Source organism: Topomyia yanbarensis, chromosome 2 (assembly GCF_030247195.1).
Source record: "Topomyia yanbarensis strain Yona2022 chromosome 2, ASM3024719v1, whole genome shotgun sequence".
Classification (NCBI taxonomy): domain Eukaryota; kingdom Metazoa; phylum Arthropoda; class Insecta; order Diptera; family Culicidae; genus Topomyia; species Topomyia yanbarensis.
Genome location: NC_080671.1, coordinates 411,606,767 through 411,678,855, shown reverse-complemented (window position 1 = coordinate 411,678,855; position 72,089 = coordinate 411,606,767). Strand labels below are relative to the sequence as shown.

General features: G+C 37.7%; 2 protein-coding genes across 2 annotated transcripts; both read right to left on the bottom strand.

Annotated features, from left to right (window-relative positions):
• Positions 1–8,069: 8,069 nt before the first annotated feature.
• On the bottom strand, positions 8,070–9,478 carry LOC131680893 (putative gustatory receptor 28b). The gene is made up of 4 exons (XM_058961609.1): positions 8,844–9,478; positions 8,451–8,781; positions 8,239–8,397; positions 8,070–8,174 (listed from the first exon to the last, which is right to left on the bottom strand). Exons 1-4 carry the CDS (start codon positions 9,476–9,478, stop codon positions 8,070–8,072), a joined length of 1,230 nt encoding a protein of 409 aa, XP_058817592.1.
• A 40,017-nt stretch (positions 9,479–49,495) lies between these two features.
• LOC131680892 (putative gustatory receptor 28a) lies at positions 49,496–70,522 on the bottom strand. Its single transcript, XM_058961608.1, has 8 exons — positions 70,484–70,522; positions 66,914–67,294; positions 66,554–66,837; positions 66,050–66,179; positions 65,812–65,994; positions 65,602–65,673; positions 50,634–50,720; positions 49,496–49,633 (listed from the first exon to the last, which is right to left on the bottom strand). The coding sequence occupies exons 1-8, from the start codon at positions 70,520–70,522 to the stop codon at positions 49,496–49,498; spliced, it is 1,314 nt and encodes a 437-aa protein (XP_058817591.1).
• Between the last annotated feature and the right edge of the window lie 1,567 nt (positions 70,523–72,089).

The following is a 72,089-nucleotide window of genomic DNA, read 5'->3' as shown; positions in this document are numbered from 1 at the left end:
AGGGGCATGATTAGTTGGAGGAAGAGGATGCGCCGGGAACCACTTAAACTTATTTTGGTATACGGGGTGGATGAAGGGAATGCAGGTGGCAGGTTAGTCTGAGAGGAGGGGGAGAGGAAGAAGGGGGAGGGGTAGATGGGGGGGGGGGGTCAAACACCCAACTGTATATTATACCTTGGTTCAGTTATCATCGGAGTGGCTTTAATTCTGGAATATGTCCGGAAACCGGGACTTCGATTGCACCAGTTTTTAAGAGAAATTCCAATGTGACCGCAACAACCAACCTGTAACTCCGAAACCAAAAGTCAGAACCGAATGAAATTCAATAGCAGTCAATAGGAGTATTATACCTTTCATTTGAACTCAAGTTTGTATAAATCGATTTGATTGGTCATTAGTGATCTAGACCCGCAAATCCAAGTAATGTTGAACGTATTTGAATAGGTATAACATCATTCGGACATCATAGGGTTACCAGTTTGTATGGGAAATTGCTGTGTTACCGCACTCTTTAACCTGTAACTCCGGAACCGGAAGTCCGATCAACTAAAAATTCAATAGCGTCTTATGGGAGCATTACACATTTCAGATGAAACTAAGTTTGTGCAAATCAGTTCAGCCATCTCTGAGAAAATTGAGTGACTTTATTTGACACACACATACATATACACAGACATATTATATCAGAAACATCAAGAGTTTGAGAACAACGAAACAATGTAACTATTCCAAGTCCCGCAGTCTAAGTTCCAGTAGCGTAGCCAGAAATTCGGTTTGGTGGAGTTTTTGATAAAAATCGGCGATTTTTTGAAAATGTTAGAATTTGATGTAACTTTGATTAAATATTGGGTCTACAAACAAGAAGAATATATGTTAGACTGGCTCAATTTTTGACTTTTAGTTCCACCAGGCTCTATTGATTCCTTTTATGGCCCTTAGTAATTGTGCAAATTCTGGTACCGATCGGTTGTGTCTACGGGCCCTCCAAAAAATTTCAAAGTTTATATGGAAATTTGTATGGAAAATCGGTTAACATTGAAACTAATTTCTTAAAAACCACCTCATCAATCAATTAATCAGAGCACTATTTATTCCTAAAAGCATTTTTCTGCTGAACACATTAGGGGAACATTGTATGTTTATGAAAATTCGCTGAGAAAAGTTAATTACTAAAGAAGCAGCATTACTTCAGAACAAGTGGATTTTATTATTAATCATAGCAACCCGGTTTGAAACAACCAATTTGCACGATTACTAAGGGCTAGAAAAGGAATCAGTAGAGCCTGCTGGAGCGAAAAGTTAAAAATTGAACCAGTCTAATATATAGAACAAAACTTCATAGAAAAATTTCGTTTATAATATGTCAAAAAATTAAAAAAAATAAGTGCTTTTAAAGTGAAATAAATGTTTGAAAACTTTTCTTACAGTCAAAATGACATAATTCCGAAACCGTTATCTTTGCAGGTAGAAAAACTTCGTAGAAGTTTTCCAGCATAATACAGCGCATGATGTGAAGTAATAATTTTAGTAATGCATCCTCCTAGAGGTGCTCATTCAGAATTAACTCTTCGCAAATATTAAGCGACTTCGTGTCTTTAGCAGTTTTTGAGAGTGTCATTTAAAGCAACGTTGTTAAAGGTATGAATGCTACACGTACGGAGCATATCGAGCAATAAACGGTATTCTCGAAATTTTGCTAAATCCAGTATTCTTCAAAATAACTATTTCAGAAACTTATACCTTGGACAAAATATGTATTTTATAGTTTAATAACTGCAGAAGAGATTTATCATATACAGTAATATTAGAAGAACTTATTTCAAATTCTTTCTTTCACAAATAGTCTCATATATTCCGATACTCTAAACACAAGGAGTATTCTTGTCATCAACAAAGTTGTTTGTAATAGGATTCTCGAAAACTTTCTAGAAGAAATTAAGTCTTGAACTTAATTTTTTGGGAGTGTGGATATTTCATATTTATCGTCAGAATTAATTTATCAGAAAATGTGATGTTTTACGGTGTAAAATGCTTCGAAAATACTGAATGTCCAACATTGATGGTTTATGAATGATCTGATCTTGACCTTAACTCGCTACTGCCCAATTTTTTGAGTCACTTAAAAAAACTTAAATAGTGTGTTTTTATGATGAGAAACTCGAATAACATATTGCCGATTTACGGTTTTTCAGTTAAACCTCAAAACATGTAACACGCCAAAAGGCGGGGTTGGGCAGCTGGGCCAAAAAAAAAATTAAAAAAAAATTTCTCGCTAAAGTTTTGTAGATGGTTTTTTTCTGGGATGAACATTGCGGAAACATGCCTAGTTTGCGTGCACACATACCTATTAGACCTTTCCACATTTTGAAAAAGTTTTGAAATACACATCGGTCAGCTCAAATTCTTGTTCTAGGTGTGAATTTAAGAACTTTCGCCAAAAATGGCTTAATTTGGACATGATTTAGAGGTGTCTCCAATCAAAAATCGTGTTTTTGATATTTTTCCATAGGAAGACCACTGACACTCTGATTTAATAGGCCTTACAAGCCCACATGTCGTCAAAGGTTGTTCCTTAGACATATCTTAACATGTTTTAACAGGTGAACATAGCTCTAATCGCAATAGAAAATTTGTTAATTGGATTTTTATATAGAAAAGAATACCAAAACCAAGAAAAAATACTACTAATTTTCCTTGGTTTTGATATACTTTCCTATATGAAAATCCAGTTAACAAATTTTCTAGTGCGATTAGAGCTATGCTCACCTGTTAAAACATGTTAAGATATGTCTAAGGAACAAACTTTTGATGATATGTGGGGATGTATGGCCTATTAAATCAGAATGTAAGTGATCTTTCTATAGAAACATATCAAAACCACGATTTTTGATTAGAGACACCTCTAAATCATGTCCAAATTAAGCCATTTTTGGCGAAAGTTCTTAAATTCACACCTAGATCAAGAATTTGAGCTGACCAATGCATATTTCAAAACTTTTTCAAAATGTGGAGAGGTCTAATACCTATGGATGTCTGTGATCTTTGTATGCGCTTTCCAGCATATTTTCCAGGTGATCCTATTGGAATGAGGCAGACGTCAAGTTCATCTTATCTGGTCTTTGAAGCGACAGGCATGCTCGCATCGAAATATAAAATATATAAATAATGATCAGTCAGGAATATTAAAAAAAAACAATTGTTGGTTCGATTAACCGGATTCTAGAATTCCCGCAATTAGTCTTAGGGTCGATTTCTTCAACCTCGCTTAACTTTTAAACCAGGTTCACCAGTACGTTTAAATCTGGCTTAAGCGCTAAGCGAGTGTGAAGAAATCGGCCCTTAGTGTGTCCACAACAAACGTAGATGACTACAAATGTAACTACATTGTTCATTGATCGTTGCGTTCATTTTATTTCCAATGGCGCGTGATAGTAATATTCACACATGCAGGTAGTCTGGAGAATCCGTTTCCACACTTCCCGTTGGAAAGTTTCCGCAAGGGTTCAGATACTTGAAAATGCTTTTTATTTATTGATTATCGATTTGCTGTAATTTAATATGACTTTACAGTTATATTTTGGCGCAAATGTTCTATATGAAGTTGGTTTTTCGGATATGTTTTCTCCATAATGTTCTATAGAATCGGTCGGAAGGATATCCCGAAAATTCACGAATGAAATCTGAAATGGAATCTAGAGAATGCTACAGTTCCCTCACGTAATCTATACAGAGAGCTGTGAAGTTTGACATCGCGCTCGGTATTGTGTGGATGTCATTTACAATATCTCCTGGAACCGTATTCAAAAGCAAAACAAAGCTTTGGCACTTGACTTTTTGTTTCACCAGACTTCGCAGCCGATTCTTAATGTCTTCTTGGCAATTTACAGTGCTAGTGCTACGATACTACTGATCACTACAAATCTTTCCTGGATAAGTTCCGAACCGTCAAAGTGGGGATCATTTCTAGGGTGCCCAAAACTAACTAATATGTCTTCAAATTAATTGAGAAGGTTGACATTCAAGATTTTTATTTATCCTCAGGTTAAGCTAAAGCGCACTTCGAGCTAGAAGTTGTATGAGTATATGAGTTGTAGATTGTTAAGCCTGAACCAGTTTTGAGACCCGATCAACAAGTATAGATAAAATCTTGAATAATTTCTCGACTATTTGCAAGTAGTTTCGTTGAAGTCGGTTGAAAATTGAGAAAACTAGAACCAAATAAAGACCTAAATGTCAAAGTGGTAAGTGCTTCGAAGACGCAAATTTAAAAATATAGTTTTTTCTCGTTTCCTTCAAATTTCCAACTTCCAACTCAAATTTTAATTTTGTCATGATTTCAACAAGCAGATAATGTATTTGTGTGATAGGTAGAAATGTTTTGAAGAGGTTTTAGTGGGGTTGATAACACAAAATCGTGTATTGTACACTTTACAGCGATTCTGCTAGAATCCGCCAAAAGATGGAGTTGGGCAGTAGAGAGTTAAATTCAGGACAATATTTGAATAGTGGAACGAAGCTAGATCCGGCCAGAAGAACGTAGTGCCCTCGTGTTGCTTCAACAGGTGAAGCATACGCTTCTGCAGACACTCCTTAAGGTGTACATTCCCTTCTACAGTTCCGGTAGTCATGAACGGCGCACTTCGTTTGCCACATGAGCAGATCGCTTGCCAAATCATGTAGTTTTTGGCAAAATTCGTAAGTTTCTGCTTCCTTGCTTCCTCCGGAACATCAAACTTATATTGGGCGGTGAAGAACAGTGGCCCCGGAAGCTACCGGAAGTCCGCCTTGACGTAATACTCATCATCCATGATGTGATAATGAGGGTTCGTCAGTATCTGGGTTTAAAGTTTCGTGACACGTGACCTTCCAACCGTTCGTCACGATTTGGAGCCTTCTGCTCTTTGTACTTATGCAGTTCCTTCTGGTCCTTGGCTCTGAACGTAAGGCTTGTGCAGATTCAACTTTCAATAAAACATTCTGATCGCATTTTTCCTTCCATTCGATACTCAGAGTTTGGTAGTGACGTTTAAGAGGGGGTAAGAGTTTCGGCGTGAAAAAAAAGCTTTTTATGCGATTTTTTTAAAACTTTGCGTGAAGCGAATTAATCCAAACTTTTGTACATTATAGTAAGAATTTAAATGCCTTTAAATAACATGCTGTAATTTTTCTATGCAAAAATATCGACAAACGACTCGGTGACGATGCTTTTTGTAGAAGGTATCCAGAAAAACATGGTTTGCGGTGTTACCTGCCATTCCAAAACTACTTAATCGATTTCTTTCAAACATTGCATACACAAATGTGTACAATATGTACAAAATACCTAACCCCTACGTTGAGTTTTTGAGATAAATTTTCAATTAGGGTTTTTTTTTACTTATTTTAAATAAAAGTTAGCATTTTTCACGAAAAATTCCGCCTTTTTATGAGTAAACACCCCCTTAAATGAAAAATTATTCCAAAAACTTAACGTAGGGGTTAGGTATTTTTAACATAGAATGGGTATGCAAAGTTTGAAAGAAATCGGTTAAGTAGTTTTTGAATGGCAGGTAACACCGCAAATCAGGTTTTTTCCAGAGACTTTCTACAAAAAGCTTCGTCACCGAGTCGTTTGACGATACTTTTGCATAGAAAAATTACAGTGTGTTATTGAAATGAGGCACTAAATGTACAAAAGTTTTGATAAATTTACTAACGCAAAGTTCTAAAAAATTTCGCAAAAAAAAGTATTTATTTTTCCGCTCTGAAACATTTACCCTCCCCTTAATCACATGATCGTTGACTGCACGATTCCGAGTTGTTTTCCGATGTGCCTGGATCGGGTCGGGTTTGGGTTCTTCAAACATTTTATTATCAGACACAGGTTGGGTCGGAGGTTTTCAGTTTTGAAATTCTCAGATTCGGGTCGGGTTTGGATTTTTCGGGATTCCATTTCTCGGTTTCGTGTTTTAAATAAATTAAACCCACCCATTTTTACTTACCCTTGTAACCCGTCAGGGTAACAATTTAGCACTGGGTGGAAATATACCCTTTTTTGCGTATACACTCCGTAGAGTGTATTGTTTACGTTAAAGTTATGCTCACCGCTGTTCGATACCGTTCACATTTAGTTTGTAAATTTTTATATAGTTTCGCGTTTGTGAACAGTTTTGTGTAATCAGATAGGGGTAGTAATTTTTGTTTTATGTTTGTATATAAGAAACATAGGGCTTAGATAGGCCACCGCTCTCCTCTTGCTGCAATAAGTATGCTGGATATGCTGCACAGAGCGATGACAGCTATGCGGCGATACGGTTTTTTTGGCGCTGGTTTTGGTGTTTGTTTTGGGTCGAATGAGGAAGGCGGCCATCGAGTTTTTTAGATAGTGTCGTAAAGTGCCGGCCCGTGGTTTGTGCGCTTGTTTATTTTGTGGTGCTGGATCGCCGTCGGGGAAAGCTAATCATCAAGGAATTTTCGCTTCCCCGGCTAACCGCAAAGGATCCAGACGCACCAATCCGCCCTCGCTGGGAAGGATAAGCCGAACGAGCTTTGCTCTCTTTCCCAGCCAAGCCAAGAAGGGTGAAGCAGGGTGGACAACGGCTCCCCCTGGGAAGAACACTGCGGTGTCTTCCGGGATTCTTTGCGGGGAGCAAAGAATCCGGTGATTCTCCACCAACGTCGCTAGGGAGGTTCCAACAAAAGAGCCTAGTTCCCTAGCTAATTGTTAAGGACCGCTGCCGAAGCAGCCAACGTAAATAGGGAGAACTCGACCGTTGCTGTCCCGGCCGGTCGGAGCAAACCGCCTGCCTGTTTTCGGTCTAACGATACAGCATCGTCATTGAGTCGTAACCACTGCATCGACTAGAGTTCGGGAATCCGTGTGCCTACCATATAGCGGTTTAGTTCCGTGCTCAAGGCAAAATCTGTTCTGTTTATTTCACTGCTTGCTTTCTAGTTTGATCAAAACAATCTAAAAATGAACAGGTTCACATCCCATCAACAGTTCAAGTCAAGATATTGGTATTATTGTCGGTATGTGGAATATTTCTGATAAGGTTCTGGTTAAGGTCTGTCTGTTGCCCCGATTACTGCTCCAGCGAAATAGGGGCGAATCCCATTAATTAGTTTGATAAATAATACTGCTTCCTGTAGCAAAGCAAAGCAAATAATCTCATTATCAAACTAGTTCAGCTTGTATCAACAGAAAAACATCCCCTGCGAAAGTGAGAATCATGATGCCAACTCTTTGTTCCTCTCGACATGATTGTCATTAGCAACAGTCGACAGGTTAAGCTGAACACATCACCGAAGTTGTGTACAAAAGAATATTTCGGTGTGAAATTTCGTTATAACTTTCCCGGTTGGGGTTTTCTTAGCAATCCCCCGGCAAGCTGTGGACAAACTTTGCAAAGCAACCGGGACGTGTGTGTGTGTGGTATAATTTTACTCACCCCTTCCCCGAGAGTAGTTATACCAGGCAGGGGAGTCTCCATCACATCTGCAGAGATGGCCCATTAACAGTTTGTACAAGCTCATAATGAGCGAGAAGAGTTTCCGACCGCACGCCAGGTGAATAACAATCAAGTGCAGCGGAAGAATTTCCTTCCTGCTTTTCACCTGCCATCGCGTCGTGTCGGTCTCAGTTACAGAGGTAGTGTCCTAGGCCACAATCCGACTCGGCGCTCGGTGGTTTTTTTAAGAGAGGAATTGGTGTGAAGTGCTCTCCTCGGTGCATAGTAATCACCAGAATTGAAGTGGATAGGAGGTATGAATCAAAAACTTGATGTCAACCAAAATAATAAGTTTTGGATTGAGACAGGAATCATTCGGTACTGGGAGCTTACGGTTTGTAGCAACACTTCTCGTTTGGTGGTAAAAATCTTACGCTAAGAAATAAACCTTTGCAATCATTCATTCAGTAAATTCGTCGTATAATATAACTATGCCGATGAAAATAGCCATCTAGAATTATTCAAACTATATTTGTAGCTCCAGTGATAATGATTTGTACCAGCTTTGATAAGAACTCGTTGCATAAAGTCAAGTATACGGATTTTGGTGCAGCAGTAGCCATAAAGAAAGTACAATCTTCACTGACGCGTTGATTTTTTCTTATCAGTCAACTCTGCATAATCGAAGTTGATCAGATCAAACTGCATCAATATGATAAGATACGTGGACAGGGATCCGGCTATCTGCAAGATGAATAATACATTAATATTTCAGCTCCAGCAAGTCCGGCTACGGGGCTTCATTTACCGTATAGAACAGAGTCCAGTCAAAATCGAACAGGTTACAGGAAACCTTCGGTGAGTGGTGACACAGTTGCTGGGAGAAAATCCGCAACTCTTTGCGAACCTTCCTGTCATACGATCCGTAGCAGATGACCTTGTGAATTAGAAGCGCTGTCCGCTTGCACTGCAATCGTTAAACGATTCAACCAATTGTTTCAAATATTACCAACTCCTTACCTCTACGTGAATCAAGCCAGAAAACACCACCAGCTGGATAATGAACGATATGTAGAATCCGTCGTAGAACATAGTGGACCAAGCCAAGTGATGAATATTGTCATCCACGGTTGTCGCGTACGCATGGATCAATCCGAATATCGAGAATATCGTAAATCCGAAAGCCGTTGCCAGGACAAACATGGCCTGGGTGGAAAAACAGCAATTGAACAGTTTGATCGCATCGCACAGCTGATCGTGCAGGGTGGCAAATTTTCTAATCATTCTGCAGCATGTTTCCGTGTCGAAGAGTATCTGGAAATCCTTTTCGGGAGTAGTCTGCAAGAATTTCCTATGCGGAACAGGACACCTGTGGTAGTTATTAGCTCGTAACAGAAAAGCTCAATTTATTACATTATGACTCGGTTCAGAACGGCGAAACGATGGCGCAGGGACAGTAGCATCAAACAAAAGTAGCAAATAAATAATCCCTCTACAATGGATGTCCTGACGAACGGAAGAACCATCCAGTACTCCGGGAATATATTCGTTAAATTTAACCAGTTTTCGTTGCAGTACGCGTAGGTCGTTATTCCTATCATAAAATACGCGATGAACATCGAACAGTTTACGACAATCGTACTGATAAAATGATGCTTCTGATGATTTATTCGGAACCCGAGCAGTTTTATCTCATCATCGAAACACGCTACACTTTCAAGCAGTGCACAAATATTCCGCGCTTTCAAACCATGCCACGTTGGCAGAACCAGCGCCAGGATGAAAGTCAACAGAAATGATCCATAGTATCCCACGTTCAGTAGGATCGAATCGGAAAGTTTCAGGAAAGCGGCACTGCTTCGGATGCCAACCAGCGTCAGGTACAAATCCATGATTAAGGTGAGAACGTACCGGATTTGATCGGAAAGTGTCCGGCGGAATGTACGCCGCTCGAAATCGACCGTTTCGAAGAGCAGTAGAAAAATTTTCGCGGTCAGATACACCGGACGCAGCGACTCGAAAAAGCTGACCACGTTGAACCAGCGCATTTTGAGGTGTGGTTGTTAATTGTGGGTTTGCTGGTATGTAACCCCGACACGGTTTCTGCCTAATCATAAGAATGCATCGTTATCTAACAAATGGTGTGTAATTAACCGTTATGTGTCCAACAAAAAAACACCTTTAACAGGCTTCTTTTAACCCAGTGTTTTTCAGCCGGGGGTGAATTCACCCCCAGGGATATATAACATTATGCATTATTCCGGGTAAATTTCGACTTATTATCCTAATATTTCCATCGAAATATTGTCTCTATATTATTGAGTCAATAATTCGATTGAAATAATAGGATAAGTTGAAATTTACCTGGAATAATTCATAATCTGACGTACCCCTGGGGGTGAATTCACCCCCGGTTGAAAAACATTGCTTTAACTGATTTGAACACTTTTAGATATTTTGGATTCAGGAACTCGTCCATTTTTTGATTCTGTAAAATTGAGCCGGATGAATGGATCTGATTCTTGGTAATCCGGATTTTCCGGAGTAATGTTCCAGTAATAGGGTATGATTTGTAAATTTTAATAATGTCCTAGCAGTATAAGTATCAAAACTCTTCAAATTGTTTTGGAAGTCTGTTATTTATTGCTATGGGACCCTATGGTAGTTTGAAAAATGGAATGGGGAATCAGCTCCGGACTGTCCGATCCGGGGTCAAATCACCAAATGGTTCCAAAACCACAAGATACTGATACAGTTCCAAGAATTTTGATACCCATATTGCTAAGATTCCATTGAAATTCACAAATGGTGTCCCAGCACTGCAACATTCTTCCGGAAATCCGGATTTCCGAGAACCGAATGAATTAGCCCGATTTGTTTTTACCAAGTCTAAAAGTGAATGAGTTTCTGAATCCAAAACACCCAAAAGTATCAAAATCGGTTGGAAATTACCATAGTTATTGGGATTTGTGGGTACTGTTACCGTTTCGAATCGTACACCCTATGAAGCCCTTATAGGAGAAGCAAACAAAAACAATCATGCTAGCGTTCATGATGATTTTCATGTATATACGTGTTAGGTTGGGCATGCGGTTATGATTATTGATGTCGTCTATATTATCACATTGTTTTCGATAGTAATTATAGTCTATTAGGTTAAAAAATCGCCAGAGAAGTAAAAAGAGTTAAAATTAGGAATAACATAACCTAAAATTAAAAACTCCGAAGTAATATATATAATATTGGGCTCACATCTTAAATGAAAAGTTAGGGTATTAGGAGCACTTTCTTCTTCGGAGTGAATTTGCTAAAATACTTTTGAAAAATGGGCCGATTTTGGGTAAAATTTCAAATGCATGCCTCTAGAAGTGCTCCTGCACTGTCATAGTTTTTTTTCAGCATTTTTTATTTTCTGAAGGCCCTAATGGAGAAGTTTGGTTAGTTAGTTTGTACAAATTTTGAATTATAAGAGTGGCAGAGCCATTAAAACTTAGTAAAAAGTGAAATTTTCGGTGTTTTTCAGTAGTTTTTCTTCAAAACTGGGTATTTACAAAATTTTAAAAGTATAGAAAACACTTTATATAGTTGAGTCGAATAAAGGGGCGTATTTTTGCTGAAGAAAGTGTATAGCTACGGCCAATGGGCTATGAGTTATTTAAGTTTTTGTTAAATAACCTTTTGACATTTTATGATATTCATCAAAAATAACACTGTTCTACAAAATAAATCAACTTAAGTGTGCTTAGTCCGCATATTATTTTTAGGAAAATAGAATGAAAAATGGCGTTTTTCGCTTGTCTCTAGTACATCAGAATCGGTTTTTATGAGCATTTGACGATTTTTTTTATATATAAGGTCATATTTCCATGTTAGGAACTTTAAAGTAAAGAAAAATGCAGAAGAGTGAGGTGAGTGTTGAAAAACTGATATTTACTGTTTAGATCACATAACTCCGAAATAGTCAAATTTGGGGCAAATATCCTCGAAAAAGTTTTACAACAGAATACAGCGCATCTTCTGACGCAATTATTTTGATTCCTCCTAGAAGTAATTATGGAGAAAACTAATTAGAGACTTGGCATCATTGGCAAAGTTACCATTATTTTTTATAATTTAAGTTACAAAAAAATCATAAGATGCTCATTAAACCTAGTTCTGACATACTAAAGACGTATAGAAAACGTCATTATTCATCATTTTTCTTCTATTTTCCGAAAAGCAATGTGTGGTCAAAGCACATTTGAATTGATTTACATTTTGGAACAGTATTATTTTTTATGAATTGCTAAAAATGTCAAAGGTTGTCGAACAAAAACTTAAATAACTCATACCCCATAAGCCGTAGCTATACACTTTCTTCGGCAAAAATGCGCCCCTGTATTTGGCTCAACTATATAAAGTGTTTTCTATACTTTTAAAATTTTGCAGATTCCCAGTTTTGAAGAAAAAATACTGAAAAACACCAAAAATTTCACTTTATGCTAAGTTTTATTGGCTCTGCCACTCTTATAATTCAAAAATTGTACAAACTAACTAACCAAACTTCTCCATTTCGATCTCCAGAAAAATAAAAAAATGCTGAAAAAATCTATGACAGTGCAGGACCACTTCAACAGGCATAAATTTGAAACTTTATAAAAAATCGGCCCATTTTTCAAAAAATCTAAATTCGCCACCAGTAGGAAGCGTTTTAGCAAATCCACTCCGAAGAAGAAACTGCTCCTAATACTCTAACCTTTCATTTAAGAAGTGAGCCCGATGACTTTTTTAACATGATGCCATTTTGGGAACATTTGTGGGGAGAAGCTGAGTAAATTATTGAAGCCAAGGTCTTATCATTTTGACAACCAACGTGAACAGTCGCTTAAAATCGTTATTGGAAAGCTTTATTTCAAAAGTGAAAATTAGCTAGCCGGTAGATCAGACCAAAGTATATTAGACGTGCTACAACCATAGCAGTCAGGTAAATGAAGATAAAAATATAACTGCAACAAGCGAAAAATGTTGTGACCTAACCCCATGCTTCTCCAAAACCACGCTAGGACCCATTAAATTTCCGATTGATTTCGGACTACGCAAAACAAAGCTTCGGGCTTTGACCGACTAATTAGATATAACCACACCCGCGGACGCTCTCCAGCTTTCGACGCATTCAAATTCGAAGCTGCGACGGGCTGGAGCTCTTTCCAAGCTACGCCTCTGGAGTAAACACGCGGCAACACAATATCTCCCAGAAGGACCAAGAGCTGATCCCTACTCGCTAATTGGATCACGCGTATAACCGCACTCGCGGCCCTTTATTCCGCTTTCGGAGTCGTATGCAGTCAAGGGCGGGAGACCCTCCGAAGTTCTCAACGCAAAAGCAGTCACTTACAGTAGCAATGAGCAGTACAGCGCACATTCCAAGCAGCGGGTTGGCCGACCACGTGTAGACGGGTGCATCCCGATACACACACCCACACACACACATGCACACACACATACGCACACCAAATGTGAGTAATACATAAGATTAAAGTGAGGAATTACTACTATCCGAACTCTGGATCCCAAAGTAGACCCCGGAGCCAGCCCTGAAAGCCTTCGTGCTTTCACGATCGAGTTAGCCAGAGAAGAGACCAGGTTCACCCCGGCGGTGCCCGTGGTTTGACCAGGGACTAGGGGCTTTTCAAAGGCTGGTCATCTGTCAGCCAGTAACAGTACCCGGGTACCTACGTCAGCCTGTTACGTAGTAAAAAAATCAGGAGCCCCTCCTCACTCCCTCCTTACTCTATCATCAATATTATTAACCCAAAAGCTTGACTTAGTGAAGTTCTAAGATGTCACAAAGTTTCAATTTCCAGTTATGGATACAATATGAGAATTGCATTGTTTGAAACCTAAAAAGGTGCCCGGATACCACGTCGGACATATAACGGTGAAGAATATGAGACACGGCACTTCAGACACATTATATCTTCTTCACTTTTCTAGAATAAATATTTTTATGTGGCTTTGCTTTATGAATAATAAATATCTTACTATCGCGAGGGGTAAAGTTGATAGGGAAACATTCAGCAGATTTAGAAATGCGCATAAAGCAGAGGACAAGATATCATTACTGTTTCGAACTGTATAGTTTATGTTTATGTTTACCTTCACCAACAGGTTCCTTGGCCCTAGTGGTGGTTTTTTAAATTAATTTCATAGCAGCCAGGCATTCCATTTATCGCTCATATGAGTAAATGCGTCCAGATAAGTTGCTACTGCGACAATAAAAACTCAAATTTTCATACGAAAAGTTATTGGCACTCACACAACTTCTCCGGGTAAATACAACGTGTTATTTCTCCGGATAAATAAAACCTCCGGAGAATGAGCGAATAAGTTTATCACGGTATCCTTTTCGTGCTCGCTGCCTTACTGTTGTTATTCCACAACACGAAAAAAAAACAAGTCTATCGTACTTCTTTGCAGCTTTTCTTTGAAATTAAGTATATATTTTGACACTTTTATTGATTTCCACGAAATTAAAATATTATCACCTTCTCCGGTGAGAAGGAAAAAACCAAATGAATTTTATCCGGAAAATTATTCTCACGCTATTTGTGAAGACAGAATTTTGCGACTCATCTTATCTCGGAAAAGAGGGACATCGGATACGCTTCTTCTCGCGTGAGTGAGAGAGAATTACAATGCCTGAGCAGAACAGTCACTATTTTAGCTTTTATTAAATATTTTGTTAAGTTGAAGTCAAAAGCCGTCACCATACTGTTAAAATACGCTGAAGTCCGATAAGAGCGCTCTTGCAACCATAGTTCTCCTGAACGGAGTTCGCAGAAGAACACGCTGTGAACACTTTTGGGACCAGATTTCCAGGTAGCTGTTAGCATACCAACTAAATGAGAAGGGATAATCTAATTTATCTACACCCAAAACGCGACCCGTATGATTCACATACTAATACGCATGATTCGAATGCAAATACTGCATTATAACTGGTATAATGCATAAAAAGCGTCATTGCCCCGGGACAAAAATGCATGATACAACTAGTCCTCGGAAGAAACACATACCACCCTATTATTGATAATGTATTGGTGGATTCAACATTGTAAATGTATTCGTGCTGAAATGAAACCAGAACCAATACATAGAGAGAGCGCAGTCACTCACACCAGTGCATTCGCGTGTATGACTGTATGAGTGAGGTTAGTTTTCATAATACTCACACATGCTTACGGGATCAATTCTCAATGATCAAGATGAAAGTCAATAAGAATGGAATGTAATGTTTGTTTTATTTCATTTTATTGCACATTTCAAAGCATTTTCATAAAAGCCAGTTCAAATTTCTTGCTAGGCTATTCGGTAGAATTTCAATTCTTATTTAAATCAGTTACCAACGCAACAACGTTGGGATCAAAGCGCTGCCCCTGATAGGTTAAATTGTAGAAAAAAAGCTGAATAAAACTGAGCACACTTTCGCATTCTTTTGCATATTCCAAGTGGAATACGGTGTGCAACTTAAATAGCAAGTCAACTGCTGCTATTGTTGATTTACATTTAAACATCATATTATCTAACACAACAAAATAACTACTAATATGTTCGATCGAACCAACAGCTATGATGAATGGTTGTACAGTTATTTGATGATCAGCGGCTTCCTTCCTGCGGTGCCCGATAGTCTCAGTGATTTTTGCTTCAGTCTGGAATATCAAGAAAACAAGCATTTTTTTAGTATTACTTAAAATGTGTACACTGTAAGGCATAATCTATAATTATAATTACCTCAATCACTGTTATGAACGTTAATCGACTTTGATACAACGTGGGCTTGCTCCTCTTCTTGCCTTTGATTATAAAATTCTGGCGCAGTATTAATGGCAGTGTCAGAAATGCAATGAATATGCACTTTTCTGCAGAACAAATGGAAAAGTTTGCATAAAAATAATAATTGAATGATCGATATGAAAATACCTGAAATTTCAAAACCATCAACGAATGTTGACAATATGGCTGCTGTCAATAGTTTATCTTCGTCAACCAGAACTTTATGTGATGTATATACATCCTTAAATTTTCCAATGAATTGTGGTATCTTCGCATGAATGGAGTTGTGATTATCCGCATGTATTGTAGCGAAGTCGTAAGACACCTGAAATAATAAATGTGACAATTAATATATTATTTAATTATTTGTTATAATTATTTTGCATCATAGTTACCAAATCGAGTGTTTCTCCAAAATGGTACAGTACATCCCAATCTAAAAATTTCAATTTTCCAGATACAGCTTCATATCGCCGTAATGGAAAACTTGTTTTCCATGCTGATACGATTTCGGCAGTGTTATTGTATCCGATGTCCTTCAGTCTCAGTTTGGCAGCTAAAATCATAAATTCAAAGAATATTACTTTTCATCCAGACAAGACAGCGTCAGATAAAATTCTGTTCTAAAATAACTTTAATTGTAACCGTGTTTGTTCTTTTTAAAAATATATTCCTACTATATCTCAATGTCTTTATCGTCGAAAGGTTAATTAATGTAAAGTAAATATGTACTTACAAATGCAGTGATTCTGATCCTCGCTTGAAAGTGTGTCCCACGCTTTCGTGAACTGCTCAGCTACTGTCGTAGAGTGCGAAATTAAAAGTTTCTTCTCCTTCCTATAGCGTAGATCGTGTTGTTGCAGGTACCGATACCGAGAATACAACAATCCTCCAGAAGTAGTGCCCATCGAGGCAGCAGAATACCAAATTTGATCATGTTCTTCAGGAAGTTCTTGCTTGATCAAATTTAACATTTCAACGAAGTTTTGATGAGAAATATGACCTTTTCCAGATCGATAAAAATGTTCAATAACTGTCACTTTAATAAACTTCCGACATGCAGGTTGAAAAAGCTTAGTCCCATCTTTTTGCACATACATCGCCAAAAACATCTTGCCGGAATCGTAACGCTCGCAAATTTGAAGAAGTGTCTGAAAGGGTAAATTCTCTAATTTAAAATTTGAGACAGAGTCAATAAAAAAGATGTGCGAGTTGAACCAAAATTGATTTTACAACCAAAGACAATGTTTTAAACATAAAGACACGCGGAGAGGAAAAAAGTAAATTTGGTGGAAAATGTCATGGTTATGACCAGTCTGGTGACTGGTCGCATGTTTGCTCGTGACATGTACAAGTTGCGGATTCTTGCGGCATGTAACACAAGCGCGTGTACTATGACACGATACATTTTCCCCGTGACATGTCATAAAATTTGTACACGTTTCAAAATAAAACTGGTTTGTCAAGCAGCTGTACATTTACTGAACTGTGACAATAGAAAAACAGTTTTGCTTGTTATGTGACATGTCGACAAAGAACCGGTATTGAAAATGGGTAAAATATTAAATACCGTACTTTGGCGGATAATTGGAAAATATAGAAAGATAGAAAATATATTTCTTTCAGCATTTCACAGATAAATATTGTTTGTTATTGCGAGTTCGAGAGGTTGAAAATCAATAGTTTCAGACATTTTAAACGCACAATGGGAAGTAAATGCGTCAAAATCGAAAAATTTTCATCTTTTCACAGATAAATATTGTTTGTTATTGCGAATTACGAAGTGTTGAAAATCAATAGTTTTAAACATTTTAAACGCACACTGGGAAGTAAATGCGTCAAGATCGAAAAAATTCAACTTTTCAACTAGCAAACCAAGACCAAATGTTCTTCTTTGTACAGATTCGTAAACTTTGTGACTGGTATCAGCTTGCGTGCGACAGGTAAATTATCCTCATGACCAGCCTCAAGACCAATGGCGCATTTAGATTCCATGACAGGTCGCGAGACCAACCATCGAGGCTTGAAAGCTAACCAGCTTAAAACAGGAGACATTTTCAGCAGAGCGTTAATGTGCGGGTGGCTTGACAGGTCGCGAAAAATGTACATAAGTTCCAACCATGTGTATGATACTTATTAGAGTCTGTGGTATTATACAGTCCCGTACAGAGGAATGCGAAACACTGCATAAAATGATGTCAACTTCTTTGTTTCTGGCACCCACAGTTTTTGCTGTAATTGTAATTTTTAATGTAAATAAATCGCTTCGTAATTTTTAAAGCGTTTAATATTACTTGTATTTTATTTTTATCATAGAAGTTATTTAATGTATGTGTATGAAATTTCGCTCTGTAAACATAATTAATTATTTCAATACTCCCTATTCGTTGCTTCCCAAGTATTCGTTTACAATGCTCAATTTGAACCGTTGTTTAATTGGGTCATGAAGCTATATATAGTTTTCCGTTCCATTCGATAAATTTTAGGTCCAATATACGTAATATAACTTCATTTCAAAAAAAATCGTAATGCGTAAAAACGATTTTTTTGTTTTTAAAATAAATCTTATGTAAACATAGACAACCATACATAGAAAAACTGCGGTTGTTTACATCCCGCCTATCAAGACAACACGCAAAATGAAAATATATATATATATATATATATATATATATATATATATATATATATATATATATATATATATATATATATATATATATATATATATATATATATATATATATATATATATATATATATATATATATATATATATATATATATATATATATATATATATATATATATATATATATATATATATATACATTGCATGGTAATTTTGTCAAATACAAATAACCCTACGAGAAAACATGTATTCATTTTTCTGATAGGGCATCATTTGTCGTGAAATTGGATATTTCAAATACTTCTGATAGTGTCAAATTCAGACTGTCAACATATTTCTTTATTTTAAATTTAAATTTTATGTTTGTTTCCTGTGTTGGAAAAAGCTTTTTTGTAATCACGGAAATCAGCTTTATCGATGTATGTAATAAAAAAAGAGTTTTTTCTCATTGACCCAAATGGAACTTTTGGTTTCTGTCTTCGCACGTTTGTAGATAAGCATCATCTCTGTTTGCGGCTACCCACAGTCAGAGAAGATGCTTATATACTATACGCTGATAAAATGAAGTACCCATTAGTGCGTAGAAAATGCGCATTTTCAATACCATGATATTTTTACTGTGTATTATATATATATATATATATATATATATATATATATATATATATATATATATATATATATATATATATATATATATATATATATATATATATATATATATATATATATATATATATATATATATATATATATATATATATATATATATATATATATATATATATATATATATATACGCGGAGTATTGAGATTGAGATAAAAAGAAATGTATTCAATTATGTTTGCACACGAAGAGTATTATTTTATATGCAAGCATAATTTTGAATGTGTTTATTTTATTTACATTATATTTTATTTACATTATTAAAGTTATTTAGTGTACTTCTAGCAAGATTTCTAGTCCTCATTTTATATAGCTGGTTGATACGAAGCATGAACATTATAAACCTATCGACTAGCTTTCTTCTAATATTGTCACATTCATCATAAATATTAATTTTGAATGTACTAACCACTACCAAGTAATAGGTGGAAATCTCTACAATATGTATTCTTTTCCATGTACAAGTTAGAAACAATTGATTCGTAATAACCTAACTTGGGTAGAGTGAATATACCTAAATTCCACAAAACTGCACATACTCAACAGTAGGAAACTTTAATCTACCTAAAATTAAGAGCTTGTTAATCAAATGTCAGCAGATTTGACCTAGAAAAAGATTAATATTATAGGGATTAGAACCTATCAATAGGCGATTTGTACCCATTTTATGGGTACCACGCCACTACCAATTTTCTAGGTATAACTAGTTTACCGTGTACACAAAACTCTTGATTCCCAAAACAGCATACAAAATAACTTGGTAAACCCAAAGGTGTTGTTTACGTTTAAACAGCTAGATGGCTACCTATCGTGCAAAATAAACAAACATTCTTCTTTTGGATAACATGCAAGAAAAGTATTAGTGTTGATAAAAATAATAGTATGGCAAAATATTTCAATCGACAAAGAAGACAGAAATAGTAAGTTTTCAATTCACTCCGCATGAATTTATTGTGTAATTCGGTTGAAGTCACTCAAAGTTACAGCAAAAATAATGGGTGCCAGGAACAGAGAAGTCGCCATCATTTTATGCACTGCATTGTATTAGAACACTCTAGTTAGAGTGTGGCCAAGAGGCCATGACGTATCCAAACGAACATGAAATTCGACATATCTCGACAAACATATGATTACGGCCTAAAAGCCAACTGTCAAAATCCACTTTGAATGGAAATTTCGGACAAACCGTTACACGCCAATCACAGATGTTGCTAGCAAACGAAAGAGAAAAGTTTTCTCTTTCATAAACTGTTGTGAACTGTGTTCGACTAGTAACGGTTTATCTTGAATTTCCATTCAAAGTGGATTTTGACAGCTGGCTTTTAGGCCGTAATCACATGTTTGTCGAGATATTTCTATTGTGAATACGTCAAATTTCATGTTCGTTTGGAAACGTCATGGCCTCTTGGCCACACTCTAACTAGAGTGCTCTACATTGTACGGGACTACCACAGACTCTAGGTAAACCGTGTAGCCAAATTTACTGTTTTTTCCCCGCGTGTCTTTATATTTAAAACATCGTCTTTGCCCACGGGGTGATGTAGAAGGTAGACACATTTATTTATGTGCGAGTTTTATTTCAATTTTGGAACGACTAGGAACATGCACGCCACCGAAAAACTACCTAAAATTCAGTACTTTTGACTCAATCTCGTGGTATCGTGCAGGAAGGTAAAATTAGGTAAACCGTGTTGAAGGTAGTTTCCATTTAACTACGGCAAACATAATAACTCAACCTTGAGTTTAATTTACTTAAATTTAAGTTGAATTTACCTAATTTTGAGTATACCCCAAACATCTTAAAAGTACCTTACTGCACGGAAGACCTCGACTGAGTCGAATATCTCGTTTTGTTTTTGACAACACTAATAAGTGCGAAAGCGACGCACAGCTCAAAAGTTCCTAAAATTTGAGTTAAAAGAACTTATTCTGTAGGTTATTTTACGGTTGCGTGTGCAATAGAGAAAACAAAAACACGTGATGACCGTTCTTGTAGCGATTGGTTGGTGATGCTAATATTTACATATTGCGACCTGCCAGTTAAACATTTTTCCTCGAGTATTTTTATTTCTTCTTTGCAACTGAATAACTTCATTGCTTGAATGAATTTCGAGTATTGTGTAATAATTCCATTCCCAGCGAGTAGATCGGTTTTCATTGGCACAATCAGCTTACTATGCAACCGGTGAATCGATCGAATGTTGCACCGACTCTTATAAGACTTTCAAATGGGTGCTGGTTGCCGCGACAACTAATATTTTCCTAATACCACAATATTTTTTCCCTGAAATCTCAAATATGTGCCGCTCGTTTGATTCGTATTGTATGTAGATCGACGATTTGATGGGCACAAGACATGACACGTTAGGTCACAATAGGTAAATTCCATATTAAATTTGCAAAAGGGCGAATAAGATTTGTAAACAAAGTTTTATTTTGATGGTTTCTCTTAATTTACTATAATTTCAGAGCAGAAAACAATTGAATTTACTTCTACGAAGGGTAAAAATTTACATTAACACATATTTTTCATGAAATTCCACTCTACAGCAGACTAATGAGCGAAACAAGTTTGTTTACAAAAAAACAGTTTCGCCCTTTTGACGAATTAATATTGAATTATTGATAGGAATAATAAATAACATTTGTGTATACATTTCAGGTAGATTGACAGTCTGTCTTCGTTTATATTTTAATAACGTGTTATAACACACTCAAAAATGACGATAACGTCGTATGATTTACTATTTTACCTATCAAGCTTTACTCTGGCAATAGAATTATTTTCGTGTATGAGTATAAAAGTCACTGAAAGAAGCTCCAGCAAATCATTGAACTGTAGAAATCGTCCCGGTAAAGTCAGCTAGTCCTAGCACAATGTTTTGCTGTCCAGGTTGTGAAGATCAGTACATTAATAAAACTGATTTATTGGATCATTTGAAAGTTCATATAACATTGCGTGAATTCGTCTGTAAGTGCTCCAAGATATGTGATTCATATAACCGTTTCAAACGACACTTTTTAAAGTGTAGCTCAACACCGTCACCGCGGAACCAATACCGCGAGGGAGAAAACAGTAATATTACTCAAAGCATCGCATGTTCTGCATCAATGAACTTTGGTACAGGATCCACAATTGATGAATCTAGTAGCAGAATGGAATCAACACAATTTGATCAGCGTGATGATAGTGTAACGGAATCCTTAGACAAAGAAAGTGTGCCCCAAACTAGTGATCATATAATAGTAAAAATGCTACTTAAATTTATGTCAGATTCTGTTTTAAGCAGAAAGAAAGCTTTAGAGTTTGTATTGGAACTAAGTATGTATACATCGGATTTGTTGAAAAATGTAGGTGAAGAATTACGGTGCTTTATAAAAGAGGATCAGATAGGAAGTTACAATAATGTTTTAAAAAAGCAAGTCGACAGATTTTGTTTCAAAACCGAGTCACAAATCCAGACATTTTTGAAAAGCAAAAATTTGTTTGACTATCCAGAAATTGCAATCGTTGATAATACTTTAGCTCCTATTACAAAACAGGGCGAAAGGGTTCTTGGACGGAAGCCTTGCACTGTAGTAATACCATGTATTAGCACATCTCTGAAATTATTCTTCGAGAGAGATAATCTTTTGGAGTTAACTCTAAAATATGTGTCCAAATTACAACAAGATAACAGTGGAAGAATTAGTAACTATATTCAAGGGCAAGCATGGAAGGAAAAAATCAGCAATCTTGATCCAGATAAAATCTACATTCCATTATTTCTGTACAATGATGATTTTGAGCCCGACAACCCATTGGGAGCACACAAAGGAAAAAACTCTCAATGCGCGTTCTACCTGTCGAGTCCAGTCATTCCTAATCGTTACAAAGCCAAGCTTAGTGGATTGATTCCAGCAATGTTCATAAATTCAAAGTTGAAGAAAACAAACCCCCATCGTGTATATGATCTGCTAATACAAAAGTTTGTTTCAATTCAGAATTCTGGATTTAATTAGCAAGGGACTGGAAGGTGAAGTATATTTTTCAATATTTAGAGCCATAGTACTCAAGGGAGAGCAAGGTGTTGAAAGGAGAAAGTTTTAGAAAAGCGTGGAAGGATCATATATGCAAGCTTAGAGCTCACCGGCGACTTAACCCTTTGTCTGCTACCGTAGTGGTCAAGGTCTTTTGGCATTACCGACTCGGTTCCGACAGCATGAAGTAACAAGTTACTTTACGCTTGTTCGGACATGCCGTAGACTCAGGTGATTCGCATTTCTAATGCCAAAAGACCTTGACCACTACGGTAGCAGACAAAGGGTTAAGTCGCCGGTGAGCTCTAAGCTTGCATATATGATCCTTCCACGCTTTTCTAAAACTTTCTCCTTTCAACACCTTGCTCTCCCTTGAGTACTATGGCTCTAAATATTGAAAAATATACTTCACCTTCCAGTCCCTTGCTAATTAAATGCCGAAAAAACTGTTGACAAATTAACTCAATAGGTCGTTAACAAAAATGGTTAACAAAAAAATGGTAAAAACAGAATTCTGGACTTGCTATCAGAACAAAAACAGGGATTACTACAATTTATCCTCTTTTATGTATGTTTACTGGTGATAACCTTTCTTTAAACTATATTGGAGGTTTTACTACAAGTTTCAGATCAGATCGATATTGCCGTTTCTGTTCTTCAAATCGTAATGAAATGCAAGGTATGATTGAAGAAGATGTTTCAACTCTTCGCTCCCATTCGAAATATTTGAACGATGTCGAAAAGCAGAACATGAGAGAGACAGGTATCAAAATTTTGTGTCCGTTCGTATGCATACCTACTTTTAACGTAATCCATGCTCTAAATTTTGATCCAATGCATGACTTTGGCGAAGGAATTTTACCTTACGTGGTTTCACTTGTAATATCAAAACTTCTTCAGGATAATGGTTCAGAGACATTTACGTTAGAAACGATTAATAGACGAAAAAGTTTATTTGATTATGGCATGTACAAAATAGGTAATATTTCTGAAGATATAACAGAATCAAACCTTAACGAAAAGTGTTTGAAAATGTCTTCTTCTGAAATATTTACGTTTGTGGATTTTTTACCATTAATGATCGGAGAACAAATTCCCGATGGAGATGTTACTTGGAGCTATTTTCTCAAGCTCAGACAAATCGTTCAATTCTCATTTAGGCCAAGTTTTTCACAAGAAGATATTGATGAATTCAAGTATATGATTAAAGAGCACCATATTATGTTTCGTGACATTTTCAAAGAACCTTTTAAGCCTAAAATGCACTTTCTAGTGCATTATCCATCGGCTATTGTTAGAAATGGACCATTACATCAAACTGATGGTATGAGAGGTGAAAGTAAAAACAGAGACGTTAAACAATATGCAAGAGTGAATTTTAATAGGAAAAATCTTAGTAAGTCAATAATGATTAAAGAAGCTTACAAAATTGGGTATAACTCACTTATTGTTTATAAAGAACATGATTTCTATTTAATTAATCCTAGTACGAAATGCATAGATCAGTTACAAATACCAGATGTACAATCAGAAGAAACTGAAATTTGCCAACAATCAACGTTTGGTCGGTATGATGACATTAAAATATCAGATAAAACCTGTTTTAAAATTAAGGAAGACTTTGTCAACGTAAAAAGTATTATAATAATGAGAAGCCGTGTGGTGTCCGGCGGGCTGAAATCTTTTTGCACTATTTCAACCAAGAATAGAACCTCTGGGAACTGCTCCCATGTCGTAAGAGGCGACTAACAACATGCTAGGAGTTCCTAGGCCGAGGTTTTGTTCCGTACCGAAGACTTAATCTGGGCGGACCTTAAGGTTTTCCATATTACCCTCTTTCCAGTCTGTATTTAGTGAATCACTGACATATACCTTTTCTGATTCGCCTTTCTTGATTGTGTACCAACGTTTTAAGTTTCTTCTGGCGGTTGTATATTAGCCGTAAATGACGAAATCTAATTCTACACTAAGTAACAGAATATATTAATATACCGGCACTTCCACGCCAAGGTTTAACTTCCAAAGCTTTGGCTTAAAAACCGTTTTTAAAAAATGGAAACTTTCATGCAGGAAATTTATTGAATTGGCCTAAGATGGAGCTGTCGAATTTCACAAAAAGCTTTTTATGTTGCAAGTGATCTGTAGTTGTGTTAAATTAGGTATTTTTCTATTATATTTGGAACCGTCTACCGACAAATCTACATTTACGAATACCTCCAAAAGTGACTTCTTGAGGTCTCATGAAGGCCTGATACTAGCTTAATGATACTTTTGCTTTTCTAAACAGTAATAAAAATCTCAACATTCAAGAACTTCACTTTGTCAGAAAATGTAGGGCCATCGGAAGCTAAAACTTCGTAAAATCGCACTCCTGGTCCTTTTTTCAGTGCAGTACTCTACGTCACTCGTTCAAATTTGCACCGCTCTTATGGTAGTCGGTATTTGCTAGTATTACTGTTCTCCCATCCATTCTGGTAGTCAAACGGTGGGATAGCAAAATTCTTACAAGTTTCCTATCTCATGCCTCCACGCGATTCTAAGTCTATTGATGACATTTGGTCCTTAGACCGCAGAATGAGAGGGTGCGAACAGAATGAGAGGGTGCGAACAGATCTAGTCGAGAAAACATTGCCGTAAAAATGAATAGTTGATCGGAAATTAGCCCCAATACGACTAATCTGACTAGTATCTATGAACACGGCTCAATACGTATTGAAAATTCGCCGCGTCTGTTTTTATGAACCTAATTTAAAGCTCCGTTATTGCTAACAAGCCCGTGCATCAGATTAACAATCCTTTATATTTCCCTTCAGTGTTCGGTATTATCGCTCGTATACTTGTATTCCACAAACAATCCGATATGGAAAATAAGAAATACTTTCCTTGATTTATAACATCTCGCGCTATTTTTGCCAGTATAATATGCTGTCACTTGGTAGTTTTCAAGCCAATAAATATATCGTAGAGAAGAAGTAGCGAGTTCTGTCCAAATACTGTTGCAATAAATAGTGATCCGGCCCAATTTCGCAGATAAGATTAGCTTTTCCAGGCAATACTCCCACGATCGGCTGTGTGGAGTTCAAATTGTTTTTGTTTAGGGAACATAGTATACTCTCGGTAGCCGGCTGCCCAGAGTTTAAAAATAACCAAAAACTAAACAAGATCATCTCTTTTTCGAGTGATCGTGCACTCGAAGACTAACTAAACAACTACCTAATAAAATATGCTTTACAGGTCGCATCGTTTGCTTGGAGCGAATCCTAGACCTGATACCCTTCCAAACCACCAACTCCGCGACACCTATGGAAGAGTCTGATGAATCGTCGTCCTTCCGTTAAGTAGGTGGAGCATCAACACTTCCTGTCTACCTTATCCTTTATCCTTCCCCGTGAACGATGGAGATGGGGGCGGCCGGCAATGATGGCTATCATGCTGTTGAGGTTTTAATATGGGTCGGATTGGTATGAATTCCTACTTACCACTTCCTAAGCAACTCTTATTAGATAATCAGCAGTCAAACATGATGAAGTCAGTGTGCAATCCGCCAAAATCATCGTCACAACGCAACGCAACGCAACGCAACGTAAAAAGTATTATAATAATGAGAAACAATATGTATGCAATAGTGAAAAAAATGATAGTAGAAGGTTTTTGTTATAATATGCAGTGTTATTTTGTAAAAGCAAACGAATCAAACCCTTCATTTTTATATTGCTTGAATGATATGGACAACTTTCCTCAAACGGTTCATAAATTAAATAACGGGAAATTAGGTTTAGTTGAGCCAACCAAAATGTTGTGAGTTTCATAAGTACATCAGTATGTTGTTGAATAATTATGGTATTAGGAAGTATAAATAAATAAAAAACAATTAAAATATATACTAGAGTTTACGTTTCATTTACGCGAAATCCAAAACGCTATGCCCAAATGGTAATTCATTAGATATCAATTTAAGGTTTAATGGGTCAGATACAATTCTCATGTGTTTTTTTTATTATGGCGACTTTTATCTATTCTGTTGCCGAGTAACGGTACATCTGGAAGATGCCTTCAAGACAGTTGAAATATTAGCCTTATTCAAAATCAAATGAGAATTGAAGAGTCGAATAGACACACTGACAAACCAACATGTCAGCTGAAAGGATTACGGTAAACATTTATACTGAATAACGTTGGGACAGTGGTACCACAGAGAACAGACGTCCAACTTCAGCATTCAACTTGTGTAAAATCTCTAACGGTTTCGAAGGTAGTTTGGATATCTAAACCAGGTGCGCTACTGTCGTCATGTTTTTTTGTGGCTGAGTGCGACAGAATTGACAGCGGTTATTCCTATACCCAGTCAAACTTGTCCGGAACCGATTCGGACTTCCAGCATGAATTCCAGCTCAAATGCGTCAACCGATAGAGTCGGAATCGGTTATTTTCTTTGAGCTAGATTCCATGCTGAATCCATCCAGGATTTCGAACCGGTTCCGGAATCGATTTGACGGATAGTTGGGATAGGTTGGTGTGGCGGCGCTAGTGTTTTTCGTATATTAATTCAAATGTTTACACACGTTTTTTAAATATTTTTGTTCGATCATGGATGTCTGTTCTCTGTGGTGGTACCATCTATATACACATTGTTCAGATTTTCTCTGCCAGTCGTAAAAGAACACTAATATGCTACACCAGGGATGCCAGATTTGCAGACAAGTCTGCAAATTCGCAGACTTTTAATTTAAGCTGCAGATTTTTTCGATGACGCAGATATTTGCAGATTTTCTAGTTTGGTTGCAGATATTTGCAGATTTTTTAGTTTTGTTGCAGATATTTGCAGATTTTTGAATATAAAGGCTTTTGGTTACACTAGCTTTCCTGACATTTTTTGTTCTTCCCAGACTTTTAAAATTATTATTGCAGACATTTGAAAAAAGTACCTGGCATCTCTGTGCTACACACAGAAAAAAATATTTGTAAAAGAGTGTTGCGCTTTCACAAAAGAGAACCAACGCCTATTGTTACATAGAAAGAAAATTAATCAAGAATAATATTCAAAATAAAAGTTTTCCTTTTAGCTATTGAAGAATAGTAATCAAAATAAAAGTTTCCTTTTCAAACTAAGAGTATGTGTTGGTTGTTCTTTGCTAAGAGCGAAAAACTTTTATTTTTACCAACATTTTTTTCAGTGTATAAAGTAAAGTCTAGACAAGATGGATTTGATATATCCAAATGAGCAGAAGTTTTTCGTATTGAAACGAGCAGAGCATCTTGTTTTACGGTTTCAGGTGGAAGGTATTCTTGTATTAACCGACTTTGTGCTCCGGTTCCCTCTTTGAAAAACGAATTGAATCAAAAGATAACATTTTTCAAATAAATTTTGAATTTACTATCGCATTGATTTATAACCCATTTCCAACGCTAAATAATGAAGCGATTTACGATCGGATCGCAAAGAATGCAGTGTATTGCTCTAAATTAATAAGATTCGCTGATAAGTTGGTAAATATCGGCCTATTTTACAAAATCTAGTTGGATATTTGATAAATGTTCAACAAATCGGCAACACTTGTGAATTCATGACAGTTTCGACGATTATTAGAGAGTTTACGCCAAATTCTGTAACTCGTACTGTCAAGCGCAAATGTCCGTTTCACAGCACGAGTATGAGAATTTTGCGTCTAACAAATAATCTCTTGCCAAATCTGAAAATAGTGTCTTGTGGGTTCGTCGGCGAAAAATATATGTATATCACTGAAACAATGAGGTCTCTATTATATATTTCCCATATGATGCTGTAAGCTGTGACAATGTCATTGTTGTCTTTATTGATTTTTGTAAAATTATGATGTAATACATTTCGATGTTGTTTATTGCTAAGAAAGGTGGATTTTTGATGCACTTCGCAATCACAATTTTTTGACGGTTGCCATATGTAATGATACGCAATCGACAAAAAATTGATTTTTTCGATCAAATACATTATAAAAAGCGCGATTGACAGCCAAGCTAACCTTCCAGATAGTAAAAGTAAGAAGAAGTCTGTTTTTTGACACTTTTATGTGTCAAAAATCTGTCAGGTCAAAGGAGTAGCACTTTTGATTCATGACACTTTCATACTGTGTAGTTCGATTTGGTGTGAACTGCCCGGATAGAATTTTACAGTCTCCTGGCAACCCTATACCAACATATGGTGTGTGACAGCGACCTACATATATATATATATATATATATATATATATATATATATATATATATATATATATATATATATATATATATATATATATATATATATATATATATATATATATATATATATATATATATATATATATATATATATATATATATATATATATATATATATATATATATATATATATATATATATATATATATATATATATATATATATATATATATATATATATATATATATATATATATATATATATATATATATATACCATATCATTCAGAAAATGGACACTTAATAACCAAATTCAGCTTTCACTGATTCCATCCAAATTTATTGTTTTGATTTTCATGGCAGTGATGCTGGCTGTACAGAGACGCCATCCTTGACAGGGGGCTGGAATTTTACGATAGCATTTAACCTATAAACAATCATGTGCAATACTGTGTGATTATGTTGGTTACTATTCCATCCAAATATGACGTTCACCCACTCCTGTTAAATACATACCACTTTAAAATGTGGCCACCTTTTACTGAACATTGTTCTATGATAGCTAAGAGAAGAGAAGACAATCGCGTAGCCAATTTGATCCAGTCCTAACCACAATATTGAACCACCTTCTGATTGGTCGTTTTGCCAATCATGAGCGTTTATTATATTCAGCGATGCCAGATTTACAGACATGTCTGTATTTTACAGACTTTTGATGGTCTCCTACAGACGTAATCAGAAATCTACAGACTTTTAAAAGAGTAACAGTGTTTAACAAAATTGCACTAGAATAATTTGACCCGAATTCCTTTACAATAGTTTACTAATTTCAAGCTATTTTTAAAGTAACAACCTAGTGTAAATGGGATTTACACAACCATTTACAGACTTTTACAGACATTTTAATTATTCTTCTACAGACATTTCACAAAAACATGTGGCATCGCTGATTATATTTACCAACGGGATAGAAAACAGTGCTGCTGAATCTATTCTGGCTACTTTTCATACACATCAACATTTCATGCAAATTGAATAAAAGTCCTGAATGGCGATATAGAGACACGAATAAAAATTAAATTAATTTTTTAAATGCAGCTTACGCATTGTAAATTGTTGGTTGAGGTGCGATTTTCGAGGTACAATTATTTTCAGCAATTGCGAAAAGCATACGAAAGGAATCTGGCAACGATGAACGCTTGTTGTCTTTAGATTTACTGCCGGGCCTAGTCGGGAAAATCAAGAAGAGCAAAGCCTGTTGTCGTCTCTTCTCTAAGGTTCATATCACGAACTAACCGTTCCTTTTTATATATTTTTAGTTGGGGTTTTAATCACATTTGCAATGATGGCGCCACTGAAACGGAACATTGCAAGATGACGTCTGAGTAAAAATGCACGAAAAAATGGCAGTTCAGCGAATTAGTTGTTCATAAATTAAAAACAATTTGAACCACTTTCTTGTTCTGGGTGGAATCAAAAATTTTCTAAGTCCAACTAAACAAGCTGTCAGAAATGTTAGGTTGAACATTTTAATGCAATATGCTACGTACAGAAGTATGCGAGGGATAGACCATTAGGGGAATCTGCGTTTCGATATAAAAAAACTTTTCACATTATGTGATGACTAAACCAGAAAAAAACATCTGAGAAATGCTGAGTTAAATTCCAAAAAATCTGTGAAAAATTGCAACGTCTCCAAACATCTGTGGAAATCAGTGAAATTTTCATCAAAATGCTAAAAATATGCTATATTTATTTGCGAAAACTCCGTTGCCATTTATTATTTAGACTCTAATGAGAGAATCTCGAATTATCCATCTGTCAACATTGGAAATCTCTTGTGGTTAAATTTAAGTTAAATATAAAATTTCGAAAAAAGAACATTAAAACTAAAAATATTTAACCAAAACTGAAAGAAGTAATCCATAACTTAAAAAATCGCCAGTTTTAAAGTGCTACTGGGGATGAGTTTTCCAAAATGTTAGTGTTAAAATAAAAACCAGGAATACTCGATATATTTTCCTAATGTCTTCACATTTAATAATAAATATCCTCATATGTTGTATGTGACCAATACTCCGAATCGGTTATTGCTGTTGAGCAAAGATTATTTCAATAACTGCCTAAATCCTGTATTCTCCAAAAAATCGCCGAATCTCTCAAAATCTAGGACGGGACTTACGGATAGATGTTTTCTTATTTCATAGTAATTTTATTTTTCCTCTTGCATAGTTTCACATATTTTAAACGGACTGACCACATTTGACAGTTCCCACTGGTTGAATTTGATATTAATATCGTGTTTGCTTAAAGTAAAACAGAGTCATGTTCTAATCCCAACCGCCTTCAAAATGTAGGAACTGACTCAGTTTCGAGGCCAAGTAAAAACGTTAAAAAGTTTTTTGTATCCGTGAGTCCTATTCCAGTTCAAAATATCTTCAAAATGTAAAAGTATTGATTTCCAATAACTTAAAAAATGATGTCTTCATGAGCCCTCACACGAGCATAAAAAGTGTCATTGCTAAGTAATAACATTTCTAGAATTGTGGTAATTCTGTCATTAGTTGCATCACACGATCATTAAAAGTGTAATTACTGCTCAGTATTGATATTACTAACGCTTCGTGTAAGGGCACTTTTCTTCTCTGGCATCCCTGATCAAAGTAAAGGGAGTGTTTGGTTGATTTTCAACAGTCGTCTCTCTTCGTATTCTCTCTGGCACTGAAATATTGACAATGTCTATTTGACATGACTAAAATAATAAACATATAGCTTTGAGATGTGAAGTTTATTTGGTTTATTCAACATCTTCAAGCAGCTGCAGTTTTTGTTTTGTATATGTCAATAGGTCATAATCTGATACGTTTAGGTCGCTTAAATGACCAGCATTAAACCGGAAGATTTATTTAAACGTTTTCGTGCTGTACACATATGTTTTGGATTGTCTGGATCCTTTGCAATCGGCACTTTGAACGTCGATGAGTTGTATACTCTGAACGTATCCGTAGTCCCCAACCTGCCAACGAATTGTGTTTTACAGGTAGGTACAAAAGAGATTATAACTACTAGAGGTCGCATGCCGCTTTTAGCACTGATGGTTTATTATCTCGTTCTTACATATGCTAGGCCTATTAGTTTGACACATATTGCCCTGGGTACATACATTTCAAAGTAATGGGATAAAGTACGCTAGAGCGAAACCCCATGTTTCAGTTCGTGAATACATGGAGACAGTAGCGCTTTGCTCCCTCTAGTAGTTATAATTTCTTTTGTAGGTACTTGAACATTTCCTTACGAACCGAAGTTTATTTAAGGATATAAAGATGGATTAGCATATTGGCATGGATGAAAATCGCTCACACAAAGCAGTGTATGCTATGTTACAATGTTAAAAATAATTATGACAACATAAGCAGCTAAGAGCACTATTCGGAACATTGTCTTACTTTTACTGTTGGAAGATTATTCCAACATTTGCTCGCCCTGGCTACACACTTTTTACATAAATTGTTAACAACATGCTAAAACTAAACAGATTGTTCTGCCAGTAATTTTGTGGAGTTAGTATTGCATTGGGTCCTCTGTAGGATATAATTTTTTCCATCACTTCACTTCGTGTTAGTCATAAAAACCATGCACAAGTTAACATGATCTACAACAAATTAACAGATTTAATTAAACTTCTGGCCGATAGGAAACGTTTACTGAACTCTACTGTGTTTTACATTTCTTATGATTTTAAGTTCTTTTAAAAGTTGTTTCTCTGCGTATCACACTGTTGCTATACGGTTCAAAACGGTTTACTTTTAGAGCATAGCCGAATCGCTGTTGTATGAAGTAAGCAAATATTCTGCAGGTTAATGTCACATTTGCTTTAGGCTCAATTTCATGGTTTAGAACAATAACTTTGACAGTGTTAATAGTTCATAATTGACTCATTTTAACTTTAAACAAATATCACACACACCAAGTCGAAATTCGGCACATTTTAACCTTCTTCGCAGTAAATTATTAGTGTAGAGTGCTACCTATTATCTGTACAATTAAACCAGGACTACATGTACCTTCGGCTTAAATTTTAGTCCGGCTATATTACTGATAATGGGCCGAACATGTATCGCATAATTACTATAGAGCTGCAAGACTGTTTTGATTGATGAAAAATAGCATACCTCTCGAGGATCAAACGGACGGTCAAGATCAACCTGCGTTTCTTTATCGCTGACACGTTTTTTTAAACTGTTGACAAAGTCGATGCGATCTCGAAGTATGGGCACAAACTGTTGTAGCTCGGCTGTATTTTGCCTCAAATACTCAAAGTCGTCTAAAGTTATATTGGCATCTTTGAATGGATTAATTAGGTGAATCAGATGATTTTGTCGCAGAAACTCTTCCGTCGCCTGATTAGCCATTCCAAAAACTGGAATATAGAAAATATATGTAGTGCCAAGTACGGAAATGAAGTTTCAAGTAGTCGGCCATATTGCATTTTTTGCACAAGTTTTTCGTAAATTTTCGCAATATTTTCATACTTTAGTAATTCAATGTTATCCTTACCTTTATTTTCGCGGATATGAATTAGAACAGCACTTATTAGACTGGCAGCACAGATTAATGACTATTAAAGTAAATTATTATCCAAGTGAACCGTCCGCTATTCGTGAGGTTATTTTAATGAAATCATAGCGCATATTTCACGCATACACACACTTGAGAATTCGAGAAAATTATAGGCTTGTTGCAATGGATATGAAATATGACAGATGTCACACATATACATATAGGGTGAACTTGTATAAAATACTCCTTTTTGTTGTTTGGTTCAGAAAACAGAATCAACTAACACATTCACAAGTGCGTTGATTACACTGTATCGCGTATTCCGTTTTCGTTTGTTTCATCGTGTATTAAGTTGTGTTGGTATAATGCAGTAGCTAAGCTTGGTTCGTAATGGCGATAATGCATGATTCTAATTCGGAATATGATCGAAATGCTGCAATGCATTTTTCGCTTCAGGGAAATGTTTTGGGTGTATCTATCGTGTTTAAAAATCTGTATATCAGAGACATATAGGGAGATCGAGTATAACTAGCACATCCCGGACTGGAACGAGGCCGAAGGTATTCGGTTAACGAAGATATGGCGCTAGGGTACTAGGCGCACGATCAGACATGTTTAATGTTGCGATAATCGTCACCATACGCGTCGTGAAGAGCGGTCTCTTCACGACCCCACTACGCCAGAGATGCTCAGCCAACCTGGACTGGATATAACCCGAGATATTATCTGAATGAAGTCACGAACCTAATCCAACCCTTGAACCTAAACTTCCATTGTTCTACGAAATTTGTCCATTGTTCTATGAAATTTGTTGTCGAGCGTCCCCTGACAAGAAATACTGAAAAACTCGTTGAAGCAACGCGATCTTTCAAAAATATCACCTTCTAATGCCTAACTGTACGCCTATTATCATTACCATTCTAATCTAAGTGTCTGCCTTCTCATTACCCGGAATGGAGCCATGCAAAAGAATTCAAACTAAGCTAATCTGATATGATTTTTCAGATAAAGCACTAAGGAACTCCCATGTTTTCCCCAGAAAACGCAAGGAGTGCTTTCCAAGCTCCATCGAATGGAGAGCATCCTTGGACCTGTAACGATGTGGACATGGTCGTTGATGGGTAAATATAAAACCATCAGTTTTGTGCGGATAATGCATGCAGCACAGCCTCCCACTACTGTCATAATAAGTAGCAAGGAAGCGAAGCATAGCTGTCATCATCTAACAAACGCTACAGTGATATGCGCACTACAATGCTTAGCGCGAGCATCTTTGCTGTCAGATTAATTTGTGTGTTCAAAGATCAATCATTACGTTCATATAAAGTATTATCATTTCATCGCGAAAAATCAATTGTCAGAGTGTAGATCTATATGGAATACTGTTTTCGCCGAAAAAGGATTCTTGGTTCCGTGTATTCCGATCAACGGTTGAATAGAATACACAACTGAGGACCTAGCCACCAGATGAAACATTATTTCTCTCGTTAATCCGCTGACAAACCAGTGCCAATACTCGCGTTTGCAGCGTTAATTAAGTTTTTCATTTGAGTTTCTAAAGTTTCGTATATTCGGAGAAAATCGGGCAATTCAACAATTAAAAAAGTCCTTATAGGACCCGATCGCGTACAATTCTGAGTGCTCTTTACAATTCCTGTTAGTTTCTAAGATTTCCGAGACGAGGAGCCACTTAATTCGGTTTTGTAATAGCACCCATCAAAGCACACTCTCAGGCCTTGACGAGGCAGATTAGGAGAGAAAATGATTTTCTTTTTTCGAAATATTATAGGCACCTTAGAACATGTTACCTCAATAGGATTGTCAGACTCTCTCACTTTAGGAGCGTAGAAATTAGTCGTGATTTCTACGTTTCTACATTGGGTAGCTGTATGACTCAATTGTTCGCAAGAATTGCATGCCCTGATGCACAAAAAGGCGAACAGGTGGATGAGCCCCGCTCAAAAGAATAAAGTTTGGAAGAGAAGTTCCTGCGGAAGGCTCGACATGAGCCTGATTGAAAATAAGTTCTTATACTCCTTGATTTGAACGCATTTGCTTGCAAACCAGAATTTTCACTGACTGAAGCAAAGGGAAGGAACCAACCCCATATTTCGCAGTTAAGGCCCCTGTCGGAGACTACACCATCAATCATTACTTTGCAGGCGGGTATGTAGATAAGATACTTCTTCGCATACGGACGAGTGTTGTTTATTTAGTTTATGCGATACATTGATGAAGTTAAATGGGTTATATTCGGTCTAGAAGTAGACATTCCAGGGGCCTGTTGTATTAGCTGAATAATTTTTATCTCAAAGGAGATTTATCGGCATTATTTTGCCTTCGGATAAATATTCAAATGGACCTCCATTGAGCTAGAGAGGTTGTCTGTTGTCGGAAATACCTTCCCATTAGTCAACACTATCATGCGGGTTTCAGTACCCGCGCAAATAAGTTTTTATCGGAGTAAACAGAAAATTAATGCAACGAAATTTAAAAGAATAGAGTAATTGGTACTTAATCGTGGAACATTTGTGGTATCAGTAATCAACAAACACATTTTCGCTGAGCCGTCGGTTACACAGTTCGTTAACAAAGGGTATTTCCAAGTAGCCACTAGGTATTATTCGGAAATTTTCAGTTTCACTTACATAAACCATGTCTGAACTTTCGTCACTACGAGTAGAAATCACTCCAAATCTCTCTACCCACTCGCTGGCCCTGCTAATGATTGGAAAATTGAAAATAATTTTCATTCGATTGGATAAATTCGTAACGAACGGAAGCAAAGAAAGAAGCTCCAAAGAATTCGTATGGATCGTCACGGCAATGGTGCAGTTGTCTCCAAAGGGTAAGTCGCTTAAAAAAAAAATATTGAATCAAGTGCGGAAGTCTCATCCAAAACGAGAGCAATTTGATCGTTGTCGATCGTTAATGCATAAAACCGTGTTGTTCGTTTGCAATGTTGTGTTCGATTTGATTCCCTTTTGGTGAACTGGAAACATGTACGCTGTTTTCCAGTAGAAAGGGAATGTTCCAGTAGTGAATGATAGCACGAAGACTCGCCGACGTGGTTCAAGAAGCCCGCTGATGCACTTTTTGACAAAAATCGAAGGAACGCCGTCTGGGCCCGGGGAACTCGATGCTTTCGGATTGGAATTTGCTGCAAGAATGGCAGCATTATCGACAACAAATTCGGTTGATGGTTCGCCCTGGACAAGGAGTTAAATTGGCGGCGGCAGCGACTTGTTGTAGTGGAAGGCTCTCGTTGGAAAAAACGCTTGAAAATTTGTCGGAGAATAGTTGGCAAATTTCCTTAGTGTTGGAACCTAACACTCCATTAGACGACATACAAGATGGCAAGCCGGACTTTTTTCGCTGCTCATTCACATACTTCCAGAACAACTTTGGCCTAGATTTTAGTTGACGCTCGACGTTTCGCTGATATCTAAAAGTCTGCTTTGCTGTTTCTATTCGTGGTTGAGTTGAAAGTAGTGGTTTCGTAATGCAAATGTCTTGTTTCGAGAATTTTTTAAATGCAGCTCGTTTGGCTGTTTTTAAACGTCTAGGGACAGTTGTTTGCCAGGGAGGGTGCTGATTGCTGCTAATTGTTCGTTTTGGCACATGGTGGTCGATTAGGTAGTTAAGAATATTAGAAAACGTCATCGCTGCTCCGTTCGCGTCTCCATTGTTGAGATTTTCGTCCCAGTTTATATACAACAGCGTGCTAACGATGCTGTCGTAGTCAGCGTTTTTAAAATCGTAGACGATAGAGCTTGAAACGTCTTCAAAATCCACACCTAGGTTACCAGCGCGTACAAGATGTAGTGGAGGATGATGACGCACATTCTGGACTAAAAGAGTTGGGGCAGTGCATCATTGCACAATGCATATAAAAATCTATTAACTGAAGTTCATCCGAATACGTTCATTATAAATAAAATATATTTAACGGGAAGAACGTTCTTGGATTCTTTTTCTTCATTTACCTCTAACTTTTTACTAGGTTCGAACAATTTCAACGCGGTGTGCGCTAAACGATCGATATAGAAACGGAAGGTCTGGGCGGAACGGTTTCGTAAAAACTCTCCTCGTAATCGAAAAGAGGGCTGCTGAAAAATATCGGGTGACTTTTTACCTTTAGTTTTCTCGACAACACGTTAGGCCGTTTCAGATACGCGATGGAACGAAGCCGGAAACCGGCTGTGCCACCAATATTCAAATACGAGTATTCACATTTCTCCGGCACGGCACCATGCTGAACAAGTGTGAATGCTTACATTTGAAGTCTGTGAAGGAAGATTTGTGTCCGTGCACGGTAATATTCCATAATGCAATAATGTAATAAAACCCAGAAAAACGTTTACATTGCGGAGAAAATTCACATGAGATCCTCATATATAAACTGCGTGAGGATAAAGTTAAACGATTCCTATAGAATTAACATCCCCTGAATTGCTGTCATTGAGGCTGTAGCTGTCCAAACGAACATAAAAGACAAAGACTTGTGTATCGTCTCTATGTATATACAACGCCAGATTTCTAAGCTAGTGGAACCCGTGGCTGCTCCGAGACTCGTTCTGGGAGACTCACACGGAATCCTTCTTCAATGATAATCGATCCTCTTTGTTTGTTACGAATTCAATGTGACAGTTTTAAATACAGGCGTAATAACACTTATCCTTAGTCCATCGGATTGGCACTAGCTCTAAAAAATGGAGACACGATTTGTGTTCCTGATCAAACTCCTGGTCAAGCATGATGTTCTGCAAGACAAGGAGCTAATTTTAAGCTGATGAGAACTAATGAAATCGGAAATTTGGTTTGGCTGTAGAGGGTTAATGGGCAATCTCCTCTACTGCAATTCGTAATAGAGTGATTTTTTCGTTTGCGTGGTGATTTAGCTTGCATAAGAACTGAAACACAATAAATGATTATGTAAAAACATATTATATTCACACTGATTTGTTTTTTTTTCAATCATCAGGAATCAGGAATCAGAATATTTTGGCTCAAATGGCACGTTCCCCGTACATAGTCGGGGATTTGTGCCTTGCCGTGTGTTTCATCATTTCCTGAGCGGAAGGAAAGGACAAGGAGGTGTGGGGAAGTAGAATTGGAAGGGTGGGAAAAATAACAGCACAAAACAAAAATAAACAACAGGTAAGTTAAACTCACAAGTAGTTCAACTTGCCTGCGAATAAGCTTAAAGCTCTTTACCACATTGGACAAGAAACTTTAGTATGTCTCTGAGTTTCAGTCGACCAAACATGGTTTCGTCTATATAAGGACGGCTGAAGACCCGAACTCGCAATTGCGCTACCGCTGGACAGTTGCATATCAGATGATATGAGGTTCCGTAGTCGGATTCACAAAGATCACATGAAAAAGACTCAGCGCGCTGAATAGTTGCCATGTGATAATTGAGTTTGCAGTGGCCGGTTAAAGCCCTGGTCAGCATGCCGCAGTGGAGCTTTGAAAAATGTAAGAGATTTTTCGAAACCACTGGGCATGGTTGTTCTAGAAACGCCTTTGTTTGGCGACACGTTTGTAGATTTCTCCAATAATTGCGGTGCTCGGACGAAGCCCAGGACCGTATTTTTTCCCTTATCCAACTTGTCGAAATTGGCAGCGCGGGCTCAGGACCAACGAAGTCAATCGCTGAACCTGCCCTGGCCAATTCGTCAGCCCATTCATTTCCAGTAATACCGCAATGTCCGGGCACCCAGACAAGGTAGATAGTGTTGACAATGCTTAGTTCTTCGATTTGGGTTCGGCACGCGATCACTAGCTTGGACCGGGATTTGTCTGAGCTAAGGGCCTTGATTGCAGCCTGACTATCGGAGCAGAAGTTTATAACTCTGCCGGATAAACTCAGTTGAAGGGCCGATTGCACCCCGCACATAATCGCAAAGATTTCTGCTTGGAATACAGTACAGTATCTACCTAGTGAGTGAGATTGTTCCAATCTCATTTCACGACAGTAGACACCAGCACCAGCACGTCCCTCCATCAGAGAACCGTCAGTGTAGCAAACCACTTGCGTTTGTTGTTGTCTTTCCATAAAGCCAGACAACCACTTCTCTCGAGAGGGAATCTTCACATGGAATGTCCTGTAAGGAAAACTACAAGTGAGTGTAATATCGCTGGGAGCAAGAATATCTTCACCCCATGTAACCATTTGTGACCACAATCGTGTATGACTGGTAGCAAGATCAACATGATTACTGTTCCAAAGCCCAGTAACCTGCAGTCTGTATGCACATGATAGTGCTTCTTGTTTTAAGTGTATGTGTAATGGTTTGATGTTTAGAAGTGCCTCAAGAGCAGCAGTCGGAGTCGTGGTGAAAGCACCAGTCAACGCCATGAGCGCCATTCTTTGCAGATGGTTTAGCTTTGACTGGACTGTCATCACCTCTCCCCTCTGCCACCACACAAGGCATCCGTATGACAGTATTGGACGTACAATTGTCGTGTAAATCCAATAGATGTATTTAGGTTTGAGACCCCAGGTCTTTCCAAAAGTTCGTCTGCACTGCCCGAAGGCCATGCACGCTTTCTTGACTCTGAACTCAATGTGAGCAGACCAATTCAGTTTGGAATCCAATATGACTCCAACGTATTTGACTTGATCTGCACACAGTAGCTCAGAATCAAAGAACTGCAAGGGACGAACCCCGGTTGTTATTCGCTTCTTCGTGAAAAGAACCATTGAAGTTTTGCTTGGGTTAACTGATAGTTTAACTTGTCGACACCACTGTTCGACAGCTCTTAATGCCTGTTGCATTAAGTCAAAGATTGTTCCGATGCAAAATCCAGTAATTAGTATTTGGTAATCGTCAGCAAACCCGTAGGTTGGAAATCCAAGCTCATTGAGTTTCTTCAACAAGCCGTCAGCTACTAAGTTCCATAACAAAGGTGACAGAACGCCGCCCTGAGGACAACCGCAAATACTCAACTTCCGTATCTCAGCCTGTCGCAGTGACGAGCAAAGTATGCGGTTACTAAGCATTGCGTTTATCCAACCTGAGATACATGCAGGTATCCCATGACCGTGCGTAGCTTCCAGAATAGACTGGAAGGACACATTGTCAAAAGCACCCTCAATATCTAGAAATACACCCAAGCTAGATTGCTTGAGCGAGAAGGCCTTCTCAATGTTGTAAACAACATCGTGAAGCAAAGTGATCGTGGATTTCCCACACTGATATGCATGTTGCATTTTGTGCAGTGGATATTCAACTAAACTAACGTTCCTGATGTGATGATCGATTATCCGTTCCAAAGCTTTCAGAAGAAAAGAACTTAAGCTGATAGGCCTAAAACTCTTGGCTTCTTCATAGCTTGAGCGCCCCCCTTTGGGAATAAATCTAACAGTTATTTCTCGCCATGCTTTCGGGATATACCCGGTAGCAAGACTGGAAAGCAAAATCTTTTTCAAGACATGTTTAAGAATATCAAATCCCTTTTGCAGTAGCACGGGAAGTATTCCATCTTTTCCGGGTGATTTGTATGGAGCAAAGCTGTCAACCGCCCACTTGACCGATTCAGTGGAAACCAATGTGCGTGCTAACGCCCACGAGTCCGAATCACCAGAATGAGATCGGTGAACATTGTTCAACTCCGGATCGATACAACCTGGAAAGTGTGTGTCGAAGAGACAATTAAGAACATCTTTTTCGTCCGTCACATAAACACCATCTCTGGTTTCCAAGGAGTTCATCTGAAAATCATTCGATTTGGAGAGAATTTTATATAATTTGCTAGTCTCGTTCAGACTAGAGACATTAGTGCATAGGCTTTGCCAGCCAGCCCGTTCTGCAGATCTAAGACATTTCTTATATGCACTACGAGCTGACCTGAAAGCCCTGGAGTCATCACGCTGACGCCGGTTCCATGCTCTTCTCATAATTTTCTTCATTCTTTCAAGCTCAGCCCTCCACCAAGGGGTTCCCCTAGTCGATTTAACAGTACGAAGTGGACAAGCTTCTTCGTAGGATGCTAATATGAATGAGTTTGTCGTATCCACGACGTCATCTAAGTCGTCTAGTTGACTAATTGTTGGAAAATATCCATGAAATTTAGTCGCTAAGTTTTCCAAAAAGAGGTCCCAGTTTGTAGACTTAGGATTACGATATGTCACCACATTGAAGGTGACATCAAAATGATCGAAAAATATATATTTATGATCGGATAGAGACGGTTCAGTTTCATTTGGAACCTGCCAATTTCCCAGTTCATGCAAAATTCTATCAGAGCAAAGTGTTATGTCTAACACCTCCTCCCTCCCAGACCTCGCAAAAGTTGGTCGGTTTCCCACATTCAGAATATGGAGATTTGTACTACTTATGTACTCCATCAGTTCAGAGCCTCTCAGATTGATGTCTGAGCTGCCCTAAATGATGTGATGAGCATTCGCATCACTGCCGATAATGAGCGGAAGCCCATTTCTGCTACAATATGATACAACGCTTTTGAAATCATCAGAAGGAGATGATTCGTTATGCGGTAGGTATGCTGAACAATATATGTATTTTTTGTCTACGTTTCCGACAGTCAGTGAAACTGTGACAACACAGATATCGCGAGTTGTGAGCTCCGATATGAGACACGCGTCAATAGCCTTATTTGCAAGAATGCAAGCACGAGGCATTTCACGTGGGTTAGTCATGCCTGTCTTGTTGTAAGCAATGAAGGCAGTGTTAAGTAACTTTCCAAAATAGAAGTTTCCTTTATGGAAATACGGTTCTTGAACCAATGCTATGGAAGCTTTACCTTCCTGCATGAGTCGAGATAAATTCATAGTTGCTGTACGTTTATGTTGGAGATTGACTTGTGCTATTCTAACCATTTTTGATTAGAGAACTGTACATTTCATCTCCAACACAAATTGCACAACAACTAGAGGACACCAAGCGAGTTGGGATGTTAACGCATTTAGCGAGCCATATCAGGTTTAAATGGGACATGATCATTTGATTCCCACGATTTGCGAAGAAAATAATGGTCCACTGTGTCAGAGATTCGCATAACACAGCAAGGGCAAAACCCAAAACGCTCCGTGCGCGACTGGCATATTTTAGACCCTCCAGTCATTAAGTCCTCGGCACGGAACTACACCTTGACTTAGGGTCTCCTACTTTCAGTCGCCTCCTACGACATGGGAGCAGGACTCCAGTGGCTCAATTCTAGGCCGGATACCACACGGCCTCTGGGCAGGTTCATCTGTACACATCGAAATTTGATAATCGAAACTCAACAAAACTTCACCGAACTACCATCAGCCGAGAGTCTCAGCAAACCCCCAGCCAACAAAAATTCGGCAAAATTAAGTGGATCATCGGTGAAAAAAAATCGGTGTGTAGAGTGAACGTTCCGCTGCGTAATGCAGCATACTGGGGAGTTCGCCCGACTCTTCCCAGGCTCCGTTCGCCATTGAGAATGTTTTAAACCCCCTCAACAATTTTACCCATAGCACGGGTCGCATGACACTATGGAATTGGGGTTCCCTGTTTGGTAGATTTTTACCACTGAAACAGGTAGTCCGTAGTGTAATTCTTAGTCGGTTGAAACAACCACTACCGACACTACACGGCTTATCTAGGCTGTTCGGTGAAAGAAGCTGACATTGAAGAACAGCTTCCATATTTAGATGGGCGAACAGCCGCAGTTAATGGGCAATCTCCTCTACTGCAATTCGTAATAGAGTGATTTTTTCGTTTGCGTGGTGATTTAGCTTGCATTAGAACTGAAACACAATAAATGATTATGTAAAAACATATTATTTTCACACTGATTTGTTTTTTTTCAATCATACAGGGTAGCTTTTTTAAACGATCCCATTGTTTTGATCTGTCAAAATTCAGTTGCAAACCGCTAGGAACAAATCAAATTCAAGTGTAGGTGAAAATATTTTCTGTTTGGATAAAATTGATGATGTTGATGTTTAGTGATATCGCGAAAATTGTGAAGTGGAGCATCTAGTCGTCCAGGATCGAAAAGGTCTCGTTCTATAAGTATTACCAATTAAAACTGTGGCCAACAATATATATCGCAATCTTGCCAGATCCATGAACCAAATGGCTAAGGGCTACAATGTGTCACGTAAGACGATCCAAACTATGGTGAAAAAAGACCTTGGTTTGTATCCATACAAACTCCGATAGCACCAATTTCCCAACAAAAATCAGGATAGATGCAAAATGCTAAAAAGTTGGTGCGCAGATCATTCTGACGTCGTCGTTACCTGTTCGATGAAAATTACCCAAGTAACCAATAAGCATCATAATTATTTAGGCCAATATCTGTTTCAGATCTATATATAGGGTAGTTTGATAAAGCCGCTAAGCCATATATTCTGATATAAAGCCAGTATTATGACAGAAAAAGCGAAATATTGTGGTATTACTGTGGAGTGATTTTCTTTTCGGTATGATGAACAAATACTGTTTGAAATCGTAATTGACTCCTTTCCAATGCATTGTAATGAGTATCCTTATTGGAGTTTCGTTCTCACACGATATGAATAATGTAAGTACCTTGCCTCGCCCCTTGCGGCAATTGCGCAGTTTTTGTTCCCTGGGCTCTATTGTATATGTTCGAATGTAATGAAATATGTATGTCGAATATAATCATTAAGAGGAGTTGCATAACGAATAAACTCATCCCGATCAGAATGAAGTGACAAGATTATAACAGAATGCAATTTCCGTAACATATTGTGTTATAAATAAGGTCTCGTTAGTAGTTTAAAATAACAAAAATTTATATCAATCGGGATAGCATTATTATAGCATTCATTTCATTCATTTATTTAGTTCAACATCAATTTCATGATAACACTGAATCAACAATTTGCCTCCATAATACTCGATTTGTAGCTGCAGCTCTCCAACGTCGGTTACGCCAAATTACGTTCCACCTGGTCCGCCCATCGTGCTTTCTGCGCTCCTCGCCTTCTTCTACCAACCGGATCATTAGCGAACACCATCTTTGCAGGATTGTTGTCCGGCATTCTTGCAACATGCCCTGCCCACCGTATCTTTCCAGCTTTGGCTACCTTTTGGATACTGGGTGCGCCATAGAGTGCAGCGAGCTCATGGTTCATCTTTCGCCGCCACACACCGTTCTCCTGCACACCGCCGAAGATCGTCCTTAGCACCCGTCGCTCGAAAACTCCTAGCGCTTGCAGGTCCTCCTTGAGCATGGTCCAAGTCTCGTGCCTGTAGAGAACCACCGGTCTTATAAGCGTTTTGTACATGGTGCATTTGGTGCGGGGGTGAATCTTTCTTGACCGCAGTTTCTTCTGGAGCCCATAGTAGGCCCGACTTCGACTGATGATGCGTCTTCGGATTTCGCGGTTCACGCTATTGTCAGCCGTTAATAACGATCATAGGTAGACAAAATCCTCCACTACCTCGAAGGTATCCCCGTCGATCGTAACGCTATTTCCTAGCCGGATCCTGTCGTTTTCGGTTCCGCCTACCAGAATATACTTTGTTTTGGACGCATTTACCACCAGTCCGACCTTTGCTGCTTCGCGTTTCAGGCTGGTGTACAAGTCTGCCACCGTTCCAAATGTTCGGGCGATAATGTCCATGTAGTCTGCGAAGCATACAAATTGACCGGATTTCGTGAAGATCGTGCCCCGGCTGTTGAGCCCGGCTCGCCGCATCACACCTTCCAGACCGATGTTGAATAGTAGACACGAGAGTCCATCACCTTGTCTCAGTCCCCGTCGAGATTCGAATGGACTAGAGAGTTCACCCGAAATCCTTACGCTGTTTTGTACACCGTCCATCGTTGCTTTGATCAGTCGAGTCAGCTTCCCGGGAAAGCTGTTTTCGTCCATGATTTTCCATAGCTCTACGCGGTCGACACTGTCGTATGCCGCCTTAAAGTCGATGAACAGGTGATGCGTTGGGACCTGGTATTCACGGCATTTATAGAAGATTTGCCGTACGGTAAAGATCTGGTTAGTGGTCGACCGGCCATCGATGAAGTTGGCTTGATAACTTCCCACGAATTCATTTACTTTAGGTGATAGACGACGGAAAATGATCTGGGATAGTACTTTGTAGGCGGCATTCAAAATGGTGATCGCTCGGAAGCTCTCACACTCCAAATGGTCGCCTTTCACCCCTTCTTTCTACTCCTCCGGTAGCTGTTCGGTTTCCCAGATCTTGACTACTATTACTAACCGGTGCAGACAAGTGGCCAACTTTTCCGGGCCCAACTTGATGAGTTCTGCTGCGATACCATCTTTGCCAGCTGCTTTGTTGTTTTTGAGCTGTTGGATGGCGTCCTTAACTTCCCTCAACGAGGGAGTTGTTTCATTTTCGTTCTCAACTGCACTGACGTAGTCAAATCCTCCGTTGCCTTGGTCATCTGTACCTACATTCTCCTTGCCGTTCAGGTGGTCGCCGAAGTGCTGCTTCCACCTTTCGATCACCTCACGATTATCCGTCAGCAGGCTCCCGTCGTTATCCCTACATATTTCGGCTTGCGGCCCAAAGCCTTTGCGGGATGCGTTGAGCTTCTGGTAGAACATCCGTGTATCTTGAGAACGGCACAGCAGTTCCATTTCCTCGCACTCCGCTTCTTTCCGGCGGCGTTTTTTTCCCGGAAGAGGCGTGTCTGCTTCCTCCGATTCGGTTTGTATCGTTCCACATTCTGTCGGGTTCCATGCTGCAGCATTACCGCTCGCGCTGCATTCTTCTCCTCAAAAACCGCTCTGCACTCCTCGTCGAACCAATCGCTCCGTCGTCTCCGTTCCTCGTACCTGACAGTGTCCTCAGCTACGTTGTTGATGGCTGCTTTTACTGTTCTCCAGCAGTCCTCTAGAGGGGCCACGTAAAGCTCTCCCTCGTCCGGCAACGCTGCTTCGAGGTGCTGCGTGTATGCAGTGGCGACATCTGGTTGCTTCAGTCGCTTCAGATCGTACCGAGGCGGCCGTCGGTACCGTACATGATTAATGACGGATAGTTTTGGGCGCAATTTAACCATCACCAGGTAGTGGTCGGAGTCGATGTTAGCGCCACGATAGGTCCTGACGTCGATAATGTCGGAGAAGTGCCGTCCATCGATCAGGACGTGGTCGATTTGCGATTCCGTCTGTAGCGGTGATCTCCAGGTGTAACGATAAGGGAGGCTGGAATAAGGTGCTACGAATGGCCATGTTCTTGGAGGCGGCGAAATCAATGAGTCGAATGCCGTTCTCATTCGTCAGCTGGTGAGCTTTCCAATCGTCGGTCTGAATTCCTCCTGGCCTACCTAAGCGTTTATGTCCCCAATGATGATCTTGACGTCGTGGCTTGGGCAGCGGTCGTATTCTCGTTCGAGCTGCGCGTAGAAACCGCCTTTGTCATCATCGGTGCTTCCGGAGTGAGGGCTGTGCGCGTTTATTATACTGATGTTGAAGAAACGGCCCTTGATCCGCAACCTGCACATTCTTTCGACGATCGGCCACCGACCGATAACGCTCCTTTGTATATCGCCCATCACAATAAAAGCTGTCCCTAGCTCATGTGTGTTGCCGCAGCTCTGGTAGATGGTATGATTACCTCTAAACTTTCGCACCATGGATCCTGTCCAACACACCTCCTGCAGCGTTACGATTCCGAACCCGCGGTCCTTGAGAACATCGGCGAGTACGCGGGTGCTCCCGATGGAGTTGAGAGATCTGCAGTTCCACATTCCGATCTTCCAATCGCTAGTCCCTTTTCGTCGCAGTGGTTGTCGCCATTGGTATCGCTTCGCATTCTTATCTTGTTGACTTTTCGCTGCAATTGGTTTTTTTACGGCTGGCTCGCAGGGCCTGACACCAACCCCCTAACTTTCCGGAGGACCATAGTGCACAGTTGAGCTTAGAGTCCTTTACTGGCACTCGGACGATGATCAGCCGCCCCTAACATGGTGAACAGACGCTGTTTTGAGCCGTTCCTCCTGGAGCTCAGACACTCAGACGTTTAGGCTTGCTGCATCAAACCCCCCCCCCCCCCCCCCCCCTTCCCTGTCAGCATACGACCAAAGTTCCCACCGGGGTTGGTTACCCGATCTTCTCTAAGGTTGCTCGTAGTTCCCGGCCAGTAACACGGGGAGGTAGGGATAGGAGTCGCTGGGAAGAGGCTCTGTCTTACGCATTACCCAGCCTTTACCGACTAAGCATTATATCGGCTTTATATTTACTATGTAGCGGCACCAAATGTCCCTTTTATCAGCTTTATATACGTGCACAAAGCAAGCGATAATGCTCTATTTCGACTATGCATGTATGCTTTATGATGCTAATATAGAGCTTGAATGCATTGTTAATGTTATCATTGAGTTTCACTGCAAAATTAGTGCAAATGTATAGCCGATATTGTGCAATGGCTTAATGCTTACTGGGTACATGGTATATTCATTGTAAATCGCAAATTTAACCATCAAAATGATAGTGTACTCGGTAAAAATCTTGATTCAATTAATAAATGAGTAGGATGCGAAAATCGGATCGGAAAAATTCTCAAAGGGGGGAGTAAGGGATATTTCACAATCGAATTTGCATTTTTGATGCCAAATGATTTTAAAATGCATAAAACGTTGAGATTTGATGAAACCTCGAAAAAAAAATTTTTTTTGATGAAAATTGATTTTTTTGGACTTTGGCACCTTTTTGCCCTTCTCATATAGAAAGGTTATGCAATCACTCTAAAAATCGTCAACCTAATCCCGGCCGCGATTTTTTTACTTTTTTTATGCGCAGGTAGGAGTATCCAGTGAGGGGTAGCTACTTCAAAATTGAAACTAGTTTAAAATTTCTTAACAAGTTGAATATTTTCGGTAGGGTCCGGACCCCCCGGATCCTCTTCCTTGATCCGCCGGTAGTTTTAAGCGATGTTTCAGTGTCGACACATAGCATCTCAAGATCGTGGCTGTCGATCCATTGTATGTATGTGCAAATCGTACTGAATATGTAATATACATTTCCACCATTGCATTGTATTGAACATAACCAGCCATGGAATCGTAGCTTGGACAAATGAGAAAGGCACAATTGCACCACTAGGTGGATTAAAACAGGTTTTAAGCTTTCAGTCCATTTCTGCTTCGCAAGTGCCAACACTAAGGACTCAGCATTGCAGTTCCTGTTTAGAAATGTACAACATCAGCGGGAGCTCTTTTTATCTCACGATCCTCCATGGACACGACTCTGTCTCCGTAGGGCGGAAATTTCCGCGAACCACTCCATAATAATTATAAAATAGAACCATTGCAGCTCCCACTTGTAATGATATATATTGTCGATGACGGGGTAATTAGGTATGATGTACTGCGCTGTGCTACTGCTACTACTACTAATGCTCTGCTGCATTTGGCATTTGTGCCCGGGAAAGTTGTGTGTCACGTCCTGAAGCGGAAGGCTGCAAGCTCTCCTCCTACAGACCAGTTACCTAAAGTGTAACGCATCTGGTTCGCTGGTGATAAAGAATGCACGTGAACTTCCGCTTGAAAGCTTGCTCAGTAGCTCTCACTCTGCTTTTTGCCCACTGCACTGCACAGCTCCGCTCGAGCTCTGTTCAGGTATGCCGGTAGAATTTCGCACCCGATACGTGCGGTAAAAACTATCCCCGGCAGCCGCATCCTTTCCCGTACGAGTAGGTCGCTTGCACCGCTCAGTTTCGCCTACAATCAGCGCTAGACCTGCCGGAAGTGCTGCGCTTTGGCTGAAGGTGTGAAAAAGGTGCACCAATTTGTTACCACCGCTCAGGTGATGTGATTCTGTTATTTGTTTTCCACTGGAATGAGAGCACTGGCTCAAACGGAAGAGATTGCTGTTGGAAGCTGCAAATCATATTCCTATTTTAAATGAAAGAAATGCTAAAATAGTTACAGAATTATCAGGAAAGCTGCAACATTCCATCGAGATCTGAAGCAGACTACTGGCGCATTTTTGCAACATTCCTGATTTCCCACGCGGTGCTAATGGAAGAGGAAATTAATAAAATGAAAAACTTTTCTTTGTGGTTTTCAGCAACGATGTTCTACCTTATTAAAGTCGGCAAAATAGATGAGCAGAAGTGAAACAGCACGTAGGAAAGTGCATCGATTCTTTGCCAGCGGTTGTAGATAACACTCTAACTACTCCGCTGTATGTAGGCTGTGATATTGTTTTGTTATGAGAAACCATTATTTGGGTCGCAGGTGTATTTATTTTAGTGGGTGTCGTTTAAAATCAATCCTCGCGAGGTTAGGTTTCCCGTCGAAGGTTTTAAACTGTCAATAAAAAATTGTGGCACATCCAGCTCGAATTCGACCATAATCACAACGTAGGTCGCCGTCGCTGAGAAGATCTGAAATGTAGAGGAATTAGTAACCTGCAAAGTGGATCGCTCTTCCAGAACTCGTTTAACAGTCGGACTTTGTTACAATCTTTTATTGCCCTGGTGCAATATTCATTTTAACATCATCTGCAATAGAGTAATACGCAAGCCGCCACGTTCCGCTCATTCATAGTAACAAAGTGTCGTAATTTTCACAGCGTTTTACTTCCCTATTGGTAGTAGAGCGTAGAAAAACATCGAATCACATATAGGCAGCAGTGTTCCCCGGGACAATTTCCCTAGGCAGTAAAATTTCATTGCTTCGTCGCTACTAGACTGCTGCACCATCAGCTAGCTACGGCGGTGTTCCTGTTCTTAACGGAAACTATAGCTATATGTATGCATGACCGAAATTCGCATAGCTGACGTAATGAACATGTTCAGCCTGGGTTGATACTTCGACTTTGCGAAATTGTCGAGCCCGTGGAACAACGATGGGATCGGAGTGATAGCGATAGCAGTACACTGAAACAGTCCGTTATGGGAGCCTCTTAAAAACACATGTTTCCATTTGGACAAACACCACTGCTACGGCGGTGGGTAAGACCTTTGAAGTGAGCTGGGCATGGACGGGATTACTTGGGTTAATCAAGAATTACGTAACGTGATTTAGTAATGTGGACACGATATTGAGATTTCCTTTCTAAAACAAGATACAACTAATTCCCATGTAATTAGTTATTAGCAAGATCTTACTAGCTGAATTTATGTTTCCACTTCTCGCAATGAAGATTCAATAAAATTTTCAGCTAATTCTCGGACCGCTCCCCAACAATATCCGGTTTACCGATATCAAGTCGGGCTACCGGTCGATGCAAACATGACAGTAATGCCATGTCGCAAACGATCAACTGCATGGCTATACGGTGGTAGTAAGTAGGAATATAAAAATCCGGTATACGTACATTGAACACTAGCCGGAAGCGGTGCGGTGCGACGCAAAGTTATGGTATAGGGTTATGGTACTCACCGAAAAGCAGAGTGTCCAATCGAAGGAAAACATTCCGCCGGAAACGTTTGGCGTTTGCTGTTGGAGCTGCCGGGAAAACAGTCGAAGCTGACATCGACATCGCCCGATCACGAGGAGAGTAGGGGGTTGAAGGGGGCGGGTGATGGTGGTTGGTATCCATAAAAATAATCGCCGTATCGGTGAATGATGTTTGTGTGTTCCGTATCGATGCAAGCGTGTATTGTGTCGTATCGTAATACCAATCCAGTGGATAGAGTCGAGAAGAAATATGTGAAGACTTACTATTAATTGAAATCGAGTGATTTCGGTCAATGATAATGACATCGTTTTGTTGATAGCTATAGACATCCTGTCGGTGGCATGTTGGTGGTTCCATTATTTCTAATATCTGCGTTTCAAGTTGTGCACTGTAACTGATTGTTTTAGTATCATAAATGACGACCCTGGTGGTGGTGCAGGAGTAACGTTGAGCAGTGCTATTCCACTTTATTGGCGGGTGATAAGTTTTGTCACGGTAACCAACATCAGTGTCTGAAACACAAAGCCACTGGTGGTTTTCTGACACCAAACCGTAAGTGTTTTCAAATTGAAACATAAACAGTTTTATGTATCTAATTATGGTTTTCTCGTAAAAGCAGTTGGTCGCGGCTACACGTCCGAGCAAGGAACGATATGTGGGCTGAGAGCAGTCAAGAAAAAACTTCATGGAAGTAAGAAAAGTGGGGACGGTGTCTTTGGTAGAAAATGTTATCACAGCGAAATCAGTATCACTAATAGAATGCTTCGATGATCTTTTTTGTCAGAGCTTATATTTGAAATGTTGTACCGAGGGTCTAGAATATTCATACACACTTATTAATTTCTGCCAAATCTCAGCTTTTTCTTTGCATGTTTGCTGAAATTTCAACTGCTGAGATCTCAGTAAACAATTTTTTGCTGAGATTTCAGTAAAAATGACGTTTGAAAGCTGAGACTCGGAAAATATTTCACTGGAAAATCAGCAAACTAATTTCACATTACTGAGATATCAGATTCTAAACTAGCTGACTACACGGCTGTTGGGAAATAATCGAGTCAAACTGAGTGTGTATTTTACATGTCGATAATCAATTTTTAAGACAGTTTTCAATGGATAGCTTCAAATCTCGCGTTTAGGAAGTTACATTAGTGGACACACAGTATCAGAAGAAATAAACACATTTACACAGTTTAGTTAGTTTCACGCCAATAATTTAATTTATTCCTTTAATTTAATTTTTTTGAAAGATATTTTTGCGCTAACCAATGTTAGAGTCAATGTTCTATCATTATTCTAGAACTTCGGACAATTTTACCTCAATTTGTTTGTTTTGATATTTCGTTACGCTGAAAACATGATTGAACGGCTTTCCCTTCAAAACACATAAGAACAGTGGTCCACATTTTTGTAAGAAACTATGGATATCCTGTTCAAATAAAAATAAATTTTTGAGAACAACTCTTTTGACATTACATTCCACGAAAAAAAAATTGAGACGTGCATTTTGCTGTATTAACTGTAGCCCTTCGAGTGTTCGATATATGAAAAGTGATTGGAAAGATCAGTGGGCGCCTTAACCTTGACGACCAATTTGATTATGAAATTAATGCTATAAGACCTAAATTTCGTAGAACATATGCAAAGTTACTTGGATTTGATTATTGTACCATACCATCAAATTAAGAAAAGATCTATAATGTAATCGTAGTCCAACAGTATAATGTTCTGGATTCACAAGTTGTATCGAAATAAAAGTATTTCTATCGAATTATTCAATGAAACAAGGAATTAAAATATCCCAAATGGTGTGAAGTGGATATAACTTTGAAAGAGTAAAAAAAAGAAAAAAAAACAATGAAAAAAAAAATCTCGAGCATCCAAATCAGAAAATTTGCACAAAAGTGCATCATTTTTTAATTAGAGGATATTTTAACGGATCTTTTAGAATTTCGTAACATTTGGTTGAATCGTTCCTTATCTAATAATACTAGAAACGAGTTTTTTATTTCATCATTAGGGTGCCACTGATCCAAAAAATCGTGATTTTTCGAAAGTGGATTTTTTTTAATTCTTAACTTCCGAACCACTGAACCGATTTTTAATGTTATTTTCCCACACCAAAGGTTGTTAAATGTAGTTTCAAGAAACTTTAATTGTATTTTATATGGTCAAGGCTCCGAAAATGGCAACCACCGGCGAAATTATTTTTTATCAAATTTTGCGTCACACTGTATGTTTTCGTATGTATATAACCTCTAATGTTAATAAATATGAATGGTGAGTCAAGAAAAAAATTCCATGTCTATACAAGTTTGTTGATGCTACTTGCATGACCTGAAAATGACTAAAACACCGTAAGGAGATAAAAAGGTAAGTAAAATTCATATTTTCAACTTTTTAGCCTGAAACCACATTTTTCCGCCGAAGTCTAATACAATATTGCTTGAAAGTTTGAGATGAAAATGAGTTAATGCTTATTTTTAATTGTGAAGTAATGAAAAACAAATAACATGTAACGTGGCAGATAAAAAATTCGAAAAAGTTTTGTGGACCACACCAACAGCATGCATACAATGTCTAATAGAGTGACAAGAAAAAAATGACCCCTATCGGCCCATGCCTAAGTCGATTCCTAGTTCCACCAGGAGTACTTACTCCAAATTTAAAGCAAATCGGACAAGTCTAGCTACCGGACCAACGTGCCTGAAGTTTGTATGGGATTTTTCGACAATTTACATGGAGAAAACCCACTAACTCGCTAGGTTGCACTATATGCATCGTATTATCACTGTAAGTGAAAATAAGAAAGATAATTTAATTGCCTACAAATTTGTTGAAGACTGCTAGTCAATCCGGCTTTGGTAAAAGAAGTTATTAAACTTTTAACGAAGTGATGTCTGAGTCAGTTTTTGATGGGGACTAGCAGTGCATGATTGTGGATCAGTATTTGATTCACACGAACAAAACATTTTTGTGAAGTAATGGTTAGGTTTAGGTCAATAGTATGTTCGAAAGATTTATAGTAAGTAATACGAGTAATGTTTTGGTTAGAACATTTTAGTTCCACATTTTACCGCATAGAGGGTGCCAACACTAACTTTTTAACGGAAAGAGATAGAGATTAGGTGTCTTCCACAAAGTTGTAGAGCAAGCATTTCTAAATAATTCTTCCGAACATCTCGATATTCTATCTCACTCCTATGAAAAGTTAGTGTTGGCGCCCTTTATACGGTTACAGGTAGAACTAAAATTTTCTAACCAAAACATAACTCATATTATGTACTACAATTCTTGTGAATATACTATTCAGCTAAATGTAACCATTATCTCACAAAAATATATAGTTGGTGGTAATCGAGTACCGATCCACAACTATGCGCTGCTAGGCCCCATGCAAAACTGACTCAGACATCACTTTGTTAAAAGTTTAATGACTTCTTTTACCAAAGCCGGATTGACTAACAGTCTTCGACAAAGTTGTAGGCAATTAAATAATTTTTCTTATTTTCACTTACAGTGATAATACGATGTATATAGTGCCACCTAGCGGCGAAAATGCGAGTTAGTGGGTTTTCTCCATGTAAATTGTCGAAAAATCCCATACAAACTTCAGGCACATTCGTCCTAGACTAGACTTGTCCGATTTGCTTCAAATTTGGAGCAAGTACTCCAGGTGGGACTAGGAATCGACTCAGGGGTGGGCCGATTGAGTTTTCAAAAATTCGTTATTTTTCTGGGCACTCTAATGTCTAACCTACAATTTTTTCTTACTAGTGTAAGTCTACTTTTTGATACAATATTGTAAAAACCTAAAAGTTTTGTTCATTTTTGAGAAATCACAATTGATTTTATGTAAGGTGACAGATGTTTTCTCCTGTAAAGCAATTCCATCAAGTTTGATTAAATTACGTTAAAAATGGACACCATCTTCGATTCTGATGAAACCTTCTACGTTTAATCTATATGGGAGACTAAGTATTGTCCATTATTAAACAAACCATTTTTATTCAAGAGTAATGTTTAAAAAGAATGTATGAGATCTTGAATGCAGTACTTCCAAAATATATTGTTTGAAAATCGCCATTTGTGCTGCAAAACCATATGATAGCGAGCTCTAGGGAATTAATTCTTCTGTGTAAATATTTTTGGTGAAATTTTTCAAAAACGAACCAAAAAAAAGTTGGAAAAAATAATTACAAAAAACAATGATTTTTTTGTTAACAAAAGCATAACAACTGAAGAAACTATAATTGCAGTATTAAGGAGTTATTAGTAAGAAAGCATTTTTAACGACCTGACGTATACTTCCAAATTTCTTAGTAGGGGAGATTGGGGCTAGTTGGCGGTGTTTTCAGTTTTAAATTTTTACCGCTTTGGTGTAGGTAGATCTTGCAAAATAGAACACGCGACATGAAAGAGTAGATCGTTGGCAAAATCTCTGATTTTTGATGCATTGTCTCCATTTTTAGAGAAAAAAATAGGTGACGCGGAAAACCCGTCAACTTACCCCGGCCTTGGGGTAAGTTGGCGGTATGTGTGGATACGCCAAAAACTAAGCAATCAAATGGAGATTCAATTACTTAAGGGTCCTTTTGGAACGTGCTGAATGTCTTTTCAAGAAAACTGTATATTAACCGACTTTTGCTATTATATTTCAGTTTCAATACCACGGTATTTTGACTTTGACGCGTACTCCCTATTCAAAAGCAAATTTTCGAAATTCTTTATGCGATTGGCCGGAATAAATAGCTCCTGCTTTGACGAGATACACAAGAAAAATACTTTGAAGTTAATTTCAGAAATAAATTTTTTTGATGACTTTTTTTGCACTGTAAATAGTACCGCCAACTTGCCCCGCGTGCAGTACCGCCAACTAACCTTAACCGCATTTTTTTTATGAAAAACTATTTAAAAATAACTTTTATTTGTGGATAGATGTAATATCTATACGGATACTGAAAGCTCTTTTCAAGCGCTATCGAAAAATATAATCATTCGGGAAATAGATTGAAAAACACCCAAAATAACGCAAAGTATTTAAAATTTAGAAAATTTACTTGGTATGCTCAAAAACACAATATCACCCACAACTTCCACCAAAAAAATCGTTTTGCAACAAAAACACATTGGATAATGGATTTCACATAACTTGAGGTACACAAAAAGAGGCAGCGCTATATGTCTAATAGAAACAGAGAAAAGGGATTCTGCTAACTTACCCCAACCGCCAACTAGCCCCGGGCTCCCCTATTTACCAATCACAAATATAATTTTCTTATACAATATTAATACTAAATACCATTTCGAAGCAAAATGCTCTTGAGAAAAATTTACATTTTTTTTCAACGAAAATATCTAGTAGTGAAAAAAGGGTTTCCTTATAATAAATTACTCACAAATACCAAAGGAAAAAACATAACACGTGTACTATTTAAATGCAAATAAAAAAGTTTAAAATATAATTGCATCGTGGAGAAAATAACAATAAAATAATAACAAAACATTAAACATATTTCAAAAATTCGTTTAATTTTTGATTTTAATTTTTTTTTATTAAATAATTTAGTTATAGAATGTATTTCAAAATGGTTTTTCAATTCAACATTCTCATGTAAAATTGTCCTTCAAAATGCAAATGCTATTTTAGCTTTATTTTTGACATAATGTGTTACTTCGGGAACTACGACCTTTTCATAAGTTATTCACGTTTGTTCACCAAAACCAATGTTTTTCAAAATAAACAAGAAATTTCCCGTTTATACTCAGTTCTCAGATCAAGGATGATTTGTGTACGACTGTCTCTATATCCTTGCTTAAATAAAAATACAGAACTGTAACGTGACATATTCTGGTTGTAACGTGACAGATCATTGAGAATACTCCATAAAATCGAAAAACAAGTTTTTCTTCAGGAAAACTATACTTCAAACTTAAAACTATGCTCATGCAAATTTGGGGGCCAACGGAACAAACTTTTTCAATTTAGTCGGGTAACCTTCAAATTCACTGCGAAAATTGTGTAACGTGGCAGACGTATAAAAATGACAATAAAGTGAAAACGGTTCATGATAGAAAATAACTTTCTGTAGAAAAAATGTTCGATTTAGTGGCCTTAACAATGTGCAATTGTGATAGATTCTGGTTTTAACGTTTTTTCAGACTTATCTTATGAAATATGCGTATACTTGTAACGTGACAGACAGAAGCGTTGATCACATGTAAAATTTCAAGATTGTTGGATTTTATATGAAAAACTTAGATATTAATTGATTAACTTGATTATACTACTGTCTTTAGAAATTCTATACTTCTATATTTTAAATTGAAAGATGATTTAATTTAACACAACATACCGAAAAATTAGGTTGGTGGTGCTAGACGTTTCGCAGATATATTTTTTTAAATGAAAAATCCTTTCACCTCCATTAGGGCATTGCAATTTTTTTTTTAATTCTCAAAGGCCTCCCTCTCATATTGTGACAAATGTCAAAGTAAGCTCAGATGCCAAATTTCACATGATTTGGACAATTATAGACTCCCGCCCACTTCGCTTGAAATTTTTGAAATTGATACTATGGAAAAATATGGAGGAAAAATATATTAAATGCTATAACTTTTGAGTAGCAATAAGAAAATTACAATTTAATAGAGTATAAAACGTCACTTTAACTAAGATCTCAGTACAACAATTATTTACTGAGAACTCAGCTGTTGAGATTTCGGCAAAAGATATAAAAAGGCTGAGATTCGGCACAAAAAATAATTGTGTGCGAGAAAACAACTATAGAATATTCTGAAAACGATTGTATGTTGTCACCACTATGAAAACCTCTTCACAAAATTTATCATACGAATACGTTGTTTGAAATTTGTAATCACTATGTTGAATACATTCCACGTTAAAAGTTGAAAATTTGAGGAGAACGAGGAAGAAAAACTATTTTGTACATAGCAGTGTAATTTATTTAAAAAAAAGTTTATGCTTTTTTAAATTTTGGAGAAAATAAAAAAAAATTCTAAGTTGCTTTTTCTGTTGCTGTGAAATTATGTTGTGAGTGATGCGGAAACAAAAGTTATTAGCAATAAAGTCTTGACTCGTAAAATAGCCATGTTGGAAAAATCCCTAGGCTTTCTAAAGCAAAACAAAAATTTTGGCAGCAGAGGCTTAATCATCAGACTTTATGCTTGGAAAACATTTCGATTGTTTTTGTGTAGCTTTCAATTAGTTTACAATATCTTGATGTCAAAGAAAAAGTTATAGGAAATTTTATGAACCTTTTGATAAACCTGACGGAGAAACGCGAATGACTTTTGAAAAGATCGTAATAAAACAAAATAATTGTGTTATTTATACATAAATTAAAACAACTCGAGACTAATATATTTCTGAATCATTTTGTTACGAGCATTTTGGTATGAAATGGTATTTAGAATCATATTCAATAAGAAAACTATGTTTTTGACTGCAAATAATATGAGTTAAAAATGTCGAAAGTTGTTGTTAGGAATACTTTTTTATTGAAAGCTGTGTAAATCCGGAACTTGCTGCTAAGACGGGTGAACCAGGATTTGAGATTTCCACGGATCATTAAACGACACTACGTCATCGATCGGATAATTTTAACCAAAAAACGACTTTATTTTTCCGAAACAACGTGTATTAGGTAAAACACAAGTTTATTGAGGTCCGTCCTCGAGTGATAAATTTATAATGACTAATTGATTTGCTCTTGCGCAATCCTTATATACACAGCAAAGCAGAAAATTGCACAATATGTGAGAAACAAAATCGAGATATATAACGAGAGAGTTAACGAGTATGATTTCCTGCTTTAGTTTATCATTTCCTACCGTTTCCTGTGCTATCTATTATCAATCGACTGATAGGGTTGTACTAATATTAATTAAACAGGATTTTCTTATAAATAATAATTTAACAAAGTTTCAATGAATCAAGTATGCGCCAACAATTCTCCATGATCCAAAGACACTGAAAAAGTTTCTTTTACGTCTTTAAAATGATAAACATTATATTGTTTACATTTTATGATAGGAAAACGCAAATAACTTTTACCAAGGGCATAATTACACGAAATTATTGTTTTTGTTGGAGCAAAATTCCAAATATCTCGACAACTATCGCATTTTGGAAGATTTTTTGTAAGTATAAAGTTACCGTTAGAAAAACTTTGTTTCCGATAAGTTCTCCATCATGCAATCACATTCAAAATATTTCTTTTCTCTCTCTGACAAAATATAAAAATTAATAAAATGGGGTTATAGAAATTTAAATTTTTAACATAAATTTGTGTGTTTGTGAAAAAAGACTTAACATTTTTTTTCAGTGTATATATTTTTCGTCCAGAAGTATTCATTCCCTGTAACTTGTTCTCAGATAATTATGTGGTATGAAATACACTAATCGAACAATTTTTTATTCGAAAATGCTACATGTAGAAATTTTCACGCCTTTTTAAATAAATGCTCTTGAGCTAAAATACTCTTTTTGACTTTGGAAAATGTTTATTCTTCCATGCCAGTGAAACGTGTAAAGTTTCATCGGAATTTAAGGTTGTTGGTCTCGATTTTAAAGATTTTCGGACAGATCTTCGTAGAATTCCTCATGATTTTCGTTATTTTTTCGATTTGTTATACTTTGTTATTTATTTCGTCTTCGGCATATACCATATACCATATACCGGCAGATTAGTCTTAATACTATTCTTAAAGTCAACATTTAAAAAATTTTAATTGCTAACTTGTAACTAGATTTAGTGGTATGGAGGTCAAAGCAGTTTCGTTGAATTTGTTACAACATCTGCCGGATTATTTTGGCCATAAGTGTCTATTAATCCACTGAGGTGAACGATTCATTATACCATGAGGAAGAACTAATAAATTAATACTAGAAAGAATGTCGGGATAGTCTATATTGTTCGATAACATATCGTAGATGAACATTCTTTGCAAGAAAGTGCGGCGAGACTCTACGTTGGCAAATCTAGCAACATGTATCTGTTATTAAAGACGTCGAAATACGGATGGGGTCGTTCCAAGGCAATTTTCTGAGAGAAAATCGTACAAATCGAACACGCTCCAACCGATTACTTTTGGACCGCGTCGTAAGGCGCCCATACTTGTACACTGTACAGCATTCTCTAGGGTGCTCCGGACTAGTGCGCAGTATATAGATTTCAGCGCGTAGAAATCCACAAAATCAACTGCGTTCCGTTTCAGAAAGTCCAGTGTTGCAAAAGTCTTCGGCGTTGTTGCAGTGATGTGATGTGGAAGTTTTCTGTCGAACACCACTCCCAACCCAAGTAACAATCCAAATGCTAATTGGTTTTATTTAAGTTTTATGGTAGGTTTATCATGGAATTACATAGTGAATCTGGTTTTAACATTGCTTATGAAAAGGACCTTTAGTTTTATATGCTTGACGGGGTTTGAGAGTGCTTCAAGAACTCTGGAAGAAATATCCATAAAACCACATTTTTCATAAGAGTAATTAGTTTTATGAGCAGTTTTAAGAGACTCTTGAGCCTCTTCTTAAGACATTGCTTCCCAACCTCCTTAAAACCAAAAGATAGCTTTATGACATTCTTGTTGATGCATAATGCATTTTAAGAATGCTACCATAAAACCTTCTTAAAGCTTTAAACGAAGTGGAAATACTCTTGCATAAGAGCGTTCCATAATAAACAAACAAACTGTAACGACTGACGAGGTATGCAACGTATTTCAACGGAGAAGCTGTGGCATGTACCTCAATCATGTATAAACAGCCAACTCGATGATGATAAATTATTTATTTAACTTTGCAAATCTGTAGGTGCTGTACATATAGCGAGATGTCGTTAGTTGTTCATATAGTTCTATTTAATATCCGTTGTTGAAATAAATCAACAATTTTTAGATGGAATTGTAACTACCATAATAATTATTCATAGGCATTTCTATTTTAACATTGACATTTTAAATGTTAAATGCACTGGATTTATGGCGATCTTCCATCTAACCTTAATTCGTATTAGTTTTATTCAAGTCCAACAGCTCTTCTTCAAATGTATCATAAATAAAAATGAATTTATCACGATCTTGAAAAACTCCTATTACTCTTGAGCAAGAATAATTAGTTTTAATAAGATCTTGTGGCGATTTCAGTTAAATCCAATGACAAGTAATGTCGTCGTGGATATTGTTATTGGTAGCCATTAGCATAAGAATTAAAATAATAACTTTTTTTTCATATACTGAACTGATTCTCACTGATCGAAATGCTTTTCTGAGCAAGAAAAATGTTTATGCGTGGGTTTAATCCAAAATATAACAATTATGAACATTGACACATACTATTGAATTTTCGAAACGATTTAATATTTCTTATAAAAATCAATGTTTTAGAGATTGTTTCACGGCGCGTTGAATCTTTCGCACTTTTATATTGCATATTATCGGAAAACTGGCATGCAAATTTTCTCAATCATGAGCTCAAAAAGCTGGCCACTTATATTATCGATTTTTATTTGTATCCATTTTGGTAAAAGAATATCATATGATGGACATATTTTCCCCCAAGCTGATTCTTTTCGTCTATACACCAAGCTCTCTATCTAACAAAGCAGTTTCGTAGCGCACTAGAAGTGTTCTTGAAGAAAATCATAAAACTATCAAGACTTATGATAGTCTTATATTAGTTTTAAGCAGCTCTTGAACACCACAATAAGAATGTATTGATAAGGCCTAAAAGTTTTAAGAAAACCTTGGAAAATACTCTTGAGAACCATCTTAAGAATGGGCCTTTTTCGTCTTAAGAGGGGTTTATGGTTGTCTTGAATCAGTGTTATAGAGTAATTGGTTTTATGTTCGGTTTTATGAAGCTAATTTTGAAGAACGGACAGAATCCTCCCTCTCTATGGCACAGGCTTGAAGGGTATATTCGTAGCACCGAAATCACCAAGCGCCCGAAACTTATTTACATTTATCGACGTTGATCTGCATACCGTTTAGCAAGCACCATTCCTCTATACTGGCTATATCATCTTGAAGCACAGTAGAGTCGAGTCCTGAGGCAATTGAACGAAAGATTTTCAGATCATCAGCGTAGAGAAGATTTCCAGACTTGATGCGGGTGTAGAGATCGTTGATGAATAGGAGAAAGATAAGTGGCCCTAGGTGACTTCCTTGAGGTACACTGGTTGGCGTGTGCTTAAACATGTGGTACTGATTCTAACGAAAGCGGATCGCTTGGAGAGGTAGGAATGCAGCCATCTGGTTACCTATCCAGGGAAACCTAATCGCGAATGTTTTCGCGAATTTGATTGAAGTCTTCATATTTGAAATTTTCGTGTCGCGCAACTCAAATACGTTCGTTATTATTTTTCATCTTCTTCACATTTGAGAACACATTTATTGTGAATAAATCTTAATGGAACTGACAGGGCCGTAACGTGGTCTTCTGGCGCCTTTGGTTGAGTCGGTTTTGTGCCCCTTTGGTGTTCACATTAGCTTTCTTTTCCAGTTTGACTTTCGAACAATAATTTAGTGTGTACTTGAAAATGGCATACTGATTTTGATTTACTTTATAACTTATTTCTGTTATTTTACTAATTAGTTCAACACTTCAGCGCCCCCTAAAGCCTGGCACCCTTGGCTCACAAGGGTGGCCAACCCTACGGATTTTTCCGTAGATCTACGGATTTATGTCCTTTCTACGAATCTACGAATCAACTTGCGAAATCTACGGAATTTTCCCAACTAGTAAAAATAATAAGTATTTAATTTTTTCATTCTCTCATGTACGTCCGATAATAATAGCACTTCCTTGCACTCAAGATTTGGTCATTTTCATGGTATTTCTCAACTCCGATATCAAATAGCCAATCATGTATGCTTTGCTCGATAGGGTTCCGAAATTAATCGGAGTGCAGAGCAACGCGAATTTCTCAAATATACGATGTGAATTTTCTCTCCTGAAGTCAAATGGGAAATGCTATTGCTACCCATTTTGAGCCAATATTAACCCTTGGTTAAAAACGTGGATAATTTCTTTTAACTATTTTTCCTGAAAAGCAAACAATAAAGCTCTGTTCAGTCGTGAACCTGGATTGAGATCCCACACTCGAGGGATAGATGCGAGCGGTTTTTTTTTCGTTCAGAATTGGAACAAAACTTTGGGCAGAAATCGTCATGCCACCAAACCGATGATCGATTTTTTTCAAACAAACGAGGAAATTCGACGCGATATACTTTAGACTTTGCAAGAAAGGTATGCCAGTACTCCGTTTCTATGCAGAAAATACTGGGTGACGTGCTGCCGGAGAACTACATAATTCACTCACATTCAACGATGAATTCCTAGGTGCACTAGTGAGATTCAAACTCAATTTTTTGAAGAATGTGCCCAATCCAGCAAACCGTTGATAATTAAATTTATACAATTGGTTTTTGCAGAACAGTATTGGTCCACGGGGCTGGAGATAAGTAACATTGTTTGTTATTCATAAACCGAGATAATCAGCTTCGACCATAATTCGTATCGGCCGATTGCATTCTACTAAGCCTAGACATTTTGATGAAAGTAAACGGCCTATTATCAAAAATCAATTTGCGTTTCGCAAAACGAATGATTGTCTTGCACAGCTTTCAATTCTCTAAAAAGCAAATGTTTTCTGTAGTCTTGGCCAATAAAATAGCTTACGATTCTATAGCAATTGTTATCTTATTCATTATGTTGTTCGTTCAATTTGTTGTCAGATACGCACACTACCTTTTCCAATAGCGATACGGCAACTTCCTGAATGGGTTACTTGGATTTTCCACAAGGCTCTTTCTTAAGCCTCTTATTTATAATTTCTACCTGAATCTCATTGATAAATATCTTGCCAACTTACGAACACTAATACAGATGGCGAATTATGGCGTGGGTTATCTTTGCATATTTTTGCACTCTGGCTGTAAATTCGCGTATCGAGTTCTCCAAAGAAGGAAATTGAGCTGGTTTTCAGTTAAGCGTGGTCCAGCTCATCTTTCGTTTCTAATAGCGGATAGAATGACCGCTGAAGTACCAGAGAGGTGGTTCGACTCCAAATGCATTTGAAGAGGATACATCAGGTTTCGATAGACTAAATACCAACAAGTAAGTAATTTTATTCGCGCATTAATCTGATCTTGGTATGGTACTCATTAGGGAAACTTATAAAGGTTGTGCAGATAGCTATATTCTCATAAACTGAGCATGGAAGCTACTATTTTCATTCTGCCGCGAATACTTATATTATCAACGTGGAACGAATACAGTTTCGTTGTTCGTGTATTGCCCGAGTTCGAATTTCTTTTCTGGGAGATCGCTTATCGTCTGACACGAGGCTATGAACGAATTGAACAATGGAAATTTCGTTAACTTGTCGAGTGTCAATTGCAAAACATATTTATGACAGTGTGCTTCAGCCATGTGCGCAAGATATTATAAAAGATTCAAATTACACGTTCTGCATGGAATACACGTCCATAAAAGAGAATTTTCGTAAAAGTCCGGATCATCTACGTTCGCTGGGCATAAACATGCACATCTCTACCGTATTGAGATCACCAATAGTGAACTATGCGTGTGTTGCAAAGGTAGCTAAGACAACGAGCATGTTGTTTGGTCAAAAGATTCCTTAAGAATCCCAACTAGACCATTCTATGCTCATATTTATGATCATGATATCTTGCGCCAGCCGGGGTCTGTCGTACAAGTTGTTGATCTAATATTTTGTAAAAATAGTAAATATGCTAAAAGGATTTGTCTAAAGTCAATTACTTCGCAGCTACCGAGTTTCTGCAGCACAGCTGTTCTTTTCGAATTCAGCGTGAATTAACAAGCTTCTCTATTTCGCACACCGCTTAAAATTAATGTTCTCTCCGGTCTCTTGGTAATTCCAATGACAACATAAAGACAGATTTGTGTTCCACATGCAATATATGTGACCCTTTACAAAAGTGGCCACACTGTCACTCACTGCTAGCGTTTTCGAGTGAACCCTCTCAATCTGAGTGCGGTTTCAGATCCATCTCTGAGCAAGTTTCGGCAGCAATTATCAGCGATTCCTTCCCTCAGGGTGATCAAAGTGCATTTATATTAAAAAGTGGTTGAATATCATTGTACAGAATAATAAATACACTGTGAACTCAGTCTTTACAGATACAAAAACCTGTTTTAATCCACCTAGCGGTGCAATTGTGCCTTTTTCATTTATCCAAACTATGATTTAATGCCTGGTTACGTTCAATATAACATTGTGGAAATGTCTATTACATTATTATCACATTTGATAAGAATATATAAGTGCATCATATAAAAGTTATTGTTGTTTAATGAAACGTGACCATTTTTTATTCTGATTATTAGAAAAAAAAATGTCCCCTGATTTAATGGAAATTTGCAGGTTTCTTACAAACTGCACAATTTTAAAAACTCGACGAACAATAATTGTATTATTAGTATAACCATCCTCCCCTACAAGAATAAAATCACACAATTGATTACCAGGAATTCGAATCATCCTAATATTCAAATCAATATACATGTAATTCATTCAACTGTGAATGTTTACGAGTATATTAACATTTGTCGTGATGAATGATGATACCACTCACTCCACCTCAAAGTCGTATTGTACCATTGATTGTCGTAGCTCTGCTGAAGTCGGACTGCTTATATTTATAGCCGGATTACTTTGAAACAACGAAGCAATCATGTGTAAGTAAGCGGATCACAAGCTGAAACCCCTGCAGTCGACAAACCGAGAGACTATTAGATTCTTCCAGTGCAACGCACACCGTGTTTACTATTGAACCAGCAGTGTGTCAGAAAGGAAAGCGGTTCTTTCACAGGAAGCCTAACCGCAGGGCCGAGATATTGTTGTGCCTGTGCACCGATGAGGGCCGGTATACTGAGGTACTTACCCGGTCAATTGAGCGATCCGAAAGCGTCGATTGATTGATGGCCTTGTGAACCAGAACAGCCATTCGAGTGCCCTGTCGAAGCGATGATGATTGGTTGTTCATGGGGTAGATCATTGGAAAATTTGTTAATAGCATTACCGCCGCTGGCTGGTGCCGAGATTTATTGAAGAGGATTCATACTCGTAGGAAATGTGGGGTTCTTTTACCTACCTCATCCCGAACGTCGCTGCCCAGCTTGATGATTGGGATGATGTGTAGTGCGTACAGTAGATTGGCCAAACCATAGAACAGGGACAGGTATACTACGTCGGGAGTGTGACGCGAGAAGAGGGCCCCAATCGTGTACATGCTGAATATGTTAACCAGAATGAATGTCGTACATGCGGAGGTGACCTGAAAAAAGCTTTCACGTTAGATTGTGACTTGTTTTATCGATGGTCAGATTTACCTGAAAGCTGAAAACATCACAAAAAGTTGTTACAGCGTCCGTGAGGGTGTCGTGACAGATGGCTGTGAATCTTAGAAACGTTTTGACTTCTTCGTCGTTTAGATTCTTTCTCTGTCGGTTAAAGTACGATCTGGAAAGGTATGCCGAATATTTGGAAAGAATCCTATTTTAAGAAGTATTCAGTAACAGTAAAAATATTTTCCATTAATTATCGTCTAAATTCCAAAGAACTCATACAACTTGTTCAAAAGAAATTTTGGAAATATAGAGTTTTGCTTATATTCCAACAATTTATTTGAAGAACTAATTAGAAATTTTTTAAGATTAAGTCTAATTTTATTTTCGAAATAGTAAGGTGCTTGACTAGCGAACCCAAGGAACACAAATTGTGCCTCCGTTTTTTGAACCTAGCGTCAATCCGGCACTAGCTTAGCCTTGTCACTAAGTTATTGTAGGATTCCTTAGCCAATTTATCACTTAGCGTACTATTTCATTTACACCTACCGAAATGCGTAATTCAACATCCTGAATCGAGATTTGAACATCAGCAAACCTCCAATGAAAACGACCAGCGGGCAGACCTGAATCAAGCGCATCGCATCGTAGTAACAAACCGTCGCCGTGGTGTAGTATTTACTCCAAACATCGGTTAAGGGTCCTTCCAACTGCCTCCCTACGGTGTATTCGGCTACGAAAATCAATCCCGCACAGATAATGGATCCAAAAATTAGCAAAATCGAGCCCAGATGCTGCCGGCGATGATTTACTCCAACGGCGAATTGTTCCAGCTGTGAAGGGAACAAAGGAAATTACTTAACCGGAACTGCAACCGCATCTGCATGATTGCAGCTCGGCAATTCATACCAAATCATCCGTGAACTTGACTAGCCGTAAAGTTTCCTCGATCTTGGCCTTCGAAAAAGCCACCAGCAGTTGGACCGAGCACAGCAGTGCTGCTTCCACGAAATATATCGAAATGCTGAAATAAATCATAATTTTCGACATTGGCATTTCGTGAAGGTCGTCGAGCCAATCGGTGAAGAACCAGTGCAGGATGTACAGCTGCCATCCGGCCAGTAGCAGTGCGTCGGTCGTTTTTACTTCGAGACAAGCGGCGGTCGGGTGGGACTGTGCGCCCTCCCTGGGCGGGTGGGGCTGCGCATGGGGATGCGAAACCAGCGTGAATGGCATGAAGCCAAACCATTTCATGGTACGGCAGATCGGTTGAATTGTTTGGAAAATATTCTCGATATTAAACAGGCCCGTAGCCAGGATTTTGTTTCGGGAGGGGCTTAAAAATTATTGCATAAATGTATTAATTCTGATGACTTGAAACAATCACTGGAAACTGAACGTAATTATGAAAAGTTCTTAGTGAAAACAATTCCAAAAATAAGACAATAGACACTAAAAACTCTAATAATATGTTGCCTGTTACAAGAAAGGCTATAGTGCATCGACGAATTAAATTTGATTATTTTTGATTTACAAGTTAGAAATTTCTCTAGTTACAAAAATGAATAGTCAAGAGCTCAAAATATTAAGGGCTGCTTGAAAATGCTACGCTGCTTGAAAATGCTACACATTCGATACACCTTTACAATTTGTAGAAGACGCTAAATTGGAATGAGTAGAAAAATATCCAAAAACCCGTCTCATGAAACTTTACACGCATTTGCTAATCAGAAGAACGAAACCAACGTCAAGGTTGTCCCCATGAATAGGAATATATCAGTGTGAAATCAAAGTTTACCGTTGCAAAGAATGTCCGAACAAAGTGAATGTCGAAATTTGCTTCAAATCTTCTGATAAGGCAGGCGATTTGTAGATGCAGAAAATAGGTTCAACTCCTATTTTCATGATCAGGTTTCTTTCTACTATTACTAGCTCTTTGACTTCATCCGAAGTTTGCGTTAACTCGACTTTATGAAATTTTCAATTTAAATGATACTGATCATGTCGTAATCAAAACAATCCTGAAAAAACACATGTTTTTTTCATTTGACTCTCATAGGTAATGGTTAAAGGTTAAAGACTATCTTCGACAACATTATCAGGCAACTCAGAATAACTATCTTTTTATCTATTTAAGTTGATTCTTTTTAGGTACTTTTTATATCATTGTACTTATGAATTAAAAATATCGTGGACTGATTTTCCTAGATCCCTAAAACTATAGTAAAAGTCAAAATGTAAAGTGAGTGCAAAAACTACTGATTTCACTACAAAGCAAGAATGCCTTAGCTCTATTGACTTTTGACAATCTTGCAAAACCGTTGTAACTTGAGAAGATTACCTAGATTAAGTAAATATTATATTTGAACATTTTGGTTTTATTTATTTATTTGAAGGTTTTATTTCGGAATTCGTGGGGTTTTGGACAATGTCAAATATATATTTCAATGATTTAATCTACTAATGGAAACTACCCAGAATTTAATCTACTGAGCGAAACTGCTCAGAATCTATTCACAAATCGAAAGAAAATTACTTAGCACTGATTACTCAATGCTTCTAATTTACATAAAATTTGGTAAATATAACATTGATGACACCACCAAAATAACTAGAGACTATAAACATAGATAATAATTTCAGCATCACTTGCTTTCGACACATGGAAGAGAACACATCGCACTTGCACCTAATTTGCCGAGGCTTTCTTTTAGAGTTGTCTGTTTTAAATTACAGCAAATTATCCGTTTCCTGTAAAACTTTTGCAAAACTCTTTGCCAATTCATTAAACAAATATGAACACTAATCTGTTTGGTAATAGGTTTGTTTGTGAATAAAAATAATTAGCTCTTGATTTTTTTCAATCATCATCAAGATTGGAAGAGATGTATGATTTCTTGAAGAAAGTTGTAATGTTTGTCTGATTACATGTTTGTTTTATCACTATTTGGGAAAAAGTTTCAATTAAAGTTGTTGCACCTAACGCAACGAAGACGAAATGAGAAGATCAGAGCGCAATTCGGAAAGAACTCGTGTTGAGTGTATAGTAAAGATAGAAGAGTGATCTTGAGTCGATTTAGATTGGTTGATTTTTTCCTCTCTCTCATTTTATTCCATGACGAGCAAAAACGGAACGAAAGACTGTCACATACTTAAGACATGAAATCGAAACTGTTATCCCAACTTATTGACTTATAGATTCAATCAGTCCCAACATTTTAGTCCCTCTTCGTGATTGCCTATTATTTTACCACTTTTTGCCCAGTCCACTTTTAAAAGAATTTTTTTTGCACGTTTGTCGAAGATATCACGGATTTACGGATTAACAGTGTATTAGTACGGAACGAATTACTCGTAACAATGAAATGAAGCGTTAATAAAAATGGTATTGCGTTAAAATGACGCGAAATGAAAATTCTATTCTCGGCTCAATCGTTCTCAGATAAATTGAAATACTTTTTGTGTAGCGCAGAGTAGTGTACAGAGAACAGAATGTACAGTGTGCACTGACCTAATACAGAAATTCAAAATTGTGTGCAATTCAAAAACTTATCATTTAAAAATAACAAACTGGGTCGTGGGTCTTTTATATATTTCCTTATGTAAACAATAAAAATAATATAACGAGTTTATGTGGTTGTTCTACAGATCTCGCGCAAGCGCTTAGCCATTGCACGTGGAAACCTGTTTACGAGGCGAGGAAATATTTTTTTCCTCACCAACTATGTCTTGGGGGGGAGTAGTTCATTTCTATCTCGCTATTGTACATTTCCGTGTCATCATCGTAGTTGCTGCCTTTATGTTCGCGAATATCTTCCTTGCTTTTCGCCCTCAATAATTGCCCTTCCAAATAGATTCCATTTCTCCCAAATGTGACATTAATCTGCGAGTAAGCGGTATCCGATCTTGTAGCGGAACATTCATTTTCTCATAGTCCATATACAGAAGGATCTTAATTATAGCATTGTCACACACAACCTTGTGCTTTAAGTTGTGCGAAATGAATGGTTTCGTCTGCACTAATTTGTTGAGCGCTAAATGCCTGCCATGGTAGAACTGGATAGAGCCGGTTTCCGAAAGTCTAATCTCTATTTACACCTTCAGGATGCGAATGATCAATAATTTTATAATCACCGCATTTGGCTGGAGCACCAATTCTTGCTTCTGCTAATCACTAATCTCGACAGATTATTACAGCTACAATTAAAGTAACAGTCTCTTGTATTCTTCAAGCAAGGCACACAATATAAAAGTTACTTTTTTGTTGTTCGCTTCGCACTGGCTCGAGCAAAACCATAAAGCACACTGAATTTCGTGACCATTGCCTTCGGTGGTTAGAAATAGCCTTCTTTAACTTTTTCTCAATAATTTGTTCAAACCAAATAAGCAACAAGTTTTGTTAAAAGTCACCGGTTTTTTAAATTTATTTTTGAAAAATTTCGGGGGGGGCTTTAGCCCCCTAGCCCCCCCTCTGGCTACGTGCCTGATATTAAACCAATATTTCATTAGGAACTGCATTTCATGTAGAATTTGTGTTCTTTTTTTTGCGTGTTGGAACTGATCCCACTCTGTGTTAGTAGTGTTGAGTTTTTCGATGACTAGCGTAGAGGGCGGAAAGAAAAACATTTTTGGACATTTTATTGCATTAATTTATTATGATTCGATTTTGTTGCGGTTTGCGTTGATTCATTGTTTGCTATTCATTTCAGGAACGATTTATGAAATAGATATTTGATCGTTGAAAATTTACTTGAAAAATACGACTGTTTGAATGTTTTAATTTATTTTTGCAATAGGAACGATTCTATCGTCGCTTTTTAGTGAATTTTTCAGCAAAATTAAGATTAATGGTTGAGGTTCATATGTATGTCAATCTTTGTACTAAGTATATGAAAACTACTTTCAAACTTATTCATGCACTGAAAACTGTGTGCTTTACTGAACGACCACATATACGAGTAGTTACAGTATTGCTACCTTCGGTTTCATTGGTTATAAAATAGTTGCATATGCTTCACTGTAGCTGCAATGGTGTCCAAATTTAATTGGAAATTTTTAAAATCGCATGAGTTAAGTGTGATTTACTATGCAAACTATATTTTATGTCGGATGGCATCAAAAATAGTCCTATGTAACCCAATACGGTAACTGTTGGTACTCTACGACTAGCACCCACCCATGTTTCATAAAAAATCGTCCAAAACAGAAATTCGCCCCAAACAAACATTCAAAAACCAATAGCACTTAAACAATCAACAATGAAACACACAGTGTGTAAAAATTCACAGTATTTCTCACTTGGCCGGAGGCCGTGAAAATCAGATACACGTTTATGCACAAACACAACAGCTAGCCGGAAAACAGCGCCAACCGCAGAGACCGCGAAGTCACAGACAACTGTTGGCAGTTGTTGTGCGTGGGTGGATATTTTTTTTTCTCGCACTTCGATAAAAATTTATTGATTACCCAATTTTCGCACCTTCGCGCTTACACCGCTCGCTAACTGCCGGGTGAAGACTGCTGAAGTTGGGAAATGTGCATACATATTTTGCTGGGTAGCCGTTTTCCGGTTTGGATGTTTGTTTTTCCTGTTCAACTTGGAACCGGTCCGGTTGTGTGGGAGTGGAATCTTCGCTAATGAATTTATGATAGGAAAAATATCGTATTTGCACTGAAAAGGTAGCGGTGGATGTAGCTGGAAAGTAGGGCGTTGTTTCTATTTTCACCAAGTTCTTATTGTCATTCCATCCATTTGATTGTGTGAGTTAGCGTAACGCTACCTTCGAACAAGAAAGTTTTTATTCGTGGTATGTTCCTTCCTAAAATGTATTATAGGAACGAAGAGAAGACATTGATACCGATTGATGCGCGATTTATCGAGTAATAAACAGCTATAACCGAGATGATGTGGTACCCAACACCCAACATATTTCTGTCGCTTGATTAAAGGGCGAACACGAAATTATTGCGACACATTCAACAGGGCATAACTTTTTTACCATTGGGTAAAAATCAACCAAATTTTGCACACTTTCTCATTGATGTGTATTGTTTACATGCTGTCAAACTCGAAGTCGTGTTTTTC

Bases quoted from the DNA above. Each gene is read 5' to 3' on its own strand.
- LOC131680893 (XM_058961609.1), bottom strand. From the start codon at position 9,478: ATGCGCTGGTTCAACGTGGTCAGCTTTTTCGAGTCGCTGCGTCCGGTG. The intron at 8,398-8,450 runs GTAAGGAGTTGG...TAACGATTGCAG, and splicing joins CTGGCTTGATTCACGTAGAG to TGCAAGCGGACAGCGCTTCT. The intron at 8,175-8,238 runs GTAAATGAAGCC...TTCATCTTGCAG, and splicing joins ACTGGACTCTGTTCTATACG to ATAGCCGGATCCCTGTCCAC.
- LOC131680892 (XM_058961608.1), bottom strand. From the start codon at position 70,522: ATGCAGTTCCTAATGAAATATTGGTTTAATATCAGGCAC. The intron at 50,721-65,601 runs GTAAGTACCTCA...TGTCGATGTCAG, and splicing joins CGGATCGCTCAATTGACCGG to CTTCGACTGTTTTCCCGGCA. The intron at 49,634-50,633 runs GTGAGTACCATA...TCTACATTTCAG, and splicing joins ATTGGACACTCTGCTTTTCG to ATCTTCTCAGCGACGGCGAC.